The 72,089-nt window shown below is 45.4% G+C and overlaps 1 protein-coding gene and 1 long non-coding RNA gene across 2 annotated transcripts; one reads left to right on the plus strand and one right to left on the minus strand.

Moving 5' to 3' along the window:
- Window positions 1-22,702: 22,702 nt before the first annotated feature.
- On the minus strand, window positions 22,703-23,267 carry LOC125553752 (uncharacterized). Its single transcript, XM_048717473.2, has one exon. The coding sequence runs from the start codon at window positions 23,229-23,231 to the stop codon at window positions 22,962-22,964; it is 270 nt and encodes an 89-aa protein (XP_048573430.1). The 5' UTR covers window positions 23,232-23,267; the 3' UTR covers window positions 22,703-22,961.
- A 26,355-nt stretch (window positions 23,268-49,622) lies between these two features.
- LOC147975212 (uncharacterized) lies at window positions 49,623-53,206 on the plus strand. Its single transcript, XR_015602018.1, has 3 exons — window positions 49,623-49,975; window positions 51,554-51,628; window positions 52,931-53,206. It is a non-coding gene; the product is annotated as an uncharacterized LOC147975212 (long non-coding RNA).
- The last annotated feature ends 18,883 nt before the right edge of the window (window positions 53,207-72,089 follow it).

Consider the following 72,089-nt stretch of genomic DNA (forward strand, 5'->3'; position numbering starts at 1 on the left):
TTGCTTCAGTTCTAGAAGAATAATCTTTTACCTTCTGTTACAATTTTTAAGTGAGGAATTGTTCTCCCAAAGTTAAGTGATATACGTAAATATAGGATGTGGAATTACCTCACATGCACACGCACACGCGTGCGCGCACACACAGATCAAGTAGCATATTGGTTTAGATAAATGATAGGTTTCCAACGTGTCGGAAACGAGTATGGAGTTGAGTTCTAACTTTTATTACCACTGATCGCAATGGCGCAAGATGTTCCTTTGCTAATTTTATGTGGGTACGAGTTTCTTTTGAAAGTGCATCTGGCTAAATGTTGATCTTCAATGTTATTTCATGGTAACCTTTGTTCTAAGGAAAATATGCTTATTAGTACTCTTGATTATTTATGTAATTTTTGCAGGCTTTCTCTCAGCTTTGTTCTCAACAGTGGGCTTTGCTGATGGTTTTGTCCAAAATAAGGTATTTCAACGGAAATCATATGGCATGCATGGATTAAATCTTGAACTTTGCTACTAAATATTTGTACTAAACATGGTGTAAGTTGCTTGTCATAATCCTAGCTCTCATTGGTTGATTTTCATGATGGTGCGTACATTTTACTGAGGTTATCCTCTAAAAACGATTTTTATATCTGTGGTCTTTTTAGTAATGGGCACTGTAACTTAAAAATGGTGTGTATTTCTAGACTCGCATGTATAGTATTTTGATGTAAACATGCATGCTTCTGTGGTATACTATGGTGGACTATCATGCTTGATGACAAGAGATATGCTGTTTTTTTAAAAAAAAAAGGGACATCCCCGGCATCTGCATTAGAATGATGCATACGGCCACCTTTATTAGTAAGCAAAAAGGCTCAACAATAGTCTTAAAGTCTCAAACAAAAAGCTGCTCACAAAGAGCTAAGGAACAAAAATAAAAGCCACAGCCGGCTGGCAAAAGAGAGATAGGAGAACTAATTGCCTATCATATTACATGACCGCCATCCAAACCGCACTACTAGGAAAAGGGCTATAGATAGGATTGATACTAATGGCGCACCATGGAAGCAGTGCGTCACTACTATATACTAATGGCGCACCGGTTGGTGATGCGCCATTAGTATGGAAGACGCTAATGGCGCACCAGAAACAGGGTGCGCCACTAGTATTAATTTTTTTCCATTTTTTCATACAAACTAATGGCGCATCGGGTCGAAGTGCGCCATTACTAGTTCTAACTAGTAATGGCGCACCAGGCAGACAGTGCGCCATTACTGTAAAAAAAATTATTCTTTTTTTTGCAAAACTACTAATGACGCACCGTTTCACAGTGCGCCATTACTAGTTTAAACTAGTAATGGCGCACTATTACCCGGTGCGCCATTAGTATATATTTTTTTTACTTTTTTGCAAAACTACTAATGGCGCACCACCTGCAGGTGCGCCATTAGTAACCAGGGTTACTAATGGCACATTTGCTGGTGGTGCGCCATTAGTAACCTGGGACCCAACAAGATATTTTGGACAGCCCCACACCTACCCACTCACTTTCCCCACTTCATTCCCTCCACCTCTTTCTCCAAGCTTTCGGCTGCCTCCTCCTCCTCACCTCATTTCCACCATAGATTCATCAAAATTAAGTGGTGAAATTACCTTTTTTTGATAGGTAAGTAAGGGAAAAGCTATCTTCATGATGTAGATCTACTTTTTTTCTCTCTAGCTCGCTCCAACAACGTGCACATGCACTTTTTGTGGCCTAGCTAGATCTATGTATGTTTGTGGTGTTGAATATGTTTGTGGTGTTGCATATATGTTTGTATTTGAAGGTACCGGTATTTGAAATGCGATAGTTGCCAATATTTTGCCGGAATGTTTTGATTCATTTCCGTTTCGGCGAGAATTTTGGCACTATGCATTCTTTTTGGTCCTATTTTTAGGGAAGGTCATGCCAAATTTTTTCTTGGTTCTAAAATATCGTTTTGCTCTACCCCGCAGGCGACCATGGTCTGCACGATGACTGAAGGCATCGTGAATAGGTTTTTGAGCTCCGCGAAGGCCGAGATGGTTCAAAAGAATGAGACGGAGATAAGATGTCCGTGTCGAAGATGCAAGCTGAAGAGCCTTATTGCGGACCCGGATTCCGGGCAGGTGCGGGACCACCTGCTCTTGCGTGGTTTCATGGATGGCTATCGGTGGCAAGGTGATGAAGATGACTATGAAGTCGTCCATGGGGGCCGGGAAATAAATGAGGAAGGGAAACAAGACAAGTACCACCGCGGCGAGGGCGGGCGAGAAGACGAAGAATCTCCAGGACATGATCACGACGGTGATGTTGTACACAGTCATCATGTAGAAGATGTCGTACATGATGATGAGGAAGATCAAGACGAAGGGAATGATCATGAAGATGAAGATGCCGGAGCAGACGACGATGGAGGCTAGGTGCAGGACCCTCATATTCAAGAGCTACTTCTCAAGCAGACGGATAACGCAAGAGCTGCCGCCCGAGAGAAAGCCAAGCTGGATCAACTGGAGATAGACGCGGTTACTCCATTGTATGAAGGATGCAGGCCCGAGGATACCCGCCTGAAAGTAACGCTCATGGCTTTGGAGATGAAGGTAAAACACAAAATGACCGACGCATGCTTCGACGAGAACATGTCATTCTGGCACGAACGTCTTCCCAAGGGGAACAAGTGCCCGACCAGTTTCGAGGAGGCGAAGAAAATCGTGTGTCCTCTGGATTTACCACATGTGAAATACCATGTGTGCATGAACAATTGTATCATTTATCGGGACGAGCACGCGGAGTCTACCATATGTCCGGTGTGCGGCGTCAATCGATACAAGAAGAGGAAGAAAGCTCCTCGAAAATCGGTGTGGTACTTTCCGATCACTCCTCGTCTGCAGCGGTATTTCGCGGACCCTAAGGTAGCAAAGCTCCTGCGTTGGCACGCGGATAGGGAGGAGAAGAAGCGGGAAGATGACGGAAATGATCCGGAGATAAATAAAAAAGACAAGATGCTGAGTCACCCTAAGGATGCGAGCCAGTGGCAAGCGTTGAACTTCAAATACCCAGAATTTGGGAAGGATCCAAGGAACATCGTGCTGGGCGCGAGCACCGATGGAGTCAATCCGTTTGGCAGCCAGAGAAGCACACATAGCACCTGGCCTGTGTTTGTGTGGATGTACAACCTTCCCCCCTGGTTGTGCATGAAGAGGAAGTACATTCACATGAGTATGCTAATTGAAGGGCCGAAACAACCAGGGAACGACATCAATCTGTATCTGGGGCTGCTGAAGGAGGAGCTAGACACGCTGTGGAAAACGCCAGCCAATACGTGGGACGCCGCAGAGAAAGAATATTTCCCTATGAGAGCCGCACTGCTCACGACGGTGCACGACTATCTCGGTTACGGATATCTCGCGGGGCAGGTAGTCCACAGATTTTCTGAATGCGTAAGGTGCATGGATGACACAACGTATCGCCAGCTAGATAGAGATCCCGGGTCTTCAAAAACCGTGTTCATGGGACATCGAAGGTGGCTTCGCGACGATGACCCGTGGAGGAAACGCAAGGATCTGTTCGATGGTGAAACCAAACCCCGAAAACGCCCGTGTACGAGGAGCGGCGAGGAAATAGACGAGTTGTTGAAAAATTGGAAAGACTGCCCACTGCCGGGAAAGAAGCAAAAGGCGCCAGAGCCGGGAAAGAAGCGAAAGGCGCCAGAGCCGCTGCTGAAGGTATGGAAAACGAGGTTTGTTTTCTGGGACTTGCCGTACTGGAAGATCCACCGTGTGCCTCACAACCTTGATGTCATGCATATCACGAAGAACGTGTGCGAGAGTCTGCTTGGTACCCTGCTCAACATGCTAGAGAGGACCAAAGATGGGCCGAAAGCAAGGGCAGACTTGAAATCAATGGGCATCAGGCAGGAGCTTCACGCTAATGATGATGATGATGATGATGATGATGATGAGGCGAAGCAGGACACAGAAAGTCGTCGCAAAGGCAAAAAGGCCAAGAAGACCAGAAATGACTACCCTCCCGCGTGCTTCACTCTAAGTTAGGAGGAGATCGAGCAGTTTTTCACCTGCCTCCTAGGAGTAAAACTTCCTTACGGTTACGCGGAGAAGATAAGCAGATACCTAGACCCAGCGAAGCAGAAGTTCAGCGGGATGAAGTCTCACGACTGTCACATGCTGATGACGCAGATACTTCCAGTTGCAATCCGTGGGATCATGGACGCGCACGTCCGTGAAACGCTATTTGGCCTATGCAACTTTTTCGACGTCATCTCTCGGAAGTCGATTGGCGTGAGGCAACTCAGAAGGCTACAGAAAGAGATCGTGGTGATACTATGCGAGCTTGAGATGTACTTCCCGCCCGCATTCTTCGACGTTATGGTGCATCTGCTGGTCCATATCGTGGAGGATATCATCCAACTCGGGCCGACGTTCCTGCACAGCATGATGCCGTTCGAAAGGATGAATGGTGTCATCAAAGGATACGTTCGCAACATGTCACGTCCAGAGGGAAGTATAGCCAGGGGCTTTCTGACCGAAGAGTGTATCTCCTACTGCACGAATTATCTAGGCATCGAGAACCCCGTTGGTCTGCCCGTCAACAGGCACCTCGGCAGGCTCGCTGGATGGGGTCACCGTGAGGGTCGCCGCGAAATGCATGTCGACTTCGAGGGTCGACTCGCCGACTTTGAAAGAGCAAACCTAGTCGCGCCACAACACATAGACGTGGTCGATCCTTGGGTGGTAGAGCACAAAACCTTTATTGAGAAGACGTACAATGACCGAGGCCAACAGAGGACGGACGGAGATATACTCAAAGAGCACAACTCATGTTTCACGCGTTGGTTCAAGCAGAAGCTTCTGTCGTACCCTTTGCATGAGGATTCTTCCGCGGAAGAACAACTCATATTCGCCTTGTCACAGGGCGCCGAGCACAACCTGATGACCTATGAGGCGTACGATATCAACGGCTACACATTCTACACCGAGGACAAGGACATGAAGAGCGATGGTTATCAGAACTCCGGGGTAACGATGGAATCCTACACTGGTAACGACAAGGACAGATACTACGGAAGGATCGAGGAGATCTGGGAGCTGAGCTACGCTGGAGAGAAGGTCCTGATGTTCCGTGTCGATGGGCCAAGAGCGTCCTAAAAGAAGACTGGTATTTCACCACCATGGTTATACCCGAAGCCAAATCCAAGACCGCGGGCGCAAATGTCACCGCGAAAAATGAGCCATGGGTACTGGCTTCCCAAGTGGACCAATGCTTCTTCATTACCGACCCGTCAAAGCCCAGTCGTGTTGTCGTGAGGAGAGGCAAAAGGAAGATCATCGGATTGGATGGAGTAGCCAATGAGCAAGATTTCGACAAGTACGGCGACCCGAAGATCGAACATGACGACGACGATGAAGTAGCAGCACACACCACAAGAAGAAGCAGGACCACCCTACCTAAAGGACGTCCGTTCCACAGAAGAACTCCATTTGCGAAAAAGAAGGGCAAGAAGATTGTGAACAGATAGCTAGCTAAGATCGATTGTATTTAAATCGTAGTCTTCATTTCTCGATTGTATTTCATGGGCACTTTTTGATATCATGAATATTTTTAAATTTCATGGGCACTTTTTGAATTCATGAGGACACTTGATCTCGATCCCCCTCCATCTCGATCCCACCCGCACCCTCCCCCGCTAGCTCCACCGCTGCCGACGACCCACCACAACCCTCCCTTGCTCCACCGCCGCCGACGAGCACCCGGCCCCCCGCACCCTCCCCCGCTCCACCGCCGCCAACGGGCACCCCCCGCACCCTCCCCCGCTCCACTGTTCATTTTCCACCGCAACAAATTTGAACATATTTTTTAAAAAATTATTACTGTTTTTATAAAAAATATTACTGTTATGATTTAAACAAGTTTGAACGTATTTAAACACAAATAAATATAAAAAACAGCATTTAAAATGCATAAAAATATATTGGGGAGCCTAGGAATCAAACCCAAGACCTCCTGGTGTGTGTGCTGTGTGTTGACCAGTCAGGCTAGTGGGTGGGTTCTGTTGTAGATAGGGTTAGGTTGTAGATATGGCTAGTGGGCTAGATTAAAACAAAATTCTAATGGCGCACCGAGGGGTGGTGCGTCATTAGAATAGTCGTACTTATGGCGCACGAGGGGGTGGTGCGCCATTAGAATAGTCGTACTTATGGCGCACGAGGGGGTGGTGCGCCATTAGAAAGCTTTCCCCCACACTAAATCCCCAATCTCTCCCCTGCCTCATCGATCTCACCCGCTGCCCCCCGTGTTCACCGTCCCCCTCGCCGCCCCCCTCGCCTCCTTCGCCGTCCCCGAGCAGCGTGGCCAGTCCAAACCAGGGAGGAGTGCCCTGACGGGCTGGGAAGCTGCTGCTGCCAAGTGACTCTCGAGGAGGACCGCCGCCGCAGATCGAGGAGGACCGCCACCGTAGATTGAGGACCGCCGCACCGACCAACCTCCTTGCTCACGCCACCAGAACCCGCCCGCCTCTCCCCGACGCTGGCGCGCTAGCCAGCAGGTGAGTGAGGCGACCCTACCCCAATCCCATCTCCTAGTTGCCGCGGCCTTGCCTGGCACTCCGAGCAATCCGTAAGCGCCGCCCGCCCCAACACTCCCCCCTTCCTCCTTCTTCCCCAGTCCGCCCTACTGCGTATTCGTGCCGAATCCGTCCCCTGCTCCTCCGGGCCTGCGGAATCAGAGCAGATTTATACTGGTCGTGTGTTGATTGAATGCCATGGCTGCGCTCTGACGCGATGCGTAGGTGGGTGGGCTGGCGCGTGAGAGGGCGGATGCGGCCGTGTGATTAGTTGTCGTGTTGATGCGTAGGTGCCAGGGCATGATCGGTACAACGCGTAGCTGGGGGCAGGGTGCGATCCATGGATCTCTATGTGTGTTCTTCCATGTTTATAGTGGGGAAAACCTGAGACCTAGCCATGTCATTTTGGACTAAGTTAGGGCTCCCTATGGTTGTTGGTGTTACCTGCAGTGGTGGAGGATCTTGTATTCACAATGTTGGTTCAGTACTCTGTATTATGCTGTCGAAGCCAGAGTTTGTGTTTTTCTAGAACAAAAACATGTGAGGCATGCCTGCTATTTACTTGAGCAACAAATGGGAACTGAGTTTGCTTTTGGACAGCCCTTTGATGTCTAGTGCAGTGAGTATCCTTGTTATAGTTAGAATTTAGTATAGCATGGCTACAGATTGCCTTGGTTTTTGGGTAAACTGAGAATTTGATGCATTTTTGTTGAGCCGCTAGTCAGTTCTTGGGGATTACATGCCTGCATTTATGTGGGGCATATGGCCATAAAGTAACTATTCCATCAAATTGTGAGCTTAATATATTTTAATTGAGCTGGTCAGTATTATCACACTATTCGTAACCGTCAATGCGACTCAATGATCAGGTGTGCAATAAACGTATATTTTGTCTTTTAGGTGAGGTATAGAATGAAGGATGAGTAGGAAACCTGTTGGCTCTTCTTGATGTATCTGGCCGCAAAGAAAAATGGAAACCTATACTTGTGACACTATGTGGTTGTACATAAATCTGGTTTGCTTCATTAAATAAAACATTATTGGCAAGTGCAGTCTTGTTACTCCTAGGTATCTACAAATGAGTAGATGAATATTTGTTACTCCAAGAATGTGAACACTTGGTCCATATTCATTTGCAGTGAACATACATTTTCATTGTTCTTATATTATTTGCTTGATGTCAGATTATGCTATGAGGATATTAGTCTAAGCCCAGTCTTGGATGCATTGTTTTATCCTGCGGTGGTTAAACCGGTTCTGAAAATTATCTAGTTTGACCTGTACTTGTCCAGCTATCATAATCTATTCTTTGACCATGGCAGTAGCTGGCATTTTGTTATGATAATTTCAGTATATATCTTACTGTCCTTTGTTGATCTCGTTGTATTTTCAATTCACAGGCAACTCTCCGACGAAGTCTCCTCCAGGTAATATATGTCTCATGCTTTCTAAAGAGTACTAGTATACTGACTAAACTATCCACTTTCTATGCTTAGCTCCTCTGTTGTCTGAATCGTGACACTTTGCCAGCTGAAACTTGCCTATCACACTGTCGCTGCATTGCTCAACTAAAAACACAAATATTTGTAGTTTTTGCTTGTCATAATGCAACTAAGCATACTAGTCTCAACTAAGCATACTAGTTTTTTGTAGTGAGACAGTAAGATAGTGAGACAGTAAGAAGGAAACTTCCCAGATTATGTAGAAAGAAAATACTTGGTTTGACAGCAAGTACCATGACATGAATCAAAAAACATATACGGTGGGAAAAATAAAATGGCAGAAACCTGGGAGGTTCTGGTTTGCTGTATCTCCACCAGTTTGGGTTGGTGAATGTGGATGATTTTTTTATCCTGTGAACTCATTGTACTGCTACAAGAATTTGGTATCATCATGGTGTAATTTTGTTAACATTCTGGTTTTGTTAGATAGTGGCTACACTAATCTAGAGTGATACAATTTTCCTTCCCATTTGGTATCATCATGTTCAGTGTATACAGTTATAACATCATGTGGGTTTTTTAAGTCTGTTTACAGCTCATGTGGGTTTTAACATCATGTGGGTTGGTGAATGTGGATGATTTTTTTATCCTGTGAACTTGAATGTTGCAATGCTGTTTTCTTCAGAGGCTACTGTCAAAAACTTGAGCTACTGTCTTGCAAAGATGATGATCATCTTGCTAGTTTGCTGGGTTTTGTCTCCGACCATTGTGTCGTGATGAATTTGCAGGTACCCCGAGTTGCCCTTGAGTTTGCCGGAATGTCGATTAACTTCCGTTCCAGCAAATTCGGGTACTCCATATGTCCTATTTTCAGCAAAGGTCATGCTAAAATTTTCCGTGAATTTTAGCATGACTTTGCTAAAAATAGGACATATGGGGTACTTGCGACTAATGCATGGGTCGGGGTATCTTAGTACTTAGTTAAGTAGGATCAACTGCCCTGCCATTCTTGCTGCATTAAACCATAGGTGGCAATAGAGCCAAGTTATTAGGCCCAACTTAGAATTCTCCTTAGCATCGATAAACCCTAGATGATAAACCCAACATAGGTGGCAATAGAGCCAAGTGATTAGTGCCAAGTGATTAGGCCCAACCTAGGGTGCCTCGGCATCGATAAACCCTAAATGATGAAAACTTAACTTGGCTGCCCCAGATGCCTCGGTGTCGATGAGAACCTAAATGATGTACGCTTAGGCTTTTAGGGTGCCTCGGCGTCGACAAACCCTAAATGATGAAAGCTTAGGCTTTTAGGGTGCCTCGGTGTCGACAAACCCTAAATGATGAGACCATGATCTTGTTCCTTGACAATAACCAACTTTTTGACCAAACTTTTTTCCTATTTAGAGCGAAACATGGCCCACAACGATGAGGCCGGTGGTTCCGGCAGCAAGCAATTCTGGGAGCTGTCCCAGGAGATGGAGGAACAACCTCACCGCTATGAGGACGCCGCGGAAGACACCGATCCTGATTACACAACCCCTAGTGGCGTCGGGGATGACACCACTGATGGTGCCGCCGAGGATGCCACCACTGATGATGGCGGCGCACACACAGATGGCAGCCAACCGAAGAAGCAAAGGAAGGACCGGCGCCCGAATGCGCTCCGCACCCTCAAGGAGGAATTCACTCAAGTGGACTCCGACGGGAATCCAACAGAGCCCAAACATATAGTCAAGGGGTACTCGGTTCAGCTCGGGTGCATTCTCCGGAGCACCGTCTCGATCAACACCGAGAACCTTAGGCATAAGGACCGAGGGAATTTGCGCAACCTCCTCTTCACGAAGCTGCACGAACGATATAAGTTCCCCGCCGAATTTGAAAACACATGCCTCTCAGGGAATAAAGTGAACAGTGCCGCCCTCACGAAGATGAGCACGGCCCTGTCTACTTGGAAAAGCGCGGTGAAGAGAATGATTGATAAAGGTGATAGTTATGAGAAGATCAAGGCGAAATATCCTTTGATGAGCGAAGATGAGTACAAGGAGTTCAAGATCAAGTGCGAGAGCAGTGCAACCTCCGAATCAAGTCAGTGGGGGAAAGAAATGCGGGAGTTGAACTTAGGGGAACACAAACTCGGTCCCGGCGGTTACAGAGTGGCGGAGCCTATATGGGACAAGGAGGACGCGGAGCGTGCCGAGCAAGGCCTACCGGCCCGCTTCGAGAAATACAGCGGTGACAAACAGACTAGGAACTATGTCAGGGCCCGGTACAAGGAGGACCCGATAACAAAGGAGCTTACCACGGATCCGAAGACCAGGGCGCTTGAGCTTCTTCTGGTAAGGAATACACCCCCGCGTAATTAGCTCCATATGGTTGGACTCTAATTAATCCCCAATATTTCTAAATGGTTCACGTTCCTTTCGCAGGACACTGAAAGCAGTAGCGCGGGGTCGTCTAAGAGCTCCCCTTTCGACACCCCTTTAAATAGGGCGTTGAACATAATGAAAAACAAGGATAAGCTCACTAAGCTGACGTCAGTTGGTCGTGTGGCCGGCAAAGGCTTGTCCACAAAATGGGGGTCATACTATACCGCTGGTGTGCGGAAGGAGAAAAAGACCAGCTCGGAAAGCCAGACGCGCGAGGTTGAAGAACTCAAGGCACAAGTGGCGCGGATTCCGGAGCTTGTCCAAGAGCAAGTGCAACAACAACTTGGAACGACGCTCAACGCCATGGTGCCTACGTTGATTCATGGGTTGACGACGTGGATTGCGGGCGGCCAACAGGGGCCTCCCCCGGTTCCCAGCTTCACGGCCAGCAACTCGCACAACGCGCAGGCGGCACCATTGGTGTCTCCGGCGGAGGCGGTATTCGTGTCTCCGGCGCCGGCACGGGCATTGGAGCTTAATGCACCCGGGTGTATGCCGGCCGGCACCTCACCAACAAGCGCCCCCTCCGTCAGTTGCACGCCCGCCGTTGGCGGTGCCTCGACATTAGCCGAGCTCGACGGCATCACGGTAACTAAGCCTCTCGGCCGATGACTTCATCTCCTTGCCTTTGACTGGGCATCCCTGACGCCCTGTACATGTTTTCGCAGGGCATCGCCGACGTTCCTTGCACTCTTCTGCACTTCGTGGGCGCCGAGTTGGTCGATGTCGCCAAGGGCAGAATCGTTCAACCGGGCAACCCCATGTTCCATGGTAATCCGATGCCACCCACAATGTATAGGGTTGAAGTGGTTCGGGTGCTGCCAGGCTGCGACGAGCTGTTACCTCCGATTCGACCCGCTGGGGCCGACGAAGAAGATGAGATGACCCTCAGCGCATGCGTAAACTGGCCCCTGCTTTGGCCGAAGAGCCAGATTCTTTTGGGGGCGGGGGACACCACCCCACAGACAAGACCGCCAGTCGTGCCGGCGCCAAGCCATGGCAAGAACGCCACAACGCTACCGGACCTGCCGGACATCCCTATGGCACAGGATCCGGACAGCCCTATGGCACAGGATCCGGACGGCGACGACAACGACGACGGTACATTTACCAACGTTGATAAGTACTTTGCCGAACATGGTTACGCTGACGATTTCTGCGGGCCTCTTTCTCAAGAACCCAACCAAGACCACCGCGATCTAGCTGGTACGGCGGAGAATTCCAATTGCAACAGGCGTCGTCTGGCGTTCAGTTCTCAGGACACGCCTCCAGCTCCTGCCTTCACCGAGCCTCAGATAGTTGAGGTGCGAAATATTATCAGCCCCAACACGCTCAAGAAGGCGGTCTGTGAGCAGAACTCGGTCCCATTACAGGAGATCAAGAAGAAGGGACGGAAACGAAAGACTAACAAGGGCGCCGGTGCGAGCCAGCAGGCACCGAGTTCGATCCGTACTCAGGACGGGCCACCTTCACCTAAGGATATCTCGAGGAGGGTGCATGTGGCGGGTAGGGCGATGCTACCGCCAAATATGCTGAATGCTGCAACCGGTGCTATGCGGAGTCTGCACGACAGTGTTCTTTATTTGGAGAAGCGGCGTCTCAGAGAGAAGGATGTGGCATACCCGGTTTTCATGGCCAAGGTGCCAGAGGGCAAGGGCTTTGTGGATGGCGACATCGGGGGTACGATCGTCCTGCGGTTTGATGACATCTTTGCTATGTTTAACCTTCATCCGCTGCACTACACCTTCGTTCGGCTGTTTTCGCTGAGTATGGAGATGCGGATCATTAGAGATAAGACCCCGGACATCGTGATAGTCGACCCCTTCTACATGCGTGCCAAGCACTTGAGCAGCGCTGGGGACCGCCAAGTTGCGAGTTCACACCTCGAAGGCATCATTCTGGCAAACCCAGATAAGGATAACTTCCTTGTGGCTTACTTTCCCGAGTAAGTCATCCCTTAACCGCCCCGTAACATATGATTTATTAGATTTCGATCGTTCTTTTTTTTCTAACATTCTGTGTTCTGTGCAGTGACACACATTACACACTCATCCTCTTAAGCCCGAAATATTCCATGGCCACGTATTTCGACCCGAACCGTAACTCCAACATAGACTACACAAATGTCAAGAAAGTTCTTGATGATGTTCTCCCCGGCTACACCAAATCTGGAGGCACCTTCACCAGGGCAGTTCGTAAGTACGGCAAGCACATGTTCTCACACAATACGAAGTTCTGCTGCGTCAAGCAGCCGCCTGGCGGTCAAAAGGATGCCTACTACGCCCTCCATCACATGCGGGCGATCGTAAGGGACCATCATCAACTTCTGCTACCAGATAATCTCAAAGATTGGGCCGCGAGCTTGTCGGCAGTCCAGGACGCGGACCTCAGACAAGAATTCTTTTGCATCCAGTCGGAGTTTGCGGACATCATCCATCAAGATGTCCTTCATACCTCGGGGCAGTTCTTCCTCAGATATCAACCGTCCAACAGTGAGATAGATGAAACGCTACAAATGCAGGGTGACAACGACCGTGATTTCATGACCATCACGACAGACGGCGGCTTCATCCACGTTCCTGTCGGATGAGTCGAGTCGAAAGTAGTGATGTGTAGTTCTGAAATATTGATTGGCTCATGTTGTAATTATACTTTAATGAATTCGTATGTCTCTTTGGTTTGAACAGTCGTTCAACTTAGATGTAATCGATGCTATTTATTAGTAGGACCATGAATCGTGCTATTAATGTCTTGCTTTTCTCTTCCGATCCTTTTGTTGCATACTTACATATTGCTTATGTATTGCCTGTTGTTTGGCTTGTGCATAGAGATGCCGTCGTATGTCGTGTACAAGGGTAAGGTTTCCGGAGTCTACGACGACTGGGAGGAGTGTCGGAGACAGGTTCACGGTTTCAGCGGTAACAGTTACAAAGGGTACACCACTAGGGCGGAGGCCGAATGTAGATACGCCCGCTATCTAGCGGGAGAGAGGAGGGAGCGTTGGAGGAACCGGATGAAGACCAGTTTGATCGCGATGATGCTCATCGTGATGACCACAGCTCTCTTCTATGTGATGGTAGTTTAGATGATCGATATCAACTTTTAGTGTGAAGGCAAACTCGATACTCGCGGTCTTGAGACTTGTAATGTTTTATCTTTGTTCGGTCTTTTGAATTCGGAGACTAATATGATGAATTGTATTCGGAGACTAATCTTCTATTGTATTTGATGAATCTGATGCTGCTGTGTGCTGCTGTCTATATTCTGTCCAATAATATATTTTGTAACCTGTGCAAAAGTCAGAAAAGCAAAAAAAATAAAACCTAATATTCATACTAATGGCGCACCACACAAGACACTAATGGTGCACTGTGATCATCACACTAATGGCGCATTAACTGCTGGTGCGCCATTAGAATGCCAAAGCACATGGGTACATATGGCCCCCTGGGAGGCATTCTAATGACGAACTGCAGGCTATACTAATGGCGCACTACGTGGTGCGCCATTAGAATACCAGATACTAATGGCGCACCAGTGGTGCGCCATTAGAATTTAATTCTAATGGCGTGATGCCGATGGCGCACCGGTAGTGCGCCATTAGAAGGCAAATTCGGTGCGCCACTAGCATGCCTTTTCCTAGTAGTGCCGGCTGAAAATATCTCGTACGTACTACCATCTCCCAGCGGATAGATCTAGTAACTAAACGCTCCCTGGTCTCCATCGGAGTGAGTAACGACTACATACGGATCAACGCAATGGCTCGAAAGATAACCTGCAAAAAATGAGTATGTGTTGTTCTATTAAAGACCAAATCATTTTTGCAATTCTAGATAGCCCATAATAAAGCACATACTCCTACACGAATGTGTCTTTCTATTTGGGACTCAATCCCATCCAGCCACGTCCCAAATAACGTGTTAATATTATTTGGAGGAGTAATATTGAAGGCTGTGTTAACCGATTGCCAAAGAATCTTTGCCAAAGGACAATCGAGAAAGAGGTGTCTGATTGTTTCATCCGTGTCACAAAAGCTACATCGAGAGGATCTAATTCAGTTGTGCTTAATCAAGTTATCCTTAGTTAAAATGACTCGTTTGTGTACAAACCACATAAACACTTTAACTCTCAAGGGAACTTTGACATACCAAACATGTTTCGAGGTAGGAATAGAACTAGAATTAATGACATCCAAATACATGGATTTAACCGTGAATTCTCCATTCCTAGTAGGCTTCCAACACAACTGATTCGGACATTGAGAGAGTTGAACATCCATCAATCTTCTCACAAGATGGAGCCAAGCTTCCCAACGGTTACCGGCTAACGCTCTCCTGAAGCTGATATTTAGAGGCGTGGACTGACATACTGATTCAACGGTTGCATCTCTCCGTTGAACAATACTATAGAGAGAAGGATACTGAAGCGCGAGAGGCCTGTCCCCTAGCCAAGTATCCTCCCAGAATCTCGTAGAAGTACCGTTACCGATGACAAACTTGGACCGATTAAGAAAAACCGATTAAACTCTCATCAGTCCTTTCCAGAAAGCCGAATCAATCGGCCTCACTGTCACCTGGGATAAAGTTTTGGATTGGAGGTACTTATTACGCAGAATCTGTGTCCATGTGGCCTCGGTCTCTCGAGAAAGCTTATACAACCATTTGCTAAGAAGACATTTGTTCTTCACCTCTAGATTTTCGATACCTAGGCCCCCTTGGTTCTTCGGTCAACAAATAATGTCCCACTTAGCTATTCTATACTTCCTCTTTGGGTCATCACTTTGCCAGAAAAAACGGGATCGATAGAAATCAAGTCTTTTCTGAACTATGACTGGTACCTCGAAAAAAGACAATAGAAACATGGGCATACTTGTGAGCATCGAATTAATGAGAATTAAACGGCCTCCATACGACATCAATTTGCCCTTACAGTAGCCCAATTTCTTCTCAAATCGATCCTCAATGCACTTTCATTCTCTATTTGTTAGCTTATGATGATGAATGGGTATACCTAAATACGTAAAAGGTAAAGCCCCCAGTTTACAACCGAACAATTGCTTATATGCCTCTTGTTCCTCATTGGCTCTTCCAAAACAGAACAATTTGCTCTTGTGGAAATTGATTTTTCGTCCGGTCAATTTTTCAAATAAGCATAACAGCAGCTTCATGTTTCTTTCTTTTACCAAGTCATGCTCCATAAAGATGATTGTATCATCTGCGTACTATAGGACATATACACCTCCATCAACTAGATGAGGTACCAAACTACCTACTTGGCCAGCATCCTTAGCCCTCCCTATTAGAATCGTCAACATGTCGACTACAATGTTGAACAGAATAGGTGACATTGGATCTCCTTGTCTCAAGCCCTTATGTGTTTGGAAATAGCGACCTATATCATCATTCACTCTAATTCCAACACTTCCTTTTTGCATGAAAGATTCCACCTGTTTTCTCCAGGCTGGATCAAAACCTTTCATCCTCAACGCTTGTTGGAGGAATGGCTATTGGACTGTGTCGTATGCTTTCTCGAAATCCACTTTGAACAATCCCATCTAGTTTTTTCATATGGATTTCATGGAGCGTTTCATGCAGGACCACCACCCCTTCAAGGATGTTCCAGTCTGGCATGAAAGCAGTTTGTGACGGCTGCTATTTCCTAACAGTGTGTTTCAAAATAGATTGACATAGTAGCACATTATCTCGCCCTTCTCACTAATTCTATGGGCATAGGTTATATCTATTTTAATGGGCAGTGTAATTTACAGGTTGCATTCACGGCATGGTGTTCTATCCTTCACTTATTTTTCAGGTTTAGCAACCTTTTTGTGCTGGTTGGTGTCAACATGGCTGAATAGGTTCTTGAGTTGCTGTACTAGCGTTTTATTTCAACTGAGATCTATAATTTTCTGATTGCTAGCTAACAAAAGTAACTTGTAAAGTATGGTACCATGTCGTATTATATATGAATGTAATTTGCCTTTTTTGTTATAATTAACTTACATTGTCAGTAAGTACTTAAAGTATATGGCAAATATGAGACATGCTTGCGAATCATCTTCTATTTTACTGATTTACTATGAAAGTATTGGTCTCCAATGTTGCGTGCGGACCAATGAGTAGCTCAATACCTTTTCAGTAGTGAATAAGGATAAATAGGATGAAGGCAATAAAATACATTTCAACGGAGATACGATAGTGTTGTACAAGTGAATTTATTGCTTGGTTTTTATAACCCCTTTCCATTTTATTATTATGCATTAGCGCCTTGTAATAGAAGATATCTCACAATCAGATTTGAAGTGAGTCTACATAAGTCAAAAGATGGTTGGACATTGTTGTCCAAAACGTTATGTTCAATATACTCCACCAGAATTCGTCGTTTATTTGTAGTCATATGCTCTTTTACCAATTGTTTATTCATTTTATATTATATTTATTTCCTGCTCATAGTCCGTTTCATGAGCAATATATTGTCCCTTTGCCCACCGTTGATCTAATCTTGGGTACTTTAAATGCATGTTCGTCATGGTTTACTTAGGCATGTGCAAATTGAGACGTGTGTTGCATATGCAAGCTTACTAGTGGATATTAACGTGCGTGAAACGTGGGCCTGGGTGGTTAGATGTTGGATCTCCGCTAATTGTTGCTTCCCTTCTGTCAAGCAAATGTGATCTGCCATACTCTTCGTACTCCATCCGCCTACATGCTTTCCGCTTCGTATTTTTCTTTGCAACAAGGATAACTGGGTAGGAGAATTTGAAATGTAATTATTTGCTTCCACCACAACGAACAATGCTTCCATGGATAGAATAATTTGCTTCCATTGTGATAGGCACTTGATTCAATCTATTTTTTTTAAAATAATTGTTTTGTTTTCAATGCAGCAAGAATAGTTTATAGACATAATTCTTTTGTTTTATTATAAATTTAGTTGCTTCATAGGTAATTTGATAATGCTTGGTACGCATGCTAATTTTGGGAAACTTGGCTCAACTTTTTTTTTCTAGTTGCTGCTAGTGCACAACATTTTTTCTTGCTTCCTACATAATTTTGTGATGCTTCATAAGTTTACGTTCCGTTCTTTTTCAATAAATAATGGAGTTACTAGAATGTGCTTATTTCCCATTTCTGCTTCGTCGGTAAACCAACATTTATGCAGGGGTAGGTGAGAGGATACATGGCCGTCTACCGACCAAAGAAACACAGAATGAACAAAGCTTCATACGGACATCGACCAGATATGATAAGCTGGACGGAACAGAAATAACTTCATGCAGGCAACAGCCAGATAAAACCATTCAAAAGGAATGAACACAGATCCATCCGGACACTGGTCAGATAGGACCAGATGGGCGGATAGGCAGGAACCAAATCGAAACAACCGGGCACGGACCAAAGGAACGAACCCAGCTTATCCAACCAGCAAGATGTCGGCTCCACGACGTTTCCAGACACACCGGCCCGAAGAACCAATTGGGTGTTGGGCAGGATAGCTGGGTGGGGTCCAAGAAAGACGTACAAGCCGCCCAACACACACACACACAGTTGGGCAGGCTCCATGCACAATGGTCACCTCTACCCGATCGCCCAAACATCATATGCCCCACACAAGTGAACGAAACGGCAGACTCAGGTCGAGGGCAACAAGCGGTAGACAGGGCGGCCTCGCACACGCCATGGGGCCATGCGTCGTGGACCCTAGAGGCCCCGGGCTCGGTGAGGAGCGCATTCGCCCTATTGGATGGCGGGGAGGGCACCAGGTAGGCATCGACGCGAGGCGTGTGCAGATCGGACGATGCAGAGGGCACTCGCTAGCGAGAATGCCCCCAGGACATGGGTATTCCAACATCCTTTGTATGAGTAATTTTCGCATTTTAGATATGCTACCGTTTTCACGATACGACTTTGGTTGCTATCTTTCTATTTGCATGTCATTGGAAACTAAGAACTATTTTTTTCGACATAAAAATATTTCCTTCACAAAATTAAATATGTTTTCACTAATTACCTACCAAATACATGAATTTTTTTAAGGACCGCAATATCTTAGGGAAGTACTTTTGGGAGTGTTTTTCGCAGCGAATGTTGAACTTCCATGCCAAACCAACTAAAGTTGTCATGGCAACTTCGTAGGATCTGCCATGATCGAAGGCGAAAATTGCGAGGTAGCACAAAAAAAGCAGAAAAATTACCACACTCCGCAAAAAGATTGTTGTTCGTTCAATCATGATCAAACGGCTTTGAGGGCATTCGCTGCGAGGCCCAAGAAACTGATATTGCCAGTTATAATTTCCCATTTTTAATGGTATATTCTCTTAGACGTCATGTATGTTCTCTTTGCAGCTGAAAAGTTCCAAATTGTTAATTTCAGTAAATAATCTGGTTAAACATGTGTATTGCCAATCATCATTTTTAGCTCCTTGGGCTTAGCATGTTGGGAATTCAATTTGTTTTCATATCTGCGGTAAAACAGTATGAAATAACTCAACATCATTTAATCAGAACATAACTACAATAAAAAGTTTTATAGACTTTTCACCAGGCAGATCGGATAATAAGCTCATACTATCTATACCAATATAAAAAGGCCCAAAGGGGCAGATCCAACTGATCTCAACCATCAAACTAAGTTAATCCAACGACCTAGACTGCTTCAATGGCGAGCGTTAAACGTGTTTAACATGCAATTAATAGCATCCCAAATATTACACTAATCACGGGTTTAACACACAAATAATAGCATACCTAAAATCCGCATGTAATTTACATATTGCCTAAATATTTAACGTGCGTTGCACTAGTAGAAGCCAAAAAAGCCGATGCTTTGTTGAGAGTTTGCTTTTTGCCACAACTTGTGTGAGAAAACTCCGAATCTTTTTAAGCAAAAGTTCTAGAGAATTCGTTTCTACAAAGGCCGGAGTCCAAGTGAATGGGGAAATAAATTTATAGCCACTAATAAAGCAAGAAGTGTTTCTGCCTGTCAGTTGCGATGTTTGTAGAAAACCGCTTGTTGTTTTTAGAAATCGTCCCGGGGTCCTATTTTAAATGAGACTAAAAAGCGGTTCACCTTTTTGAAGAAAACTCACTGACCTTTCGTTTAATTAATCCGTGGTCCTGTTTTATGTGAGTCCGGAAAATATTTTACTTATGCAAAAAAAAACCCTGATATGTTAGTAATCAACCCATAGTTCATCTCAAAAATAATATTTTTTGACAGATTCAAATGCTTTTAAAAAATATTCATATTTCTTAAACCCTAACTTCAATTTTCACATGTTATATATAAAAAATTGATTAGAAAAATATGTAGAATCTAAATATGATGTTGTTTTACATGTTAAACATTTTTTTAAATGCTAGTTACGGTGCAAGTTTAATCAATAGCGCACGATCCATCTTAGTTTCGTACTGTAAATCTGTATTTGAAATCAACATCTCAACATAATCAGTTTGGAGACGAAAGAAACCATCTACAACCACAGATGCATGCCTCGGCAAAATCTCCAATGAGAAAAAGAAAGCAGATGTCTCATCTTATGTGGAGATAGACACCTTAGAATTGATCACATTCAAATGTGTTATAATTGTGTGAGCGTTGATGCCACCGTCGACTAGAGTGGGAAGGAGGATAAGCGGCAACATGAATGGAATGTATGTCAATCTATTGGGGATTCTAGTCATAATTATTGTGTTAGAGACGTGTGATTGTTTCACCCGTTGCAACGCACGAGCTCGCTAGTCTTTACCTAATAATAAAATGGCTAATGCTTCTTTCCCATACGTCATAATAAATAATCCCGAAGTTGCCATAAATTACCCACTATGTCACCCATAAGTGAAGAAAATGATTCTGTTTTTTTCGAAGTCGCCGTCGCACTGTGTTGTTTTTTTTTCAAAGTGGCTAACGCCTAGTTGTTTCACCCAGGAGACCAGGGTTCGATCTCTCATCCCTTTTCTAACGCAAGTCCTCCCCACTTATGTGTTCATGGGCCGGCCCATCTGCGCGTCTGACTCTCCTAACTTTTTTTCATTTTGTTTTTGTTTCTTACTTTGGTTTCTTCCTTCTTTAAACAAATTCAGGATTTCCAAATTTTTAAAAGTTGAGATTTTCAAAAACATGCTTGAGAAATCATAAAATGTATGTGAATTCAAAAAAGGTTTGGGAAATCACAATATTTTCGCGATTGAAAAAATGTTGGTGGTTTTAGAAAACTATTCGCAAATTATAAAATATATTTCTGATTAGGAAACAATGCTCGGGAAATAAAATCAAATGATCGTATATTCAAAACATATTCAACAATCTGAAAAAATGTCCATAAAATTTTAGAAAATTTTCACAGAAATTTTAAAATTGAAAACGTGTTCCCTTATTTTAAACAACCCTCATAGGTTCAAAACAACTTTGTTGAGTAAAAAGATAGTCATGATTTCAAAATCTGTTCATGCATCTAATAAAATGTTCGTAAAAAATATTGTTCATGATTTTTTTTGAGAAAATGCAAAATTTTAAAAAAAGTGTCGATTCAAAAGACTGTCCACCGATTCAAAAGAATTTTATGTCTAGGATTTGGTTAGTTTTTCATCCCTTTTCTAAAGCAAGTCCTCCCCACTTATGTGTTCATGGGCCGGCCCATGTGCGGGGTTGACTCCCTAACTTTTTTTCATTTGTTTTTTTTTCTTTTCTTATTCTGTTTTCTTCCTTCTTTAAACAAATTCGGGATTTCCGTATTTTTAAAAGTTGCGAGTTTTCAAAAACATGATTGAGAAATCATAAAATGTATGTGAATTCAAAAAAAGATTGGGAAATCATAATATTTTCGTGATTCGAAAATGTTGGTGGTTTTGGAAAACTATTTGCAAATTATAATATCTTTGATTTGGAAACAATGGTCGGGAAATAAAATCAAATGATCGTATATTCAAAACATATTCGGGAATCTGAAAAAATGTCCATAAAATTTTAGAAAATGTTGAAGAAATTTTAAGATTTGAAAATTTGTTCCCTAATTTTTAAAAAACCTCATAGATTCAAAACAACTTTGTCGAGTAAAAAAGGTTCATGATTTCAAAAACTGTTTGTACAATTAATAAAATGTTCGTAAACAAAAATAATGTTCATGATATTTTTTTGAGAAAATCGAAAATCTCAATAAAAATAGTTTGTCGATTCAAAAAACAGTTCACTGATTGAAAAGTCTTTTATGTCTAGGATTTGATTAGTTTTTCATCCCTTTTCTAACGCAAGTCCTCCCCACTTATGTGTTCATGGGCCGGCCCAGGTGCGGGGTAGACTCCATAACTTTTTTTCGTTTTGTTTTTACTTTACTTTTCTTATTCTGTTTTCTTTCTTTAAATAGATTCTGGATTTCCAAAATTTAAAAGTTGCAAGTTTTCAAAAACATGCTCAAGGAATCATAAAATGTATGTGAACTAAAAAAATGTTTAAGAAATCATAATTTTTTTGCGGATTCGAAAAATGTTAGTGGTTTTGCAAAACCGTTCACAAATTATAAAAAATATTCATGAGTTGGAAAAAAGTCGGGAAATAAAATCAAATGACCGTGTATCCAAAACATATTCTGAAATCTAAAAAATGTCCATAAAACATTAGAAAATATTCACAGAAATTTTATAATTTTATAATTTGTTCGCTAATTTTTAAAAAACCTCATAGATTCAAAACAATTTTTTTGAGTAAATATTTTTTCATGATTTCATAAGTTGTTCATGCATTTCAAAAAAAATCATAAATAAAAATAATGTTCGTGATTTTTTTTGAGATAATCTAAAAATAAAAAAATGTTTGTCGATTCAAAAAATTGTTCACCAATTCAAAAGTCATTTATATCTGGGATTTGATTAGTTTTTCAAAAGTCTTTATATGTCTAGGCGTTGGGAGTAGTTCGTGCCCGATGAGATTTTTTTAAAGTTTTAAACAATCCCTTGCGAAACATAATGACATGTGTGGCGTGTAGTGGCAAGCTCATAGCCTTGGAATTTATCACATCGAATGCATTTTAATCATGTGGACATCGCGACCATCATCAACGAGGGTGGAAAGAAATATAAGTGGCAACATGGTGAGCCGCAATGTTAAAATTGAGGACGCTCCTATGTAAGGTTACTGAGTCATACTTATTTGGCTTACACATAATCTTTTTTGTCTTCCGTTGCAACACACAGGCATATTTGATATTTGCTAGTAACAACAATGGAGCGAGGCCAGCGGTCGTTTTGCAGGGGATTTCCTCTTTGCGCTTCTATACACTCTTATTTATTTTCCAGTAAATAAAAAGAAAGGAACGAGGCGGCCCAAGAGGATAGAAAGGGCTGACTTTCTGGATGGCCGAATTACAAGTGGTAAGATCTAGGCCCATCTCTTTGAAGTCACCAGGGCCATCTGTGTAGTGGCAAAGGAAAGTCCAGAAAAAATCTAAAAAAAGGAAAGTCCAGAAAAAAGAGACAGAAGTACTACAGATTACGCGGCCAGGCCCAGAAACAGAAGAGAATTTATGGGTAGTTCTTCCAGCATGAGGAGACGAGCATGGAGACGCAGCGACGCATGATGTAGAGCCTCGCCCGCTGGTCCCTCGCCGCGCTCGCCACCCGCACGGGCAAAGATGCCGACCGCCTCAGTTCTCTCCTCCGCCCCTGGCTTCCTCTTTTCTCCGGCGTCTCCTTGCCCGGCAGCCGGCCGTCCTTGTACTGCTTTGCAGTTGACATCTTCTTCCAGATGTGCTGCTTGTTCTCCTCCATGTCGCTGCTGCAGTGCACCTCCATTGATCTCCTCCGCCTTCTTGGTTATGGCTGATCAACTCGTGCGACTACTGGACTAGTACCGATGCTATTTATAGTCCCCAACTAATGACCAAGTACTCGGTACCACTAATTAGTTTGTGTAAATTTTACTAGGAGTACTAGCATGCATGTATAGAGTAGGGAGAGCATCTCTTCTCATGGCCGTGCCCTGTCTCCAGAATAAGGATCACCAGGGACCCATCCCTTCTTGGCCTGCTAAAACTATACTCAAGAGTACTGTATTACTGATGCAGCATCTCAAGTGTACTATAAGTATATATTAGGACACAGTTAATTTAATGTCGACTGGTCTGCATGGAACGATGGGTGCATGCATATGCTTTGCTCGGTCGATTTTACTACAGTACTGCAGAAGGACGGCTGATAAGATTCGCAAGTACTACTAGAAACTAACGCCTTGCAACCGCAACCCAATCATCATATGCATATGCTCCTAAAAGGCACTTTTCGCCGGAATCTCTTCTGGCGGTACGTGTCCAACAATATAATCTGTCAAGTATATGAATATTAAGAAGTACTACCTTCGTCTCGGTGAATAAGTTATTCACATTGTTTTAGATCAACGATTTAACTATCTAAATATGTATTATATGTGACAAAAAATATATATTTAGAAACTACGTCTGTATAGAAATCTAGTAATATATTTTTCATAACATATAAAATATATTTAATTCATCAAATCGATGACTTAGAACTACGCGAATGACTTATTCACCGACTAGGCGATCTTACGCGACAGACGGCCTCTAACGGTCGTCGTCTACGCATCTGCCCGCCCGTCGCCCTGACCCGGCAGCCTTCCATCCGCCGTCTGCGCGCCGGCTCGCCCGTCGATCTACGCCAACTGTCGCCGCCCTGCATCGCCCCCACCTGGCGGCCTCGCGCCAAGCGGCAGCCCATCATAGCCACCGTGCGCGCGTAGGCCTGCCCGACGATCTCGGACTCTGCCGCCACCCCGCCTCCACCTAGCGGTGTCCCCGACCTCGCGCATGATCGGATTGATCACCTGCCCACCGCCACAATCCGCCTCAGCTACGCCATGCGACCGGCCTGGCCCGCCGGTTGCGCACGCCCCCGCAGGCCTCGTGAAGACCGTCCCGAGTTCAGCGCGCCCCTCCACCGATCGAGCATCAGGCTGCCGATATGTCGCCCCATCGGGCCACAACGCCGTCGCCCCGTGGTTCTCCTTGCGGCTGCATTTGACTCGCGTGTCGCTGCTGCGTTGCCCCTTCGGGCAGTAATGGCGGTCCCCGCCGCTGTCCCGAGGTCGTCCCCGCAGTTGCACCGACCCGCACTCAGAGGCTGCACTGCCCCTTTGGGCTGTAGCGCCGCGGCCCATGGTCCCCGCCGCCGCCCTGAGGTCTTTCCGCCGTCGTCCTGACCTGCCCGCTGCCGCTGCGTCGCCCCTTCGGGCCGTAGCGCCGCGGCCCGTGGTCCACCGCCGTCCCCGCACGTCGACTTCTCGTCGTATGCGCCGCGCCGCCTCCCTTGACGCGGGAACGCCATCGTCCACGCCGGTCTTCGTCCCGCTGTCGGGTTCCTCACCTACTTCGAGCACCGCCATCGCACTACTAACTTAGCCGCCGCCGCCGCAGCTCCGCCGCCGCTACCTCCGTAGCCACCGCTGCCGCCCGTCCATCCCTTCGTCTTTGTCCAATCACCAGTCCGTCGCCAGCGTCGCCGCCATCTACCCCTACCACCGTTGGTGACATCGGCCCCGCGCCGATGGACGGCGCAATCATCATCGAGTTCTTCTCTGCTGGCCCTCCGACTTCTCCGACATGGCGTACAGCTCGTGCAGGTCCCTCGTCTACGCATGCCCGGTGCTGGCAACACCGATGCCATCCACGACTTGTCCCTGGGCCTGGCAAGCCTGGTGCGACGCTTCGTCAACTTCGTCTTCGTCCGTCTACGCATGCCCAGTGCTGGCAACACCGATGCATGCCTTTGTCCATGATGTGCCCCCGGGCTTGGCAAACCCGGCACGACGCCTCGTCAACACCGTCCTTTACCCTGTGCACCACTACTTCGACACCACTACGCCCATAACTAACTCGGTGCCTCCTTGCACCCGCGGCTCCATGGCGACTCCCTCGACACCGGCTACCCCGACTCGACATCGACCACGACATTCTTCGCACGGCTACCTCGATCACGGCTACACCATCCTACGCTCTCGGCTACCTCGACATCGGCACAAAGGGCTACCGCCTTGCTTGAGTAACGTTGTCGGTTTTCACTCCAGCCACGCCTTCCGCGACGCGTCGACCATTACGACTGTGTGTGTGTGGGGGGGGGTGTCCGTCGGCTTGCCTTCGGATTCTTCTCCAGTCTCACCATATGTGTCGCTACCGTTGTGACTGCGGGGGGATGTTGAGTATATGATTATTAGGAAGTATAGGATAGACTAGGATTTGTCCTGCCTTGTCTTGTACTCCAAGTTGGTCATTTTACTCCTATATATATGCACACGAAGCTCAAGCAATAAATATCCATCATATTCCGCAACAATTGATTCCGCCAATCCTCTCCCTTCTAACATAATCGATGTTTACATTATTTTAAATTTCAAGACAATAAGATTAGAACCAAGTATTGTGTTCTAGCTACTTTTTTCTTTTTGAGCCAAAGTGTTCTAGCTTTTTAGGATCTCCAAAGTGTTCTAGCTACCTAGGGATACAATGATACACGGAGAAAATGTAGCTACACCGAGGCCTCATTTGGATGCAAGGGATCCCCTATTTTCTCGGGTCGGAGAACCACAGGCCGAGTTGGCCCTAGGAGATCGACCACGTCATTTGGACCGCGTCATTCGAGGAGTAACCCTGCCCGACCCACATCCTTTCCACAGGGAGGAAAACCACGACCTCAGAGGTCAGGGAGGAAAACAATGGCTCGAGCGAACGACATCGTCGTCGGCTAAGATCCAGTGCCTCGCGTCCTCCGCCAACAACAAAAGCGACGCCCTTGACCCCCTCCATCCTGTGCTCAAGATCCAAGCTCCGCCCCTCTAGTGAAAACAACCTCTATATATCTCTCCAATTATGCCTTTACCACCCCAATGAGGTTGAATGTCAGCACCGCCTCCTTTTGTCAGATCATTATGTTTTTCGTATCCTGGACCAGCCAATCTGTCCAGAAGGAGGTAGGATTGATGCATCAGTTGTTGGGGAACGCAGTATTTCCAAAATTTTCCTACGATCACGCAAGATCTATCTAGGAGATGCATAGCAACGAGACGGGAGAGTGTGTCCACGTACCCTCGTAGACCAAAAGCGGAAGCATTTAGTAACTCGGTTGATGTAGTCGAACGTCTTCGCGATCCAACCGATCTTAGTACCGAACGTACGGCACCTCCGTGTTCAGCACACGTTCAGCACGATGATGTCCCTCGATCTCTTGATCCAGTTGAGGATGAGGGAGAGTTCCGTCAGCACGACGGTGGTAAACTGTGGAGGGGGCACCACACACGGCTAAGAGAAGACTTGTTGTGCCTTTGGGGTGCCCCCCCTTCGTATATAAAGGGGGAGGAGGAGGCCACCCCCCTAGGGGCGCGCCAAGTGTGGGGAGTCCTACTAGGACTCCCTAGTCCTAGTAGGATTCCCCTCTCATTTTTTCCTTTTTCCAGAGTAGCAAAGGGGGAAAGAGAGGAGGAGCAGGAGAGGGAAAGGGGGGGGGCGCCGCCCCCACCCCTTGTCCAATTCAGATTGGCAAGGGGGGCGCGCGCCACCTCCTGGCTGGCCCTCTATCTTCTCCACTAAGGCCCATGATGTCCCATTAACTTCCCGGGGGAGGGGGGTTCCGATAACCCTCGGCCCGGTACTCCGAAACTTCCCGAAACCATTCCGGTGTCTGAATGCAACCTTCCAATATATGAATCTTTACCTCTTGACCATTTCGAGACTCCTCGTCATGTCCGTGATCTCATCTGGGACTCCGAACAAAGTTCGGTCATCAAATCACATAACTCATAGTACAAATCGTCATCGAACGTTAAGCGTGCGGACCCTACGGGTTCGAGAACTATGAAGACATGACCGAGACACATCTCCGGTCAATAACCAATAGCGGAACCTGGATGCTCATATTGGTTCCTACATATTCTACGGAGATCTTTATCGGTCAAACCACATAATAACATACGTTATTCCCTTTGTCATCGGTATGTTACTTGCCTGAGATTCGATTATCGGTATCATCATACCTAGTTCAATCTCGTTACCGACAAGTCTCTTTACTCGTTCCGTAATGCATCATCCTGTAACTAACTCATTAGTCACATTGCTTGCAAGGCTTAGAGTGATGTGCATTACCGAGAGGGCCCAGAGATACCTCTCCTATACATGGAGTGACAAATCCTAATCTCGATCTATGCCAACTCAACAAACACCATCATAGACGAGCATCTTTATAATCACCCAGTTACGTTGTGGCATTTGATAGCACACAAGGTGTTCCTACGGTATTCGGGAGTTGCATAATCTCATAGTTAGAGGAACATGTTGATGTCTACTACACAACCTTCTTCTTGTAGACGTTGTTGGGCCTCCAAGTGCAGAGGTTTGTAGGACAGTAGCAAATTTCCCTCAAGTGGATGACCTAAGGTTTATCAATCTGTGGGAGGCGTAGGATGAAGATGGTCTCTCTCAAACAACCCTGCAACCAAATAACATAGTCTCTTGTGTCCCCAACACACCCAATACAATGGTAAATTGTATAGGTGCACTAGTTCGGCGAAGAGATGGTGATACAAGTGCAATATGGATGATAGATATAGGTTTTTGTAATCTGAAAATATAAAAACAGCAAGGTAACTAATGATAAAAGTGAGCGAAAACGGTATTGCAATGCGTTGAAACAAGGCCTAAGGTTCATACTTTCACTAGTGCAAGTTCTCTCAACAATAATAACATAATTGGATCATATAATTATCCCTCAACATGCAACAAAGAGTCACTCCAAATTCACTAATAGCGGAGAACAAACAAAGAGATTATTGTAGGGTACAAAACCACCTCAAAGTTATTCTTTCTGATCGATCTATTCAAGAGTCCATAGTAAAATAACACGAAGCTATTCTTTCTGTTCAATCTATCCTAGAGTTCGTACTAGAATAACACCTTAAGACACAAATCAACCAAAACCCTAATGTCACCTAGATACTCCAATGTCACCTAAAGTATACGTGGGTATGATTATAAGATATGCATCACACAATCTCAGATTCATCTATTCAACCAACACAAAGAACTTCAAAGAGTGCCCCAAAGTGTCTACCAGAGAGTCAAGACGAAAACGTGTGCCAACCCCTATGCATAAGTTCACGAGGTCACGGAACTCGCAAGTTGATCACCAAAACATACATCAAGTGGATCACGTGATATCCCATTGTCACCACAGATAAGCACATGAAATACATACATCAAGTGTTCTCAAATCCTTAGAAACTCAATCTGATAAGATAACTTCAAAGGGAAAACTCAATCCATTACAAGAGGGTAGAGGGGGAGAAGCATCATAAGATCCAAATATAATAGCAAAGCTCGCAATACATCAAGATCGTGCCGAATCAAGAACATGAGAGAGAGAGAGATCAAACACATAGCTCCTGGTACATACCCTCAGCCTCGAGGGTGAACTACTCCCTCCTCGTCATGGAGAGCGTCGGGATGATGAAGATGGCCACCGGAGAGGGATTCCCCCTCCAGCAGGGTGCCGGAATGGGTCTAGATTGGTTTTCGGTGGCTACGGAGGCTTGCGGCGGCGGAACTCCCGATCTAGGTTATGTTCTGAAAGTTTGGGTACATATAAGAGGTGTTGGCGTCGGGAACAAGTCAGGGGGGTCCCCGAAGCGTCCATGAGGTAGGGGGCGCGCCCAGGGGGTAGGGCGCGCCCCCACCCTCATGGGTGCCTCGGGACTCTTCTAGCCCATCTCTGGTACTCCGTGGGCTTCTTCTGGTCCAAAAATTATCTCCATGAATTTTCAGGTCAATTGGACTCCGTTTGGTTTTCCTTTTCTGCAAAACTCAAAAACAAGGAAAAAACAGAAACTGGCACTGGGCTCTAGGTTAATAGGTTAGTCCCAAAAATCATATAAAATAGCATATAAATGCATATAAAACATCCTAGATGGATAATATAATAGCATGGAACAATCAAAAATTATAGATACGTTGGAGACCTATCACATGTATAAGTCATGAAGAAAGCAATAACAATAAAACTTAACGAGCATTATGCTAAGCTAATGGATGGGTCTTGTCCATCACATCATTATCTAATGATGTGATCCCGTTCATAAAATGACAACACATGTCTATCGTCAGGAAACTTAACCATCTTTGATTAACGAGCTATTCTAGTAGAGGCATACTAGGGACACTCTGTTTGTCTATATATTCACACATGTACTAAGTTTCTGGTTAATAAAATTCTAGCATGAATAATAAACATTTATCATGACATAAGGAAATATAAATAACAACTTTATTATTGCCTCTAGGGCATATTTCCTTCAGTCTCCCACTTGCACTAGAGTCAATAATCTAGATTACAAAGTAATGATTCTAACACCCATGGAGTCTTGGTGCTAATCATGTTTTGCTCGTGAGAGAGGCTTAGTCAACGGGTCTGCAACATTCTCATCAGTATGTATTTTGCAAATCTCTATGTCTCCCTCCTTGACTTGACCGCGGACAGAATTTAAGCGTCTCTTGATGTGTTTGGTTCTCTTGTGAAATCTGGCTCCTTCGCCAAGGCAATTGCTCCAGTATTGTTACAAAAGATTTTCATTGGACCCTATGCACTAGGTATTACACCTAGATCAGATATGAACTCATTCATCCAGACTCCTTCATTTGCTGCTTCCGAAGCAGCTATGTACTCCACTTCACACGTAGATCCCGCCATGATGCTCTGCTTGGAACTGCACCAACTGACAGCTCCTCCATTCAATAAAAATACGTATCCGGTTTGTGACTTAGAGTCATCCAGATCAGTGTCAAAGCTTGCATCGACGTAACCATTTACGACGAGCTCTTTGTCACCTCCATAAACGAGAAACATATCCTTAGTCCTTTTCAGGTATTTCAGGATGTTCTTGACTGCTGTCTAGTGATCCACTCCTAGATTACTTTGGTACATCCCTGCTAAACTTATAGCAAGGCACACATCAGGTCTGGTACACAACATTGCATACATGATAGAACCTATGGCCGAGGCATAGGGAATGGCTTTCATTTTCTCTCTATCTTCTGCAGTGGTCGAGCATTGAGTCTGACTCAACTTCACACCTTGTAACACAGGCAAGAACCCTTTCTTTGACTGATCCATTTTGAAATTCTTCAAAACTTTATCAAGGTATGTGCTTTGTGAAAGTCCAATCAAGCGTTTTGATCTATCTTTGTAGATCTTGATGCCCAATATATAAGCAGCTTCAATGAGGTCTTTCATTGAAAAATTCTTATTCAAGTATCCTTTTATGCTATCCGGAAATTATGTATTATTTCCAATCAATAATATGTCATCCACATATAATATTAGAAATGCTACAGAGCTCCCACTCACTTTCTTGTAAATACAGGCTTCTCCAAAATTCTGTATAAAACCACATGCTTTGATCACACTATCAAAGCGTATATTCCAACTATGAGAGGCTTGCACCAGTCCATAAATGGATCGCTGGAGCTTGCACACTTTGTTAGCACCTTTAGGATCGATAAAACCTTCTAGTTGCATCATACAACTCTTCTTTAAGATATCCATTAAGGAATGCAGTTTTGACATCCATTTGCCAAATTTCATAATCATAAAATGCGGCAATTGCTAACTTGATTCGGACAGACTTAAGCATCGCTACGGGTGAGAAGGTCTCATCGTATTCAACTCCTTGAACATGTCGAAAACCTTTCACAACAAGTCGAGCTTTGTAGACAGTAACATTATCGTCAGCGTCAGTCTTCTTCTTGAAGATCCATTTATTCTCTATGGCTTGCTGATCATCGGGAAAGTCAACAAAGTCCACACTTTGTTCTCATACATGGATCCCATCTCAGATTTCATGGCCTCAAGCCATTTCACGGAATCTGGGCTCATCATCGCTTCCTCATAGTTCGTAGGTTCGTCATGGTCAAGTAACATGACCTCCATAACAGGATTACCGTACCACTCTGGTGTGGATCGTACTCTGGTTGACCTACGAGGTTCAGTAGTAACTTGATCTGAAGTTTCATGATCATCATCATTAGCTTCCTCACTGATTGGTGTAGGAATCACTGGAACTGATTTTTGTGATAAACTACTTTACAATTCGGGAGAAGGTACAATTACCTCATCAAGTTATACTTTCCTCCCACTCACTTCTTTGGAGAGAAACTCCTTCTCTAGAAAGGATCCATTTTTAGAAACGAATATCTTGCCTTCGGATCTGTGATAGAAGGTGTACCCAACAGTCTCCTTTGGGTATCCTATGAAGACACATTTCTCCGATTTGGGTTCGAGCTTATCAGGTTGAATCTTTTTCACATAAGCATCGCAGCTCCAAACTTTAAGGAACAACAGCTTAGGTTTCTTGCTAAACCACAGTTCATATGGTGTCGTCTCAACGGATTTAGATGGTGCCCTATTTAACGTGAATGTAGCCGTCTCTAAAGCATAACCCCAACATGATAGCGGTAAATCAGTAAGAGACATCATAGATCACACCATATCTAATAATGTACTGTTATGATGTTCGGACACACCATTACGCTGTGGTGTTCCAGGTGGCGTGAGTTGGGAAACTATTCCACATTGTTTCAAATGAAGACCAAACTCATAACTCAAATATTCTCCTCCGCGATCAAATCGTAGAAACTTTATTTTCTTGTTACGATGATTTTCTACTTCACTCTGAAATTCTTTGAACTTTTCAAATGTTTCAGACTTAGGTTTCATCAAGTAGATATACCCATATCTGCTCAAATCATATGTGAAGGTCAGAAAATAACGATACCCGCCGCGAACCTCAATACTCATCGGACCGCATACATCAGTATGTATTATTTCCAATAAGTCAGTTGCTCGCTCCATTGTTCCGTAGAACGGAGTCTTAGTCATCTTGCCCATGAGGCATTGTTCGCAAGCATCAAGTGATTCATAATCAAGTGATTCCAAAAGCCCATCAGCATGGAGTTTCTTCATGCGCTTTACACCAATATGACCTAAACGGCAATGCGACAAATAAGTTGCACTATCATTATTAACCTTGCATCTTTTTGGCTTCAATATTATGAATATGTGTATCACTACAATCGAGATTCAACAAAAATAGACCACTCATCAAGTGTGCATGACCATAAAAGATATTACTCATATAAATAGAACAACCATTATTCTCTGATTTAAATGAATAACCGTCTTGCATTAAACAAGATCCATATATAATGTTCATGCACAACGCTGGCAGCAAAGAACAATCATTTAGGTCTAAAACTAATCCCAGCGGTAGATGTAGAGGTAGCGTGCCGACGACGATCACATCGACTTTGGAACCATTTCCCACGCGCATTGTCACCTCGTCCTTAGCCAATCTTCATTTAATCTGTTGCCCTTGTTTCGAGTTGCAAATATTAGCAACAGAACCAGTATCAAATACCCAGGCGCTACTACGAGCATTAGTAAGGTACACATCAATAACATGTATATCAAATATAACTTTCACTTGGCCATCCTTCTTACCCGCCAAATACTTGGGCGGTTCCGCTTCTAGTGACCAGTCCCTTTGTAGTAGAAGAACTCAGTCTCAGGCTTAGGTCCAGACTTGGGCTTCTTCACTTGAGCAGCAACTTGTTTGCCGTTCTTCTTGAATTTCCCCTTCTTCCCTTTGCCCTTTTTCTTGAAATTAGTGGTCTTGTTAACCATCAACACTTGATGCTCCTTCTTGATCTCTACCTCTGAAGCCTTTAGCATCGCGAAGAGCTCGGGAATTGTCTTATCCATCCCTTGCATATTATAGTTCATCACGAAGCTTTTGTAGCTTGGTGGCAGTGATTGAAGAACTCTGTCAATGACACTATCCTCAGGAAGATTAACTCCTAGTTGAGTCAAGTGGTTGTGGTACCCAGACATTCTGAGTATATGTTCACTGACAGAACTATTCTCCTCCATCTTGCAGCTATAGAACTTATTGGAGACTTCATATCTCTCAATTCGGGCATTTGCTTGAAATATTAACTTCAACTCCTGGAACATCTCATATGCTCCATGATGTTCAAAACATCTTTGAAGTCCCGACTCTAAGCCATAAAGCATGACACACTGAACTATCGACTAGTCATCAGCTTTGCTCCGCCAGACATTCATAACATCCGAAGTTGCTCCTGCAGCGGGTCTTGCACCTAGTGGTGCTTCCAAGACGTTATTCTTCTATGCAGCAATAAGGATAATCCTCAAGTTACGGACCCAGTCTGTGTAGTTGCTACCATCATCTTTCAACTTAGCTTTCTCTAGGAACGCATTAAAATTCAAAGGAACGGTAGCACGGGCCATTGATCTACACCAACAAAGACATGCAAAAAACTATCAGGTACTAAGTTCATGACAAATTAAAGTTCAATTAATCATATTACTTAAGAACTCCCACTTAGATAGACATCCCTCTAGTCATCTAAATAATCGTGTGATCCAAATCAACTAAACCATGTTCAATCATCACGTGAGATGGAGTAGTTTTCAATGGTGAGCATCACTATGTTGATCATATCTACTATATGATTCACGTTTGACCTTTTGGTCTTAGTGTTCCGTGGCCATATCTGCATATGCTAGGCTCGTCAAGTTTAACCCGAGTATTCTGCGTTTGCAAAAATGGCTTGCACTCGTTGTATGTGAACGTAGAGCTTATCACACCTAGTCATCACGTGGTATCTCGGCACGACAAACTGTAGCAACGGTGCATACTTAGGGAGAACACTTATACCTTGAAATTTAGTGAGGGGTCATCTTATAATGCTACCGCCGTACTAAGAAAAATAAGATGCATAAAGGATAAACATCATATGCAATCAAAATATGTGACATGATTGGCCATCATCATCTTGTGCCTTTGATCTTCATCTCCAAAGCACCGTTGTGATCTCCATCGTCACCGGCTTCAACAAGGACCGACTGTAGTCAAACTCAATTCAACTAAAGTTGGAGAAACAGACACCCGCCAGCCACCTGTGTGCGAAGCACGTCGGTAGAACCAATCTCATGAATGCGGTCATGTAATGTTGGTCCGGGTCGCTTCATCCAACAATACCGCCGAATTGAAGTAAGACGTTGGTGGTAAGCAGTATGACTATTATCGCCCACAACTCATTGTGTTCTACTTGTGCATATAACATCTACGCATAGACCTGGCTCGGATGCCACTATTAGGGAACGCAGTATTTCAAAAAAATTCCTACGATCACGCAAGATCTATCTAGGAGATGCATAGCAACCATATGGGAGAGTGTGTCCACATACCCTCGTAGAACGAAAGCGGAAGCATTTAGTAACGCGGTTGATGTAGTCGAACGTCTTCGCGATCCAACCGATCGTAGTACCGGACGTACGGCACCTCCGTGTTCAACACACGTTCAGCATGATGACGTCCCTCGATCTCTTGATCCAGTTGAGGACGAGGGAGAGTTCCGTCAGCACGACGGTGTGGCGATGGTGATGATGAAGTTACTGGCGCATGGCTTCACCTAAGCACTACAACGATATGACCGAGGTGGTAAACTGCGGAGGGGGCACTGCACACGGCTAAGAGAAGACTTGTTGTGCTTTTGGGGTGGCCCCCGCCTCCGTATATAAAGGGGGCAGGAGGAGGAGGCCGCCCCCCTAGGGGAGCGCCAAGTGTGGGGAGTCGTACTAGGACTCCCTAGTCCTAGTAGGATTCCCCTCTCCTTTTTCCTTTTCCGGGGTAGCAAAGGGGGAAAGAGAGGAGGAGTAGGAGAGGGAAAGGGGGGCGCCACCTCCTGTCCGGCCCTCTCTCTTCTCCACTAAGGCCCATGATGGCCCATTAACTTCCCAGGGGGGGTCCGATAACCCCTGGTACTCCGAAACTTATATGAAACTTCCTGAAACCATTCTGGTGTCTGAATGCAACCTTCCAATATATGAATCTTTACATCTAGACCATTTCGAGACTCCTTGTCATGTATGTGATCTCATCCGGGATTCCGAACAAACTTCGGTCATCAAATCACATAACTCATAATACAAATCATCATCGAATGTTAAGCGTGCGGACCCTACTGCTTCGAGAACTATGTAGACATGACCGAGACACATCTCCGGTCAATAACCAATAGCGGAACGTGGATGCTCATATTGGTTCCTACATATTCTACGAAGATCTTTATCGGTCAAACCACATAGCAACATACGTTATTCCCTTTGTCATCGGTATGTTACTTGCTCGAGATTCGATCGTCGGTATCATCATACCTAGTTCAATATCGTTACCGGCAAGTCTCTTTACTCGTTCCATAATGCATCATCCCGTAACTAACTCATTAGTCACATTTCTTACAAGGCTTAAAGTGATGTACATTACCGAGAGGGCCCAGAGATACCTCTCTGATACCCGTAGTGACAAATCCTAATCTCGATCTATGCCAACTCAACAAACACCATCAGAGACACCTGCGGAGCATCTTTATAATCACCTAGTTATGTTGTGATGTTTGATAGCACACAAGGTGTTCCTCCGGTATTCGGGAGTTACATAATCTCATAGTCAGAGGAACATGTATAAGTCATGAAGAAAGCAATAGCAATAAAACTTAACGATCATTATGCTAAGCTAACGGATGGGTCTTGTCCATCACATCATTCTCTAATGATGTGATCCTGTTCATCAAATGACAACACATGTCAATGGTCAGGAAACTTAACCATGTTTGATTAACGACCTAGTCTAGTAGAGGCATACTAGGGACACTCTGATTGTCTATGTATTCACACATTTACTAAGTTTCCGGTTAATACAATTCTAGCATGAATAATAAAAATTTATCATGATATAAGGAAATATAAATAAAAACTTTATTATTGCCTCTAGGGCATATTTCCTTCATCGGTGTTGGATATTAAAAAATAAAAGAAATTTAAGAAATGATTAGTGGTTTAGAATCTCTATCTATAAAGGGAGGAATGCTTTCGGCCGTCCGTTGCTCCATTTACAAAAAAAACCCATGTGTTTTCTCGAAATCAACTTGCAGTCTGGCCTTAAGTGACAAAAACAAATCGCTTTTTGTATCTTTTTCATAAACCCCCTCATGTTTTCATGAAATAAACTCGCAGACCAGACTAAAGTAAAAAAGAATCATTTTCTGTATTTTTCAATAAACCCCCTACCGTTTCTATAATTAACTTGTAGTTTAACTATAAGTTACAAATGCTTTAAAAACTATCTTGTAAACCATAACTCCAATTTAAAATCGGTATACACGAAATTCGATTAGGAAAATGTGTAGAATCTGAATATGATGTAATTTTGACCTATTTAACATTTAAAAAATCATGTTTATGGTGTAATTCTAATCAATAGCGATGTGTACAATCTGGATATGATGTTATTTTTACCTATTTAACATTTTAAAAAATCTATCTATGGTGTAATTTTAATCAATAACCACATATGCATGCCGCGGCAAAACATCACAAGGAAAAAAGAAAGTTAATTTTCATCTTATGAAGAGAGAGAGAGAGAGAGACAACATAGATGGGACATTGGTTCAAATAAAAGGACATGGATCTATTGTGGTCTTTAGTCATGATTACTGGGTTAGGGGCATGTCATATTGTTTCCTCCCATTGCAACGCCGGGGCTCTTTTGCTAGTAAATATTAAAGGATCACTATATTTTTTCTATTGGTGTTGCTTTACATAAGTTTCATATGCATTAGTCAATAGTAGTTATTCCTTGGTGCTCAGATAATTGAAATATATATAGTGGCGGTGTTTCATAGATCAGAGAACCAATGTTTCATATGCATTGATGTTGTTTCTCTTTTTATTTCTCCCAGGTTTGCTGATGTTGTTTCATTCATTGATGACTACTACCTCTTCAGCTTGCGTTGGTTTTTCCCTTGAAGAGGAAAGGGTGATGCAGCAAAGTAGCGTAAGTATTTCCCTCAGTTTTGAGAGCCAAGGTATCAATCCAGTAGGAGACTACGCAACAAGCCACCAAATACCTGCACAAACAAACACCAACTTGCAACCAATGCAACAAAGGGGTTGTCAATCCCTTCATGGTTATTCGCAAAGTGAGATCTGATAGAGATGGATAAATGGTAAAGTAATATTTTTGGTATTTTTGGTTTATGAAACGAAAAGTAAAAGATTGCAAAGTAAGGGAACGGCGACAGAAATTGGCAAGTTGACGGAAACCTAATATGATGTAAAATAGACCCGGGGGCCATAGGTTTCACTAGAGGCTTCTCTCAAGATAGAAGTTATTACGGTGGGTGAACAAATTACTGCTGAGCAATTGATAGAAAAGCGCAAAGTTATGATGATATCTAAGGCAATGATCATGAATATAGGCATCACGTCCGTGTCAAGTAGACCAAAACGATTCTGCATCTACTACTATTACTCCACACATCGACTGACTCCTGCCTATATCTAGAGTATTAAGTTCATTAGAACAGATTAATGCATTAAGTAAGATGACATGATGTAGCGGGATTAACTCAAGCAATATGATGAAAACCCCATCTTGTTATCCTCAATGGCAACAATACCATACGTGTCGGTTCCCCTTCTGTCACTAGGATCAAGCACCACAAGATTGAACCCAAAGCTAAGCACTTCTCCCATTGCAAGAAAAACAATCTAGTCGGCCAAACCAAATCGATAGTTCAAAGAGACTTGCAAAGATATCAAATCATGCATAAAAGAATTCAAAGGAGATTCAAATAATATTCATAGATAAGCTGATCATAAATCCACAATTCATCGGATCTCAGCAAACACACTGCAATAGAGTATTACATAGAATAGATCTCCAAGGACATCAAGGAGAACTTTGTATTGAGAAACAAAGAGAGAGAAGGAGCCATCTAGCTACTAGCTATGGACCCGTAGGTCTGAAGTAAACTACTCACGCTTCATCGGAGATGCAATGGTGTTGATGTAGAAGCCCTCCGTGGTCGATTCCCCCTCCGGTAGGATGCCGAAAAAGGCCCAATATGGGATCTCACATGTACAGAAGGTTGCGGCGGTGGAAAAGTGGTTTCGTGGCTCCCCTGGATGTTTTGGGGGTATAAGAGTATATATAGGAGGAAGAATTAGGTCATGAGAGCTACGAGGGGCCCACAAGGTCGGGGGAGGGGGCGCCCTCCACCCTTGTAGCCGCCTCGAGGCTCCTCTGACTTGCACTCCAAGTCTCCTGGGTGTCTTCTGGTCCAAGAAAAATCATCGCGAAAGTTTTATTCCATTTGGTATTCCTTTTCTGCAAAACTCTAAAACAAGGAAAAAATAGAAACTGGCACTGGGCTCTAGGTTAATAGGTTAGTCCCAAAAATCATATAAAACATCCAAAATAGATAATATAATAGCATGGATCAATAAAAAATAATAGATACGTTGGAGATGTATCGAGCATCCCCAAGCTTAATTCCTTCTCGTCCTCGAGTAGGTAAATGATAAAAATAGACTTTTTGATGTGGAATGCTACCTAACATATTTATCCATGTAATTCTCTTTATTGTGACATGAATGTTCAGATCCGTATGATTCAAAAAAAAGTTTAATATTGACATAAAAACAATAATACTTCAAGCATACTAACAAAAAAATTATGTCTTCTCAAAATAACATGGCCAAAGAAAGCTTATCCCTTCAAAATCATATAGTCTGGCTATGCTCCATCTTCATCACACAAAATATTTAAATCATGCACAACCCCGATGACAAGCCAAGCAATTGTTTCATACTTTTGATGTTCTCAAACTTTTTCAACTTCCAAGCAATACATGAGCGTGAGCCATGGACATAGCACTATAGGTGGAATAGACGTTGGTTGTGGACAAGACAAAAAGAAGGAGATAGTCTAACATCAACTAGGCATATCAACGGGCTATGGAGATGCCCATTAATAGATATCAATGTGAGTGAGTAGGGATTGCCATGCAACGGATGCACTAGAGCTATAAGTTTATGAAAGCTCAAAAAGAAAACTAAGTGGGTGTGCATCCAGCTCGCTTGCTCACTGTGACGCCCGGATAATTAAGCTACAGTAATCCCCTGCTAATGATGCCAGGTCACCATCATTACTATCGCTAATCTCACTTAAGTCAAAGCTAGTTCATATTCAAATTTAAATCAAAGTCAAATTTAAAGTTTTTAAAAGTTACAACTAAAAAGTACAAACTATGACAAATAATTCATAAGTAATATTGGGGGAGAAATCATCTTTTTCTAAAGTATTTAAATACACTGGAGCATTTAAATCAGAGGCCTAAACTATTATTTAAATACCTTTTTAATAGTAAAATATTCTAACTAATTTAATTAAAGTTGCCAAACTTTTGTGACAGTGACATATTTTACAACACTAGTTATAGTGCAATATTTATAATTTATAAGACAAAAATAAATAGAAAAAAAGAGAACATAAAATAAAAAAGGAAAAGGAACAGAGTGCACTGTTGGACTGGGCTCTAGGCGCACACAGTGCAGCCCAGCCCAACAACCACAGCCTTTCTTCCCCCTCCGGCTACAGGAGAAGGCCACCACGCCATGGCCGTGCACGCTCAACCCTGCGCACCACTACACCACCGGGGGGATAAGGGCGAGCCCCCTCGACCTCGTCATCCCCCCAAGAGATATTTTCCTCCTCACCCACTACCTCTCCTCTCACCTTATCCGCCCCTCCACCGAGTGTTGTCGCCGTCGTGGCACCTCCGTTGGCGTGGCCACCGGCCACCGTTCGTCGTCCTCTAGAGCCCAGGAGGACCAACGTCCTCGTCTATGTCTTCTACATCGACAGATCGAGGCCGGGAAGCAACACCACCGCCGCCCGTGTCATCTTCATCTCTGGCGGCCACCACTGCCACTCCGTCGTCCTGCTGCTCCGGCCATCCCTGACCCCCATTGCGCACGCCAACGTACTCCTTGGTGAGCCCTCCGGCGATTCTCCTCTCGTTCCTTTCGAATCCAGTGCCGTAGGCCGCCGACCGTGCCCCGCATCCATGCACCGCCCGGCCGTTCCCCTACGACGCCCGCGTGTGCCCCGCAAATCGCCCGCCCGCGCGTGGCCACCCATCCTGCGTCGCTCGCTGAACCGGTTGCTCTGTCCGGCCGCGCGAGCCACCCTGTGGCTCGCACCGCTGCTCGCTGTTAACCTCAGCACCGCGTTCCCCCTGCACCTGCCCCGCTCGCCTGCGCCTCCCCTCCGGTACTGCGTTCGCTCGCGCACGCACCGCACGTAAACGTGCTACTCGCTGCAGCTTCGCCTGTTACCTCTCGGAAGCACTCGCGTCGCTGCCTACCTGCTGCTGCTACCGTAGCCTAGCGTCGCCGTTCCTCGCGCCACGCTCGCGCCGCTGCCTACCTGCTGCTGCTGCCGTAGCCTAGCGCCGCCGTTCCTCGCGCCGCTGCTCGCGCCTGCTGCCGCCCAGCCGCGTCGCCCCTCCCTCTCCTAGCTGCTTGTCGCCGCGGCTCTCGGCGCCCGCTGCGGTCTTCCCCTGCTGCTCCACTGCGTGCTTGTTGCTGTCTCTCACGCTCGCCACGCAGCGCGACCGCACTTGGACACCATGGTCGCCGGCGCCGCGAGCCACCGTACGTGCTCATGCACGGACCCCCTCCCTTTCCTATCCTCGGGTCGACCCGGCCGCCCCCACTCCGCCTTGGTGCCGCCTCGCTTCCGCGTCGTGGCCGGCCCTCTGCTACTGGCCGGCTCTGGCCGCCCTCTGCCCTTCTACGCCTACCCCGCTGCCGGCCTCGACCATGGCCTCGCCGGAGCCAGGTCCGGCCGCCGCTGCCCTGCTTTGTGCGCGTTCGTGCATAGGAGGGAGGTGGCCTGAGCCACTTACAGGTGGGGCCCTCCCCCTGTAAATCAGATAAAAAGAAAAGAGTAGAGAAAAACAAAAATGGAAAATAAAAGGAAATAGTAAAGTGAATTAATTAATTAATTTGTAATATAATTAGTTTAATTAATTAACCTTGCTTAATTTGACCTAATTAACTAGGTTAAGTGTTTAATCCTATTTTAATTAAACTGTGACAATGACAGTGGGTCCTGCATGTCAGTTTGACCAGTCAAACACCATGTTGACTGCTGACATCTTGCTGATGTCATGCTGATGCAGTAAACCTATTTTTGAAATAAACTAAATCTGTAAATTACAAAAATGTAATAAAACTTTGAAAATAAATATAAAATAAATGGGCGATGCTACAAATCAGCCAGATGATTTCTTAGAGAAATCATCCGCCTGTTCAGCCGTCGGATCAGCATGAAGGGAGGCGTTGGATTACAAACAGGCAGCAGCGAGAGCGACAACTTCAATGCAGTGCCATTGCAGCCCCGCGGGAAGCTCAAACTCAGCACCAACAGCCTCCGGTGAGCTCCATTGCAACCTGACGAAGCTCCAGCGCAGCAACGACGCTCCGGCGAACTCTATTGCAACTCCGGCCGAGCTCCATTGCACCCCCAATAAAGCTCCAGGCTCCGGCGAAGCTTTGTTGCAACTCCGACCGAGCTCCAACGCAGCACCGACGCTTCGTCGAAGCTCGATTGTAACTCCGGCCGAGCACCATGGATGCTGCATTGAAGCTTCATCGCCGGCGAGCAGCGCCATGGCTGCTGCGTTGAAGCACCATCGCTGCTGCATTGCAGCTCTGCCGCCGGCAAGTAGCGCCATGGATGATGCGATGAAGCACCATCGCTGCTGCGTTGCAGCTCTACCACCGGCGAGCAGCGCCATGGATGCTGCGTTGCAGCTCTGTCGCCGGCGAGCAGCGCCATGGATGCTGCGTCGAAGCTTCGTCACCAGCGGGCAGCACCACAGATGCTGCGTTGAAGCACTATGGCTTCAACAGCCGTCGCCAGCGCAGCCGCCGGTGAGAGCTCCCTTGCAGCCAAGCAGTACCGCCGCCAGCGAGCTCCACGGGGTCGGGGCACTGCTTGTGCTGCATTGTAGCTCCGCCGCCGTGGCGAGATCCACGAAGACGCGACTTCCTTCGACGATGGGCGGCATCCGCCTCCGGCGAGCGGCGCCAGGTTCTGGCCTCCTCCTTCATGCTACAGCGCCATGCCTCCTCTCCCGCGTTTGACATCAAGGGGGGTGGAAAGGAGTGGGAACGAAAATGTGGACGCGAAGAAGTTAAGGCTGGGGCGGTTGCAAGCGACGCGTGAGGCTGGACATGTGTCGTGCGTTCCAGGCGGTTTACACGGCGTGGAAAATCAGCCGGCTTAATTTAAATGTTTTCCAAAATAAATCGTACCTTGGATGGAAAAAATTTGTACATGAAAGTTGCTCAGAACGACGAGACGAATCCGGATACACAGCCCGTTCGTCCGCCATGCATCCCTAGCATAGCGAACACGCAACTTTCCCCCTCCGGTTCATCTGTCCGAAAACGCAAAACACCGAGGATATTTTCCCGGATGTTTCCCCCCTTCACCGGTACCACCTCATACCATGTCAGGGCACCCCTAGCACCGCTATTTGTCATGTCATGCTTCTCTATGCATCTTTTTGCTTAATATTTATTGTTTCTTCCCCCCTCTTCTCTCGCTACACACCGAGACCGACGCCGCTGCTACCCAGTACGACTACGGTGTTGACGACCCCTCTCTCTTGCCAGAGCAACCAGGCAAGCCCCCCTCCCCTTGATCACCAGATATCGCCTACTCTTCTCTCTACTGCTTGCATTAGAGTAGTGTAGCATGTTATTGCTTTCCGTTAATCCTATTCTGATGCATAGCCTATCATTGTTGCTACAACTGTTGATACCTTACCTGCAATCCTAAATGCTTAGTATAGGATGCTAGATTATCATCAGTGGCCCTACATTCTTGTCAGTCTGCCATGCAATACTATCGGGCTGTGATCATGTCGGGTGTTGATCACGGGTATATACTATACATACATACTATACATGTTGTGACTAAAGTCGGATCGGCTCATTGAGTACCCGCAAGTGATTCCGATGTTGGGGGCTGAAGGGGCAGGTGGTTCCACCCAGGTAGTGGTGGGACTAGGTTCCCGACGGCCCCCAACTGTTACTTTGTGGCAGAGCGACAGGGCAGGTTGAGACCACCTAAGAGAGAGGTGGGCCTGGCCCTGGTCGCTGTTCGCGGTTACTTCAAAATAACACACTTAACGAGATCTGGGTATTTGATCTGAGTCTGCCTACTGGCCTATACGCATTAACCAACTACGCAGGAACAATTATGGGCACTCGACGTCGTGGTATCAGCCGAAGCCTTCGTGACATCAGCGATTGAGCGGCGCGCGCCGGGTTGGACTGGAACGCCTGCTCTTGTATAAGGGAGGCTAGGTCTGCTCACCGGCCGCATACGCAACGTGCAGGTGTGCAATGAGCGATGGGCCCAGACCCCTGCGCCATAGGATTTAGACCGGTGTGCTGACCTCTCTGTTGTGCCTAGGTAGGGCTGCGATGTGTTGATCTTCCGAGGCCGGGCATGACCCACACAAGTGTGTCCGGATAAAGGGGATCGAGCGTGTTGGGAAATGTGGTGCACCCCTGCAGGGAAGTTACTCTGTTCGAATAGCCATGATCTTCGGTAACAGGACGACTTGGAGTTGTACCTTGACCTTATGACAACTAGAACCGGATACTTAATAAAACACACCCTTTCAAGTGCCAGATACAACTCGGTGATCGCTCTCTAACAGGGCGACGAGGAGAGGATCGCCGGGTAGGATTATGCTACACGATGCTACTTGGTGTACTTACCATCTACTCTCTTCTTCTGCTGCAATATGGAGGTTACCAGAAGCGTAGTCTTCGATAGGACTAGCTATCCCCCTCTTATCCCGGCATTCTGCAGTTCAGTCCACATATGTTACCCCTTTTCCATTTGATACCAATGCATACATACGTAGTGTAGCTCCTTGCTTGCGAGTACTTTGGATGAGTACTCACGGTTGCTTTGCTCCCCATTTTCCCCTTTCCTATACCCGATTGCTGCGACCAGACGTTGGAGTCCAGGAGCCAGACGCCACTGTCGATGACGACTACTACTACTTGGGAGGTGCCTACTACTACGTGCAGGCCGCTGACAATGACCAGGAGTAGTTTAGGAGGATCCCAGGCAGGAGGCATGCGTCTCTTTCGATCTGTATCCTAGTTTGTGCTAGCCTTCTTAAGGCAAACTTGTTTAACTTATGTCTATACTCAGATATTGTTGCTTCCGTTGACTCGTCTATGATCGAGCTCTTGCATTCGAGCCCTCGAGACCCCTGGCTTGTAATATGATGCTTGTATGACTTATTTTTTTTGTAGAGTTGTGTTGTGATATCTTCATGTGAGTCCCTGATCTTGATCATACACGTTTCCGTGTATGATTAGTGTACGATCAAATCAGGGGCGTCACAAGTTGGTATCAGAGCCGACTACCTGTAGGAATCCCCCTTCCATACTCCTTGGCTGAAGTTGAGTCTAGTCAATGAAAATTGTTTTACTAACTTGGCTGTGCGGCCCATGGGCCCATGTCGCCATTGGGTGGTATTAGGATCTTTTACTCCTCGATCCTTACTCTGGGATTCTGATCTCTCTTCTATTCGGGTTAAAAGATTTCTAAAATCTAACTTTAGGTTCTCGAAAACACTTTCTCCCGGAGAGCCCCTTCAGTTCAGACGATCGCCGGCTGTACCAAAAGATTTCGAAGTTACTCTCTGATACTCTTTCAAGACTTTGTGCCCGTTGTTTTTGCAATTCCCTGCCACCGAAATATCCCTATGGATAAATACATACACTTGTCGTTCTTACTTTTAATCCCACTGATCTTGTCATAACAAGATGCCCCGAACTGCTCTCCGTTGTTTTGAGAATCCTTTTGAGCTTACTGCCTTGCAGTTCTTGCCACATGAATACCCTCTACGGATAATTCCTCGCACTTACTGAGTATCCGCTCATCCCCAGTTGATTCTAGTAATTCACAAAAGTCTTTGAAATACTATTTGCATATCCAAAATCCTGAGCAGCCTATTGCTCTTGAAATTCTTGCTTACTTGCATCATGGTTAATCCCATAAGACTCGTAATCATTATTGGCATCCCTTGTCATTATCATTTTGAGTCTTTGATCCATTATGGTTGTGAATGCTTGCAATCCTCAATCAGATCCTAGAATTCATCCTTTTGACTCAGGAGTCATTTTAAACGTAAGCTAAATCTCGAACAACCAAATTGTTGTCGATTTTACCCCTAAGCCTACTCAACTTATCCATCCTTAATAAGAGCATTTTCTTTTCATCCTTTGATTTGGAAATCATAATTCCTTCACATGAGAGCTTTGAATTAGCCAGTTGCTTCTATAATCCAATGCCTTCGCATTGTTTCTTCCTCTGGTTGCATGCCGATACTCACACCAGCTTCTCGATGGACCGTCGGCTCCTTTGTTGAAATATCATCCGAAAGTGTCCTTCATATACAAAACCTCGAGAAGTTCTTTCCCTGATATATAATGCCTTTGGCAATTTGTATCCTCTGCTTTGATAACCATACTCTACTTTTGAGCTTGTAATATTTACTCCGAAGTTTGTAGTATATGTTCCTAAGATGCCCTGATGGGTTGAACCTACGCCTTCCCTAATCCGTGTGAACCCGAAAGATTTCACGGGTCATACTTATCTAGTATTGCACCAGGTAAAAACTTTCAACAACTAATGTCATTTTCGAAAAATGAGAGGTGAACGAAAGGTTATGCGTTGAACAAGTGGGAGTCAACCTTGAACCCTGTGTTCATGCCCATGGACACGATGTATACCTTATCATGGAAGCTTCTCTTAAAATAATTATCCCCTTGCTATAAGTTCATCTTGTATCTGTGTACGTGGTTCCGACCATGTTTCTCCTTGATTCCATTTCTCGTGCAAGTTTGAGCACTTGTCTTCTGCAGAGCAATACCCTAGTCCAACCTCTACTTTGATCTGTCGTCGAGTATTACCCTGTGGTATCTCGAGATTATCATGGAACTGCATAACTTCTTATGAGTTCTTCATCAAGTACTACATTCTCACCGATTCCAATTTTTCACAGGCTCTGAGTTATTAAACACTCAAAGACACTGATAACCGAACCAAGCCCGCACTACAGTTCAACAACTCTTAGTAATCTTCTTTACGTATGAGTTTGTACCCGATCACGTCATTCCTAGCCTGTTTGGTTATATCATTGCCGTGATGATTTTAACTGTGCTACCTGGTCCTTATTCCTGGAGCACCATTTTCAACGAGGAGCTAAGCTTACGTCAATCTTCCTCGTCATATCATCTCGCCTTGAACAATAAGCTTGATTTCGTGTTTGTGTCGTACCCGTGGTTCCAATAACCTTGCGCTTCATCATTCCGCTGACTTGATGTCATCGCCGATCTGTTACATCTTCTTGAAACCTCTCGACAACTGTGTTGTGATCATCATCAACATTCTGAGGTCTTTGAAGATATCTACCGAAATTCTTGATGAGAAAAACCATCCCTCCCCTTGATGATTTGTGTTATCATCGACCACCGTATTGCCTTCCCTCCAACACAAACATGTTCGTGTTTGGTGTTATTCCTTGAGTTCCTTGCTACCCATCATTTGTTCTTCTTTACCTTGGAGTATTACCATCTTTTATGTCAAGAATGTCCTGAGGATTTCAACACCTCTGGAGAATTCTTGATACAAGTGATACTTATCACCATCACCATTCCTTTCCTGGTCACCATGTTGTTTCTTACCGGAATACCGGCAAATGGACTGTGATGTGTAATTCCAAAACTTCTAGCAACCTATTGCTTGAAGTAAATGGTTGATAGTTTGATTCTTAGTCTATTAATTATTGGATCACCATTCTAACATTGATCGTGCTACTTAATCCCTACTTCCCGGTGCACTTTCAATCAATGTTTAATTGTGTATGTTTCCTCGAGCATACATCATTATATCATTTGATCTAACAAATGTTACCTCCTTGTTCACATAATTGTGGGAATCCATCTTTTGGAAATCTCAATGAATCGTCATTGAGTTCATCAACCACCTCCTCATCCTCTCCTTGGTTTAATGATGAACTCGTGATTCGGAAGTTGTTTCCATATATAGTTCATTTCCTGAGAATATTGCAACTCCATCTCGTCTAATTGTGTCGCACCCCTTCCCTCTCAGGCATCCCGAGTCTGAGGTATCTTGACACCAATCAGATCTGAATCTCGGTCAGATATGATGGTTGGAACATATTTCCAAGAGTTATAACCTTGGTCTTTATATGACCCGGTAAGGTGATGTCATGCCTAGCACACCTGGCCGGAGGCCCTATTGTTATAGATTTCTTTTTAGCAAGGTTATCCATTCTTCCATGAGGAAATTGTAAGACTTATTCTATAAGTTGTTTCCGATGGATCCTTTGTATCCAAAGTCTGACCTTTGCTTGAAGACCATGCCAATGCTACCTCGAAGCATGTCTATGGTACTCCAATTTTCAATAAGAGCATTTGAAGAACAATGCTAAAAATTCTTTATTAATCATCCAAACACCGTTGTATGGGTAATGTCATCAAATTTCTCTCCCTTTTCCTAAAGGGTTTTCTACGAGATATCATGTCATGGATATCATACTCTGCTTGTCCTTGGGAAGGATATACCCTTGAAATATGTGTTTAAACACATTTTCCTTTCCATTGTTCTGTTTAATCTGATAACCATGTTTTCCTTTCCATTGGTTGGATTAACATTTCTTGTGATCTATATGATCTAAGCAGTAATATTCTCCTGCTTATGTAAACACCTCGGTGTACAATTCTGTCAGCAAGGCCCTGTTACTATTGTTGATGACATTCCGGTAACCACCGATGGACGAGATCCTTGCCTATTGGTCCGCCTCGTTTCAACGAGCAGGGAAATGGTTCTCCTCGTCCCTCTCCCTTGGTACCGACGTTGTTGCTGACATAACCGATAGGCTATTTGTTGACATGTCTTGCCTACATGGTCATACAAGATGTCACCGCCCTTCCTATCGTTAACCCACATGGTGGGCCCATGACCCACAGTTCCACAGGATCGAAACCTGACTCTCTTGTACACCCCCTGTTCTCAATGTTTTCCTCGCACGTGGCCTCGTATGAAATTCACGAGGCACTTTCCGAGAGATCATCAATTCTGTTATCAGACACAATACTGATTCCCGTTACTTTGAACTCCTTTCACACCCTGTATCAGTCATCGACCGATTGCCTCCCCGCTTGATGCTTCCCATGATACCTCCTTACTTTGCTATCGATATTTTCTTAAGTTTCAATTTGAGAGTTACTTTCCGCCACCTTCCCCGTTGTTTTTGACCAGATAGTCAACCTTGCAGAGGCCCGTTCTCCCGGAATACCCACCATTTATTCTTTCGTAAGTACAATGGAGTTCCCGAACAAAGGATGCCGACTTCATCATGATGACCTAAAGCAGAGTAATGAAGACAGCCACATGATGGATTGACCTCTTCGAGAAGAGCAACCAAGTCCGAGAAGTTTCGTTAGAATTGTGTAACAAGATCTTCCCCCCTTACACAACCCTTAAATCTCAGGACAAGATTTCTTGTAGTACAGGAGAATTGTGACGCCCGGATAATTAAGCTACAGTAATCCCCTGCTAATGATGCCAGGTCACCATCATTACTGTTGCTAATCTCGTCAAAGCCAATTCATATTCAAATTTAAATCAAAGTCAAAATTTGAAGTTTTTAAAAGTTAGAACTTAAAAGTACAAACTATGACAAATAATTCATAAGTAATATTGGCGGAGAAATCATCTTTTTATAAAGTATTTAAATACACTGAAGCATTTAAATCAGAGGCCTAAACTATTATTTAAATATCTTTTTAATAGTAAAATATTCCAACTAATTTAATTAAAGTTGCCAAACTTTTGTGACAGTGACATATTTTACAACACTAGTTATAGTGCAATATTTATAATTTATAAGACAAAAATAAATAGAAACAAAAAAAGAGAACATAAAATAAAAAAGGAAAAGGAATAGAGCGCGCTGTTGGACTGGGCTCTAGGCGCACATAGTGCAGCACAGCCCAACAACCGCAGCCTTTCTTCCCCCTCCGGCTATAGGAGAAGGCCACCACACCATGGCCGTGCGCGCTCAACCCCGCGCACCACTACACCACCGGGGGGATAAGGGCGAGCCCCCTCGACCTCGTCATCCCCCAAGAGATCTTTTCCTCCTCACCCACTACCTCTCCTCTCACCTTATCCGCCCCTCCACCGAGTGTTGTCGCCGCCGTGGGACCTCCGTTGGCGTGGCCACCGGCCACCATTCGTCATCCTCTAGAGCCCAGGAGGACCAACGTCCTCGTCTACGTCTTCTACATCGACAGATCGAGGCCGGGAAGCAACACCACCGCCGCCCGTGTCATCTTCATCTCTGGCAGCCGCCACTGCCACTCCGTCGTCCGGCTGCTCCGGCCATCCCCGACCCCCATCGCGCTCGCCAACGTACTCCCCGGTGAGCCCTCTGGTGATTCTCCTCTCATTCCTTTCGAATCAAGTGTCGTAGGCCGCCGACCGTGCCCTGCATCCATGCACCGCCCGGCTGTTCCCCTGCGACGCCCGCGCGTGCCCCGCTAACCGCCCGCCCGCACGTGGCCACCCCTCCTGCGTCGCTCGCTGAATATGTCGCTCTTTCCGGCCGCGCGAGCCGCCCTGTTGCTCGCGCCGCTGCTCGCTCTTGACCTCTGCACCACGTTCCCCTTGCGCCTGCCCCGCTCGCCTGTGCCTCCCCTCCGTTGCTGCGGTCGCTCGTGCATGCACTGCGCGTAAACGCACTACTCGCTGCAGCCTTGCCTGTTACCTCTCGGAAGCGCTTGCGCCGCTGCCTACCTACTGCTGCTGCCGTAGCCTAGCGCCGCCGTTCCTCGTGCCGCGCTCGCGCCGCTGCCTACCTGCTGCTGCTACCGTAGCCTAGCGCCGCCGTTCTTCGCGCCACTGCTCGCGCCTGCTGCCGCCCAGCCGTGTCGCCCCTCCCGCTCCTAGCTGCTTGCCGCCGCGGCTCCCGGCGCCCGCCGCGGTCTTCCCCTGCTGCTCCACTGCGTGCTTGCTGTTGTCTCTCGCGCTTGCCGCGCAGCGCGCCCGCGCTTGGCTACCATGGTCGCCGGCGCCGCGAGCCGCCGTACGTGCTCCCGCACGGACCCCCTCCCTTTCCTCTCCTCGGGTCGACCCGGCCGCCCCCACACCGCCTTGGTGTCGCCTCGCTTCCGCGCCATGGCCGGCCCTCTTCTACTGGCCGGCTCCGGCCGCCCTCAGCCCTGCTCCGCCTACCCCGCTGCCGGGCTCGGCCATGGCCTCGCCGGGGCCAGGTCCGGCCGCCGCTGTCCCTCCTTTGTGCGCGTTCGTGCATAGGAGGGAGGTGGCCTGAGCCACTTACAGGTGGGGTCCTCCCCCTGTAAAGCAGATAAAAAGAAAAGAGTAGAGAAAAACAAAAATGGAAAATAAAAGGAAATAGTAAAGTGAATTAGTTAATTAATTAATTTGTAATATAATTAGTTTAATTAATTAACCTTGCTTAATTTGACCTAATTAACTAGGTTAAGTGTTTAATCCTATTTTAATTAAACTGTGACAATGACAGTGGGTCCTGCATGTCAGTTTGACCAGTCAAACACCATGTTGACTGCTGACATCTTGTTGATGTCATGCTAATGCAGTAAACCTGTTTTTGAAACAAACTAAATCTGTAAATTACAAAAATGTAATAAAACTTTGAAAATTAATATAAAATAAACCGTACCTCGGATGGAAAAACTTTGTACATGAAAGTTGCTCAGAACGACGAGACGAATCCGGATACACAGCCCGTTCGTCTGCCACGCATCCCTAGCATAGCGAACATGCAACTTTCCCCCTCCGGTTCATCTGTCCGAAAACGTGAAACACCGGGGATATTTTCCCGGATGTTTCCCCCCATCACCGGTACCACCTCATACCGTGTCCGGGCACCCCTAGCACCGCTACTTGTCATGTCATGCATCGCTATGCATCTGTTTGCTTACTATTTATTGTTTCTTCCCCCCTCTTCTCACGCTAGACACCGAGACCGACGCCGCTGCTACCCAGTATGACTACGGTGTTGACGACCCCTCTCTCTTGCCAGAGCAACCAGGCAAGCCCCCCTCCCCTTGATCACCAGATATCGCCTACTCTTCTCTCTACTGCTTGCATTAGAGTAGTGTAGCATGTTATTGCTTTCCGTTAATCCTATTCTGATGCATAGCCTATCATTGTTGCTACAACTGTTGATACCTTACCTGCAATCCTAAATGCTTAGTATAGGATGCTTGATTATCATCAGTGGCCCTACATTCTTGTCAGTCTGCCATGCAATATACATACATACTATACATGTTGTGACTAAAGTCGGATCGGCTCATTGAGTACCCGCAAGTGATTCCGATGTTGGGGGCTGAAGGGACAGGTGGTTCCACCCAGGTAGTGGTGGGACTAGGTTCCCGACGGCCCCCAACTGTTACTTTGTGGCAGAGCGACAGGGCAGGTTGAGACCACCTAGGAGAGAGGTGGGCCTGGCCCTTGTCGGCGTTCGCGGTTACTTCAAAATAACATGCTTAACGAGATCTAGGTATTTGATCTGAGTCTGGCTACTGGCCTATATGCACTAACCAACTACGTGAGAACAGCTATGGGCACTTGACGTCGTGGTATCAGCCGAACCCTTCGTGACGTCAACGACTGAGCGGCGCACATCGGGTTGGACTGGAATGCCTGCTCTTGTATAAGGGAGGCTAGGTCTGCTCACCGGCCACGTACGCAACGTGCAGGTGTGCAATGGGCGATGGGCCCAGACCCCTGCGCCATAGGATTTAGACCGGCGTGCTGACCTCTCTGTTGTGCCTAGGTAGGGCTACGACGTGTTGATCTTCCGAGGCTGGGCATGACCCAGACAAGTGTGTCCGGACAAAGGGGATCGAGCGTGTTGGGAAATGTGGTGCACCCCTGCAGGGAAGTTAATCTATTCAAATAGCCATGATCTTCGGTAACAGGACGACTTGGAGTTGTACCCTGACCTTATGACAACTAGAACCGGATACTTAATAAAACACACCCTTTCAAGTGCCAGATACAACTCGGTGATCGCTCTCTAACAGGGCGACGAAGAGAGGATCGCCGGGTAGGATTATGCTACACGATGCTACTTGGTGTACTTACCATCTACTCTCTTCTTCTGCTGCAAGATGGAGGTTACCAGAAGCGTAGTCTTTGATAGGACTAGCTATCCTGCTCTTATCCCGGCACTCTGCAGTTCAGTCCACATATGTTACCCCTTTTCCATTTGATACCAATGCATACATATGTAGTGTAGCTCCTTGCTTGTGAGTACTTTGGATGAGTACTCATGGTTGCTTTGCTCCCCCTTTTCCCCTTTCCTATACCCGATTGCTGCGACCAGACGTTGGAGTCCAGGAGCCAGACGCCACTGTCGATGACGACTACTACTACTCGGGAGGTGCCTACTACTACGTGTAGGCCGCTGACAACGACCAGGAGTAGTTTAGGAGGATCCCAAGCAGGAGGCCTGCGCCTCTTTGGATCTGTATCCCAGTTTGTGCTAGCCTTCTTAAGGCAAACTTGTTTAACTTATGTTTGTACTCAGATATTGTTGCTTCCGCTGACTCGTCTATGATCGAGCTCTTGTATTCGAGCCCTCAAGGCCCTTGGCTTGTAATACGATTCTTGTATGACTTTTTTTAGAGTTGTGTTGTGATATCTTCCCGTGAGTCCCTGATCTTGATCGTACACGTTTGCGTGTATGATTATTGTACGATCAAATCGGGGGCGTCACACTCACGAAGACCTAGGGCAATTTGAGGAAGCCCGTCATTGGAATATACAAGCGAAGTTCTATAATGAAAAAATTCCCACTAGTATACGAAAGTGATATCATAGGATACTCTCTATCATGAAGATCATGGTGCTACTTTGAACCACAAGTGTGGCAAAAAGGATAGTAACATTGTCCCTTCTCTCTTTCTCTCATTTATTTATTTATTTATTTGGGCCTTCTCTCATTTTTTGGCCTCTTTTATTTATTTATTTTTCGTCCGGAGTCTCATCTCGACTTGTGGGGGAATCATAGTCTCCATCATACTTTCCTCACATGGGACAATGCTCTAATAATGAAGATCATCACACTTTTATTTACTTACAACTAAAGAATTACAACTCGATACTTAGAACAAAATATGAATCTATATGCATGCCTCCGGTGGTGTACCGGGATGTGCAATGAATCAAGAGTGACATGTATAAAAAATGATGAACGGTGGCTTTGCCACAAATACAATGTCAACTACATGATCATGCAAAGCAATATGACAATGATGGAGCGTGTCATAATAAACGGAACTTTGGAAAGTTGCATGGCAATATATCTCGGAATGGCTATGGAAATGCCATAATAGGTAGGTATGGTGTCTGTTTTGAGGAAGGATATGTGGTGGGTTTATTGTACCGGTGAAACTCGCGTGGTACTAGAGAGGCTAGCAATGGCGAAAAGGTGAGAGTGCGTATAATCCATGGACTCAACATTAGTCATAGAGAACTCATATACTTATTGCAAAAATCTATTAGTCATCGAAACAAAGTACTGCGTGCATGCTCCTGGGGGGATAGATTGGTAGGAAAATACCATGCTCGTTCCCGATCACCACTCATAAGGAAACAATCAAAAAATAAATCATGCTCCGACTTCATCACATAACGTTTCTCCATACATGCATGCTACGGGACTCACAAACTTTAACACAAGTATTTCTCAAATTCACAACTACTTACTAGCATGACTCTAATATCACCATCTTCATATATCAAAACAATCATAAGGAATCAAACTTCTCATAGTATTCAATGCACTTATATGAAAGTTTTTATTATATCCCTCTTGGATGCCTATCATATTAGGACTAATTTTATAACCAAAGCAAATTACCATGCTGTTTAGAGACTCTCAAAATAATATAAGTGAAATATGATAGTTCATCAATTTCTATAAAATAAAACCACCGTCGTGCTCTAAAAAGATATAAGTGAAGCACTAGAGCAAATTTTGCCTAGCTCAAAAGATACAAGTGAAGCACATAGAGCATTCTAATAAATCACGATTCATGCGTGTCTCTCTCAAAAGGTGTGTACAGCAAGGATGGTTGTGGCAAACTAAAAAGCAAAGACTCAAATCATACAAGACACTCCAAGCAAAACACATATCATGTGGTGAATAAAAATATAGCCTCAAGTAAAGTTACCGATGGACGAAGACGAAAGAGGGGATGCCATCCCGAAGCATCCCCAAGCTTAGGCTTTTTTACATCCTTGAATATTACCTTGGGGTGCCTTGGGCATCCCCAAGCTTACGCTCTTGCCACTCCTTATTCCATAGTCCATCAAATCCTTACCCAAAACTTGAAACTCCAACAGAAAATCTCGTAAGCTCCGTTAGTATAAGAAAATAAATCACCACTTTTGGTACTGTTGTGAATTCATTCTTTATTTATGTTGGTGTAATATCTACTATATTCCATATTTTCCATGGTTCATACCCCCCGATACTAGCCATAGATGCATCAAAATAAGCAAACAACACGTGAAAAACACAATCTGTCAAAAACAAAATAGTCTGTAGCAATCTGGGTATTCCGAATACTCCTATAACTCCAAAAATCCTGAGAAATTAGGAAGTCCTAGACAATTTTTTATTAATTCTCTAAAAAAATAATCAGTATTTTATCACGCTTTTGTTAAAAATTAAAACTAATCTCCTGGGTGCAAAAGTTTCTGTTTTTCAGCAGGATCAAATCAACTATTACCATAAGCCATCCCAAATGTCTTACTTGGCACAAACACTAATTAAAACACAAAAAACACATCTAACCAGAGGCTAGATGATTTATTTATTTCTAAACAGGACCTAAAAAGCAAGAACAAAAATAAAATTGGCCTGCCTCCCAACAAGCGCTATTGTTTAACGCCCCTAGCTAGGCATAAAAAACACGAATAGATCTAAGTATTATCATCTTTGGCATGCAATCCATAAGTGGCTCTCATAATATATTCATAAGGCAATTTAATTTTCTTTCTTGGAAAGTGTTCCATGCCTTTCCTTAACGGGAATTGAAATCTAATGTTTCCTTCTTTCATATCAATAATTGCACCAATCATTCTAAGGAAAGGCCTACCAAGAATAATAGGACATGTAGGATTGCAATCTATATCAAGAAGAATGAAATCTACGGGCACATAATTCCTATTTGAAACAATAATAACATCATTAATTCTTCCCATAGGTTTCTTAAAAGTGGAATCCTCAAGATGCAAATTTAAGGAACAATCATCAAATTCACAGAAACCTAACACATCACATAAAGTTTTCGGAATCGTGGAAACACTAGCAGCCAAATCACACAAAGCAAATCATTCATAATCTTTAATATTAATATTAATAGTAGGTTCCCACTCATCATAATTTTTTCTAGGAATAGAAACTTCCAAATTAATCCTTTCTTCATAAGATTGCATCATAGCATCAACGATGTGTTTAGTAAAAGCTTTGTTTTGATTATAAGCATGAGGAGAATTCAACATGGATTGCAAAAAGGAAATACAATCTATCAAATAGCAATTATCATAAATAAAGTCCTTGAAATCCAAAATAGTGGGTTCATTGCTATCTAAAGTTTTGACCTCTTCAATCCCACTTTTATCAATTTTTGCATCAAGATCTAAAAACTCCGAATCATTGGGATGCCTTCTAAGTAAAGTTGACTCATCTCCAATCCCATCTTTATCAAGATTTACATTGGAAAATAAAGATTCAATAGGAGTCACATCAATCCCTTTTATATCGTCATCATTATTTTCATGAAAACTGGAAGAACACGCTTTTATAAACCAAACTTTCTTAGCACGCATCTTAGCAGTTCTTTCTTTGCACTCATCAATGGAAATTCTCATGGCTTTGAGAGACTCATTGGTATCATGCTTAGGTGGAATAGATCTAAGTTTCAAAGAATTAACATCAAGAGAAATTCTATCCAAGTTCCTAGCCAAATCATCAATCTTAAGCAAATTTTCTTCAATCGAAGCATTGAAATTCTTTTGCGAACTAATAAATTCTTTAAAAGTATTCTCAAATTAAGAGGGCATCTTATTATAATTTACATAAGAATTGTTTTCAATCAAAGTAGACAAATGCATATCATTAGGATCAAAAGGAGCACCCTTACTAGCAAACAATTTCATAAGCTCATCCATGTTTCCACTCAAAACATTTATTTCTTCAATTGCATGCACTTTTTACTAGTGCAAGATCTTTCGGTATGCCATTGAGAATAGTTAACCATAATATTATCTAGGAGTTTAGTGGCTTCTCCTAAAGTAATTTCCATAAAAGTGCCTCCCACGGACGAATCTAAAAAATTTCTAGAAGCAAAATTCAATCCGGCATAAAATTTTTGTATAATCATCCATAAATTCAAACCATGAGTAGGGCAATTTATAATCATCAATTTCATCCTATCCCAAGGTTGTGCAACATGTTCATGATCAAGTTGCTTAAAATTCATAATATCGTTCCTAAGGGAGGTGATCTTAGCGGGAGTAAAATACTTGGAAATAAACGCATATTTACACTTATTCCATGAATCAATACTATTTTTAGGCAAAGATGAAAACCAAAGATGAAAACCAAGTTTTAGCGCGGTCCCTATGCGAGAACGGAAATAACTTCAACTTAACAATATCATTATCCACATCTTTTTTCTTTTGCATATCGCACAAATCAATGAAATTATTAAGATCGGATGCGGCATCTTCATTGGGAAGGCCGGAAAATTGATCTTTCATAACAAGATTCAACAAAGCAGTATTAATCTCGCAAGATTCTGTCTTAGCATTGGGAGCAATCGGAGTACTAATAAAATCATTGTTGTTCATATTGGAAAAGTCACACAATTTGGTATTATCTTGACACTACAAAAAAAATACACTTCCGTGATGATACGTGTTTGTCACAGTAGGTCGCGTTTTCTGTCATGCATGTACATCCATGACAAATTTATGACAGAATCAAGATAGTCATACCTGTGCGGTCGTAGAAGTGTTCCATGACATTGCCAAAATTATCATCACGGAAGTGTCCACTTCCATGACGATAAATCGCGTGTCACGGAAGTGCTTTCGTCAAGGGTGACCGACACGTGGCATCCACCGTAACAGAACGCCGTTAAGCTATCGGGTCGGATTTGGATCCGATAACCCGTTAACAGCCACGACCAATGCCGATTTTCCACGTGTAAAATTCTCATTGGCTGACGGATCCACGCGTCAGCTCCGCGTTGGCACAGGTGTCACTCCTCCAACGGTCGAGATGGGCCTATGATATGTTGACACGTGGACCAGCCCAAAAGTGGCCCACAAAGAGTAAATGGGCCGGCCCAACCGAAGGCCCATAAGATTTAGCGGACCATAATGGGCCGACCCAGCTAAAGGCCCACAAAATTTAGCGAACCATAATGGGCCGGCCAGCTAAAGGCCCACACGATTTTGCAGACCATAATGGGTCGGCCCAGCTAAAGGCCCACAAGATTTTGCGGACCACAATGGGCCAGCCCAGCTAAAGGCCCACTAGATTCTGCCGAACATAATGGGCCGGCCCAGCTAAAGGCCCAACATTCTCTATCAAACCGGCCCGTCAACGGCCTGTCCTAAACTTGTCATCAACGCGGCCCATGGTCACTTCTGGCCCGTTAACAGTCCGCTAAGTAATTAGGCAGAATTACAGCCCGGTGTATTTCCGGCCTGTTAAAGGTCCGACTTCATTTGGGCCCATTTACAGGCCATCAAAACTTTCGACCCATAAACGACCGTGAAGGATTTGGGTCATATTCGGCCATGTCTGACATTCGGCCTGTTAGAGGCCCACTATAGCTTTGGGCCACTTTCGGCCTGTTAACGCCGGACGTAAACCATGGGCCATATGTGGCCCAACGTCATATCGGCCCCATTAACGGCCCATATAAAAATGACGATAATCTAGCCTGACCGAAGTTCCGGCCTGTTAAAGGCCCGTGTATTAGGTCGGCGCATTTACGTCCCGTCTGAATTTCGGCCTGTTAAAGTCCATTGGGTTATTTGGCACAATCAGGGCCCAATCTCACTTTCGGTCTATTAAAGGCCCATGTATTTTATGGGCTCGAGATATTTACACCTGTAAACGGCCTATTTTTACTGAGGGCCCAAATTATGTTTAGGCCTGTTAAAGGCCCACTATGGGCACAGGCCTACCAGAAAAATATGAAAGCTTATGCTGATTTAGGCCCAGATATTTTTAGTGGGCTACATGCCAATTTCGGCCCATAATCGTTTTTAGCCCAATTGGAATGGGCCCGATGAATGTTGGCATGTTGGGCTCCTACGAAGCTTTAGGCCGAATACATTACTAAGATAAACCTACACTATACACAAATAGCGTCGTAATTACTGCAGCCTGAGGCAGCATCATAAATGTTGTATCACAACAAAATAAATCCCAACCATACAAAAAAAGGCCTGTTGGCATAAAGTTTACAGTCCTTCCAGATAAAAGCACCATCAGATGTATAGAAGCACAGATCATTTGACCTGAGTGCTAATGTTTCAGGCTATAGAATCTGATGGAGCAGCACGATCTCCACCTTTTTCCGCCATTGCTCTTGAAAAACAAAGCGAATGTCTGATAGTCTGGTTTCAAAACCATTCATATCTTGACGACATTTCTCAACCACTATTCTTGTTTCCGAAACAACGTCCACTAGGGATTGGACTTGTGTTTGGAGCACAGATATATCACTCTGTCTAGCAGGAAGATTTTGTTCAGTAGGCGATTTGGACGAGGTTACCTTAACAACCAACCCAGAATTACGCAGGAAGGTGCTTTTTGCACTGTTAGTGGAGAGATACTGACGCACTGCAGCAAGAGGTGATATTGTGCCTGTAGTAGCCTCGTCACCTTCAGGTGGTTGTGGCTGTTCAATCATTTGTTCCATAGCTTCCTGAAAGTTTGAACTTGTAGATTAGTGTACCAGATAAGTTACTAATGAGACAAAAACAAACAAAGTAGGTTAAACGTTTATACATAACTTATTTTGGTGAACTACTGTAATACATTAGCATGTATTGTAGTGCCAACTACATAATAAAATCACTTTTGGAACATATGTCCATGTAGCATGCCTACTGTATTGTCTATTTCCTCACATTCGTTGACATCTAAGGATAAATAGACATGGTTTAAAGTAGGATGAACATAGTATGACATCATTCATATCATGGGCAAACAGATATAAAACAAACAGGCTATTTTATCATTGTGTGCGCACGTGAACATAACAACTAGATTATAGATCAAGACCAAAATAATATCCTTCATATCTTTTAAACCATGTAAGGTTAAATGATACGTTAAGACAACTGTGAATAAAAGTGAACAGAGTAACTGACATTGGCTGCAAACCAAGTAGTTAAATGAACACATCACAGTACCAATCAGTTCAAGGCAGGAGGAGTAAGGACTTACAACAGCGGCTTGAACTGGTGTGCTCATGTCCTTCATCTTGCTGGTGTGGCAATCCTTGAAGATTTGCACTGCACTCGGTTCAGGTTCTTTTTGGTCCGCACGGCAGCGGCTTGAACTGGTGTGCTCATGTCCTTCATCTTGCTGGTGTGGCAATCCTTGAAGATTTGCACTGCATTCGGTTCAGGTTCTTTTTGGTCCGCACCGGATTTCCTCTGTATTTGGAACAAGTCAATATAGATACGATAATATGACACAAAAAAGAAGGAAGTAGCAGCTATTTACAAGAGCCTCGCAGTGTGCAATATAGCTGCGAGATCCTGTGGTCTGTTGGAATTTCACTTTAGAACGGTTGGTTTTGTTCTTCAAATAGTTAGCCTAGAAGAAGATACACTTGTAAGGCACATACATAAATACAAGTTCAATATGTGGTCTGATCAAATACATATAGCCTACCTGATACTTTGGATCAGACCAGTGTTTAACGAGGGCTGTCCAGTCTTCATCTGTAATATATTCCACTGGAGATGTTTGGGCGATTTCATTGTTAGCCTTGCCTTAAAAGTGAGATTTTCTAAGGTGGTACCGATACTGTCGCAGAGCAGACTGAAAAACATGAGTGCATGCTTGTCTAGTTGCATCATCTTTCGGATCCAACTTGAACCTCATCTGTTGAAAAAAGAATGTAAGTCTTATTAAGAGGAAGCTAGAAAGTATGGGACAGAGCAAGACAATATTACTAATTGCGATGAATAACATTACTTACGGATAAATGGTCAAGGAAGGTGTTAAACTGGGTATTGTCTTTCTCATTCCTGTACTGGATCCACGTTGGGAGGATACATGCATGACACCTAACGGCAACGACTGCCTCTGATACTAACTTGGCTGACTCTGTAGCATCACGTGGCCTTTTTAAACCTGCCTCAAAATGGATCTCCATTCTTCCTCCTTTAGATTTTGTTAATCTGTCAAGCATTATCCCTGATGTCTGTGTTTCCACTTGCGTCGTGGTGCTAGTTCAACAACGAATATGGAAAGTGTTAGTGTACATAAAACTGTGAGAGTACATATAAAGGAGCATGCAACTGCAACTTGACTCGGTCAGGTACCGTCTTGGTGTGGATGCTCATGAGGTTCATCTGATCTTGCCAAGTCCTATTGTGTCAGCAGTGCTTCGGAAGTAGTGTTAGGTGTGAAGGCAGCTTGGGAACTGGCTAGTTCCGGAGCAAACGAACGAGTAACTGGTTGAGATGCTGGTACCGTTGAAGCGGATGCTGCAGCTAGTGGAGCAGGTGATACTGTGTTTGTAGATTTAGCCGGTGGACTTGGACCTTCTACTGCACTATAAGTACCAGCAGAATCTCGATGACAGAACCTTTTCCGTTTCACCCGACGAGTAACAGCACTCCCTACTATATTATTTTCCTTGCTCTTTTTTGACTTTGCCATGTCAAGCTGTACCCACAACACAAAAGAATAAAATCACTCTTCAGAACTCATTGATGCATGATACAGACAAGCAATACTTTGATGTAAGACAACCGTATGAGGATGGAATATGTAAGAAAAACAGGAAGGCATGACATATTCATAGCTACGATGTGCAAACTAAGCAGAAGGATTTTCAAGAAAATAGAAGTAATGCAAGCTAGACACCATATGAAAGATGCAACCAATATTACTCTGCCAAGTTAAAAGTGTCTTGTCATAAGTGGCAATTCGAAAAATTAGAAGCAGTACAACGTAGAAATCAATGCAAGATGCAACCACTATCAAACTACCATGTTAAAAGCGTCCAATCATGAGTGACTGATGCGGGATACACAGCAGCAGTACTTTGATGTAAGAACATGGTATGATAGATAGATGCAGTGTATTCTAGACACAGAAAGCCATGTCATATGCTCATGTATAACGTATAAGCTCAACAGGTGCAATTTAATCAAAATAGAAGAAATACAGGCTAGACAACATATGCAACATGAAACCAATTATCACACTGTCAACTTAGAGCAAGCACCTGCGATGGTGGAGTACGGGAGATGAACTCATCATCTAGACTTGGGACTTCAACTTCATTAGCAGTAGCAGTGGCAAATCTAGAGAGTCTCTGTTTGCGTCGATGCGGAGGACCACCAACATCCCCTAACTTACTCTTTTCCTTCCTATTTTCTGATATTGCCTTATGAAGTCAAAACTACAAGAAGATGAATAAAATTAGCTCTGCATAACTGGTTGATGCATGATACAGACGAACACTACTTTGATGTAAGGCAAGCGCAGGATAGGAGGATGGAATATATGCAAAAAAAGACAGCGTTTCATATTCACACGTATGGTAGGAGGATGGAATATGTATGAAAAAACAGTAAGCGGAAGGCATTTCAACAAAATTAGAAGAAATGAAAGCTAGGCACCATATGAACATGCAACCAGTATCACTCTATCAGGTAAAAAGTGTCTCGTCGTAAGTGCCATTTCAAGAAATTAGAAGCAGCACAAGCTAGAAGGCAATGCAAGATGCAACCTACATCACAGTCCCAAGTTAAATGTGTCTTATGGGTAAGTGATAGTTGCAGGTATAAGTTGTAAGCTACGCAGATGCAATTCAACATAATCAGAAGCAATACAAACTAGACATCATACGGAAAACGCAACCACGTATAATAGTTCCAAGTAAGAGCAAGCACCTGTGATGGTGGAGTAGGGGAGATGTGCTCATCATGTACACGTATGTTCTAGAAACAGGAACACGTGTCATATTCATAAGCATTATGTGTAAAGTAAGCAGATGCAATTCAAGTTAGAAGCAATACAAGCTAGACATCATACGCAACATGCAACCACATATAATAGTGTCAAGTTAGAGCAAGCACCTGTGATGGTGGAGTAGGGGAGATGTGCTCATCATCTACACAGCTACGTTGACTGTCCAGCCTTGTGTTGTCTTGCGAATCTTGTTGGGAGGATGGCGGAGTAGAATCTGTAGAGACCCCCTGTTTGACTTGCTCCGAAGGACCACCATCATCCACTGCCGGACTAATTTCCTTCAGCTGTAATGATTTTGCATTGTGAAGTCAAACCGATAAGAAAAAGGAATAAAATTCGCTCTTCAGAACTCATTCATGCATGATACTGACGAACACTACTCGGATGAAAGGCAATCACATGATGCGAGGATGGAATATGTATGAAAAACAGGATGGTGTGACATATTCACACCTATGATGTGGTAACTAAGCAGAAGGCATTTCAACAAATTAGAAGCACTGCAAGCTAGACACCATATGAAAGATGCAACCAATATGACTCTGCCAAGTTCAAACTGTATCACGTTTCAACAAATTAGAAGCAGTACATGCTAGAAATCATATGCAAGACACAACCAATATCACAGTGGCGACTTAAAGGTGCCTTATCATAAGATATAGTATGTACCAAAAACAGGAAAGCGTGTCATATTCACATGTATCATGTGTAAGCTAAGCAGATGCAGTTTACACTAATTAGGAGCAATACGAGCTATACACCATATGCAACATGCAACCAGATATCACACTGCCAAGTTAGAGCAAGCACCTTGGATGGTGGAGTAGGGGAGCGGAGACTTGGACCTTGTAATGCACTATCAGTACAAGGAGAATCGGTACAGATGCTCCGTTTACGTTGCTGTAGAGGACCACCATCATCGCCTTCCTTACCCTTTTCCTTCCTCTTTCTTGATTTTTCCTTGTCAAGTCAAACCCTCAAGAAAAAGGAATAAAATTTGCTCTTCAGAACTCATTGATGCATGATACTGATGAACACTACTTTCATGTAAGACGAACACTACATATCACACTGCCAAGTAAGAGCAAGCACCTGCGATGGTGGTGTGGGGGAATTGCGGTGACCAACTAGAGAGCTACGTTGACTATCTTCATTTAGCCTTGCTGTTTCTTGAGAATCATGTGGGGAGGATGACACTACACTCTTTATACGAGTATGGCGTCTCACAGAAACCCACCCGGGTGACTGTCTCATCATAAGTGATCGATGAGGGATACAAAAGAGCATTAGTTTGATGCACGAACATGGTTAATAGACATATGTAGTATGTATCAAAAACAGGAAGGCATGTCATTATCAAAGGTATAATGTGTAAAGTAAGCAGATGCAATTTAACCAAATTGGAAGCAATACAAGCTAGACACCATATGCAACATGCAACCACATTTGACAGCGCGAAGTTAAAGCAAGCACCTGGGATGGTTGTGTGTGGCAATTGAGATCATCAACTGCAGAGCTAAGTTTACTGTCTCCAACTGCTGACACTGCACTCGTTAGAGCGCTGGAACGCTTAGTGCTTATCTTTGAATTACACTGGAGCAACTTCTGTCTTTTCTTTTCTGCATTCATCAACACTGCGTCAGAGTCTGAAATACCCATGCATAAAAAAACAATAGTGTGAGTATGGGTGAAGTGTGTGCACAATTAGTACAGTGTAAAGGTAGCAGATATCAGGTCGGTGAGAAATAAATGACGGGAGACATATGATAGCTCTACAACATGCATGGCACACTAAATTACTACAGGATTCTATGAAAATAACAGTTGACTGAAAGCAAATAGGTCAGTCCATTTTTTTTGCACCGTCCGATGTACAAAGAACGGGCAGATCGCCTTCATCTACCTCCAGCGAGTCAGTGTTGACGATCTTCCTCGAAACGCCAGCGACCACCGGCCCAGTATTCCTCCCCTTCCTGCGCCCTCCCCTCGACCTCACCGCACTGCCGTGCTTGGCACCACCCCCCGGCCATCCATTCAAGCCCTGCCGACCTCCAGATCAGGCGCAAGCAGCTCCTGCGCCCCACACCCCTATGATAGACACCGATGCGCCGCTTCCCCAGGGAACAGGCAGACTAGGTGCTCGGCGCGCCTAAGCGGGTGCTGCTTCTTTTAGTTGCGGTTCGACTGACCCTGAATTGAAATCCAGGCGAGCTACTGACCTCTAGCTAAGGTGAAATAGTAAAAGGGAGGAGACCTTGTGCATTTAGTATCACGAAGAAGATGCAGTAAGAAGCGCTCAACTAGTTTCTTTCATGGGATGAATACGGTGTGAGCGGAGACGTAAGATTTGCACGAATAAGGGAAGAGGAGTACCTCTTTCTGCTGGCAGTGCTGTGTCCTCCTTCTATTTTTCCAAAGATCTTCTTGTTGTTCGCCAGAAACCAGAAGTTGTGGAGGACGGTGCAGCCTTGGACGAACCCATGGCCAAGTTGTTGTGTGTGGTGCGGTGGCCGTCTGTCGGCGGTGATGAAGACATGTACCTAGGGTAGGGGCACGGACCTGTCCAAGGAGCCCTACCCTAGGACATCCCTAGGAGAAGTCACCTTTCAATCGACTTAAAGGTATCCCACTCGACGGGTTCAAGACACTCGACCAAGAAGCTATCACTCGACCATGAAGCCAACCACTCGATCGCCAGGAGACCTAAAGTCACTCCGCAGGCAAACGGTCGGCTATCAAGTAGTCTTTATGGTCATTATAGCACTTTATTAGGGGCGTTACCAGTAACGCCCAACCTTAAATGTACCTTAAACCCTGCATTACTGAGGGCAGGAGGGGGCCGGCGAACTCTATATAAGCCACCCCCCTCCTCAGTATGAAGGGTTCGCACCCCTGCTATTCACATGCCAGTAATCCAGTCGACCGCCTCCGGGCACCGAGACATAGGGCTGTTACTTCCTCCGCGAAGGGCCTGAACTCGTACATCTTGGTGTGTTTACAACTTCCCAATAGCTGAGATCTAGCCTCTCCATACATACCCCCCTACATCACTGTCAGAGTTAGAACCACGACAGTTGGCGCCCACCGTGGGGCCGGAATCTTAGCGCCTGATTGGAGAAGTTGCGATTTTTCCGATCCCTTTGATCATGGTTTCGTGCGGAGTTTTGGTGGAGGGCCGCGAGATCCACCTTGGCGCGCTCACGTTCATCGCCGATGACTCTGCCTGGCTTCAGGAGGCGCCACTCGACATCGATGCGCTCCCCGTCCGTGGTGCGACGCATTTCCGCGCATGCGTTCATGGCGTCCTCCTGCGGCAGCCGTCGACCCAGTATCGGTCGGCCCCCGTATCGTCTCCCCACTCTGTCTCCCACCGGCGCAAGCACTCCGGTCGGTCGAGACTTCAAAGGTGGGTGAGGCATGCCGTGGCTCGCCAGTCGGCCGCCCCGCAAGTCGCGGCAATCGAGCCCGACGAATCCCTCTACGGCCTGTTCGACTGGCTCCGCGGAGACCGCATCTGAGTGCGATAGCAGCGACCCAGCGGCTGAGATCCTGGTGGTCGATGGAACGCACAGTCCTCCCGGTTTCCCTCGCGCTGATGGAGGCGCGGGTGGGGGCGACCCGTCCCATCCCCACGATGAGTATCTGCCCGAACCTCTCACGTCATTACAGCGAGAGGAGCTTCGCCGCCGGAACACGGACGCACTCCGCACTCCTATCGTCGGAGAGTCCCCCAAGGCCCGGGCCTTGGAGGACGCACGCTTGGCTAATTTGGCCGAGTGCACTCGACTGGAGAATCTCCAGCGAGCACTCGACGAGCAAGCGCGTCAGCGGGCTCCCGAGTCTAGTCGACGCCAGCTCTTCTCGCCGACGCAGGTATACCGAACCCCAGTTCAGAATTTGGCCGCCGCGGCCCGTATAGCAGAATCGATTCAGCCCTCCCAGTCGGAGGCTGGCAGGGGCTTGTTACAGATCAGAGCATTGCTTCGGGCGGCGGGAAACCAGAATTCCGCTGTTTCTCAGTCGCGGAATAGGATCCACAGTCGATCCGTTGCAACAGATACAGTCCAGTCGGCTCACAGCCCGCGGTCGCCCCGAGGCGTGAGGGATGTGGCGACCGGCATGATTAGTACAGAAGGAATGAGCAGTATGATCACCGATCCGATCGTGATGATCGACGTCGAGTGCCAACCCCTCCCCCGAGGAGTGGGTCATATGCGCCTCGACATCGAGATGACAGGCGCCCTCATAGCGTTGGGCAGAGGATTCCCGTCGACCCCAGGGACCCAGGCTTTGACGCGAGATCTGTCCTCGTTCAAGGCTTGGTTGACAGGAACAGGGCTCATCGGGAAGGCCAGAACAGAGATGCGCCCGCCAGCAGCAGAATACGTGTTTCAGGGCCAGAGTGTTTCAGTCGAGCCATCAGGGCCGCGGTGATTCCTCCCAACTTTCGGTTGGCGACTGGAGTCAGCAAGTTCACCGGTGAGTCTAAGCCTGACACTTGGCTCGAAGATTACCGAGTGGCTGTACAGATTGGCGGTGGCAATGATGAGGTGGCTATGAAGCATCTGCCTCTCCTGTTAGAGGGCTCGGCCAGAGCGTGGCTGAATCAGTTAGCATCCAGCAGCATCTACACTTGGGAGGATCTCTCTCGAGTGTTTGTCACAACCTTTGAGGGAACATGCAAGCGACCCGCAGGCCTTACAGAATTGCGGTCTTGCGTGCGAAAGCCGAGTGAAACTCTGAGGGATTACATCCAGAGGTGGATCACTTTGCATCACACAGTTGAGAACGTACCGGATCACCAAGCAGTTTGTGCCTTTAAAGAAGGCGTCAAGAACAGAGAGTTGAACCTGAAGTTCGGTCGGACCGGAGAAATGTCCCTGAATCGGATGATGGAAATTGCCACCAAATACGCTAACGGAGAAGATGAAGATCAACTCCGGAGTGGCAAGCAGAAAGCAGTCGCCCAGGAAACCGGAGGCAATTCCAGTCGGAAGCAGAAGCGGAAGGCCGAGGCGGCCGCCCCTGGGGAGGCCCTGGCCGCAACCCAGGGAAATTTCAAGGGAAAACCGAAAGGCCCCTGGAAGCCCAAGAAAGTCAAGGATCAAGATGGAAATGATGTTTTGGATCTGCCATGTCACATCCACACCAAGAAAGATGAGGAGGGTTATTTTATTTACCCAAAGCATACCACTTGACAGTGTCGGTTCCTGATCCAGCAGTTTCAGGGCAAACAGTCCAAAGATAAGGAAAAAGAGTCGGACAGAGTTGAGGACAAGGAAGACAGTGACGATGGATACCCCCAAATCAATTCCACCCTGATGATTTTTGCTGATGTCGAAAGCAAAAGTCGACTGAAAGTCATTAACCGTGAGGTGAATATGGTTGCTCCGGCGACACCCAGTTATCTGAAGTGGTCTCAGACTGTCATCACATTCGACCAGTCCGATCACCCTATGCACATTGCCACCCCTGGGAGGCAAGCTTTGGTGGTCGACCCAGTTGTCGAAGGCACTCGACTGACCAAAGTCCTGATGGATGGTGGCAGTGGCCTGAACATATTGTATGCTGAAACATTGAAAGGGATGGGCATTCCGATGTCCAGGCTCAGTGCCAGCAACATGAGCTTCCATGGAGTCATTCCTGGAAAGAAAGCCGAGTCACTCGGCCAGATTGCTCTCGACGTGGTTTTCGGTGATTCAAAGAATTACCGCAGGGAAAAGTTGACATTTGAGGTTGTGGACTTCCAAAGTGCTTATCATGCTATTCTGGGCCGGCCAGCTTATGCACGCTTCATGGCTCGACCATGCTACGTGTATCTCAAGTTGAAGATGCCCGGCCCCAGAGGTGTGATCACCGTTACCGGCAATCGGAGGAAAGCAGAAGAGTGTTTTCAGAAAGGATCGAAGATTGCTGACGCTCAGATGGCAGTTGTTGAGCTACAAGAGTACCAGAAGACTGCTGATCTGAGTGAATTGCTACGAGCCAAGAAGCCTGCTTCAGAATCTACTTTTCAGTCGTCCGGTGAAACTAAGCTAGTGCACGTTCACCCGACCGACCCCGACGCTGCTCCGACTCACATCTCGACGACGCTCGACTCCAAATAGGAAGAAGCGCTCATCCAATTCCTCCGTGAGAACTGGGACGTCTTCGCATGGAAGCCTTCTGACATGCCTAGAGTTCCCAGGGGGCTGGCTGAGCACCGTCTATGAGTCGACCCGAAGTTCAAGCCTGTGAAAGAACATCTTCGACGGTCCGCCGTCCAAAAGAGGAAAGCTATTGGCGAGGAGGTGGCTCGGCTCTTAGCAGCGGAGTTCATCCGAGAGATTTATCACTCCGAGTGGCTCGCCAATGTTGTCATGGTCCCCAAAAAGGACAAGTCACTTAGCATGTGCATTAACTTTAAACACATCAATCGGGCCTGCCCGAAAGATCATTTCCCTCTCCCCCGCATCGACCAGGTAGTGGACTCGACCGCGGGGTGTGAGCGTTTGTCTTTTCTAGATGCTTATTCAGGGTACCATCAGATCCGTCTGTATGGACCCGACGAGATCAAAACGGCTTTCATCACCCCATTTGGGTGCTTCTGTTATGTCACCATGCCCTTCGGCCTCAAGAATGCTGGAGCCACGTTCATGAGGATGATTCAGAAGTGTTTACTCACTCAGATCAGTCGGAACGTAGAAGCATACATGGATGATATTGTGGTTAAGTCACAGAAAGGTTCCGACCTACTGACTGACCTTGCCGAAACCTTTGCTAACCTCAGGGGATACGATATCAAGCTCAATCCATCAAAGTGCACATTCGGAGTTCCAGGTGGAAAGCTACTCGGTTTTCTCGTTTCCGAACGAGGAATCGATGCCAATCCCGAGAAAGTTGGCACCATACTCCGGATGAAGCGCCCTGTGCGTGTACACGATGTCCAGAAACTTACAGGTTGCTTGGCCGCTCTAAGTCGATTCATTTCTCGTCTCGGTGAAAAGGCGTTGCCTCTTTACCGACTGATGAAGAAGTCTGACAAGTTCGTGTGGACTCCAGAAGCTGACGCAGCGTTTGCAGAGCTCAAAGCTCTGCTCTCCACCCAGCCGGTGCTTGCTGCCCCAATCAGTAAAGAGCCTCTGCTGCTGTACATTGCGGCCACGGGACAAGTTGTCAGTACAGTACTCACGGTCGAGCGGGAAGAAGAAGGAAAGGCCTTCAGAGTTCAACGCCCAGTATATTATGTGTCTGAAGTTTTGACCCCTTCAAAGCAAAGACATCCCCATTACCAGAAGCTTGTATATGGGATCTACATGACCACGAAGAAGGTTGCACACTACTTCTCTGACCATTCCATTACAGTCGTCAGCGACGCTCCACTGTCAGAGATCTTGCACAACAGAGATGCAACTGGTCGAGTGGCTAAGTGGGCGATTGAACTCCTCCCCCTAGATATCAAGTTTGAAGCAAAGAAGGCTATCAAGTCCCAAGCAATTGCAGATTTCGTCGCCGAGTGGATTGAACAGCAACTCCCGACTCAAGTTCACTCGGAGCACTGGCCCATGTTCTTCGATGGATCTAAGATGCTGAACGGTTCTGGTGCTGGGGTAGTATTGGTCTCCCCCTGAGGAGATAAGCTCAGATACATTCTCCAGATTCACTTCGATTCCTCCAACAATGAAGCAGAATATAAAGCACTCTTATACGGGTTACGCATGGCCATTTCACTCGGCGTCCGGCGCCTCATGGTCTACGGTGACTCAGATTTGGTGGTTAATCAGGTGATGAAGGAGTGGGACATCAGAAGCCCAGCTATGACTGGCTATTGCAACGCAGCAAGAAAGCTAGAAAAGAAATTCGAGGGGTTAGAGCTTCATCACATCCCCCGACTGAAAAATCAAGTAGCAGATGATCTGGCAAAGATAGGCTCCAAGAGAGAAGCCATTCCCAGCAATGTGTTTTTGGAGCACATCCGCTCGCCGTCAGTCCAGGAGGATCCCTTCGCAGAAGAAGCCCTGCAACCGAAAAGTGCCATAGATCCGACTGAAGTCGAAATTCCTGCTGTGGTCGACCTAGTCATGGAGGTCTTGGCTATCACTCCTGACTGGACGGTACCATACATCGCGTATATCTTGAGGAAAGAACTCCCGGAGGACGAGGAAGAGGCTCGACAGATCGTCCGCCGATCCAAGGCCTTCACAGTCATAAAGGGACAGTTGTATAGGGAAAGCGTGACTGGAATCGGTAAGAAATGCATAACACCAGAAGAGGGTCAGATGATCCTTAATGATATCCACTCGGGGACCTGTGGTCACCATGCGTCCTCTCGGACCATTGTGGCTAAAGAATACCGAGCAGGATTTTACTGGCCAAGAGCAAATGAGATGGCAAAAGAGATAGTCGACAAGTGTGGAGGTTGCCAGTTCTACTCCAACATGTCACACAAGCCTGCATCAGCCCTGAAGACCATTCCACTCGTCTGGCCCTTTGCTGTCTGGGGACTGGACATGGTCAGTCCACTGAGAACAGGCAGGAGCGGATTCACGCACGTGCTTGTGGCAGTCGACAAGTTCACCAAATGGATTGAAGCCGAGCCTATCAAGAATCTCGATGCTTGCACTGCTATCAGTTTCGTCAGAGGGCCGACGTTCAAATATGGGGTCCCGCATAGCATCATCACCGACAATGGGTCAAACTTCGATTCAGACAAGTTCAGAGCTTTTTGCGCCTCTCAAGGCACGCGAGTCGACTACGCGTCGGTCGCGCATCCTTAGTCGAATGGAGAAGCTGAAAGGGCAAATGGTCTGATTCTCAAAGGATTGAAGCCTCGATTGATGCGTGATCTCAAGCACGCAGCAGGCGCTTGGGTCGACGAACTTCCGTCGGTTTTGTGGGGGCTGAGGACCACCCTGAACCGATCGACCGGAAGAACGCCATTTTTTCTGGTCTACGGAGCCGAAGCCGTCCTGCCGAGTGATCTACTTCACAACGCCCCCAGAGTCGAGCTTTATAACGAAGATGAAGCAGAGCAAGCCCGGCAAGACGCAGTCGACCTCCTAGAGGAGGAGAGGGAAATGGCTATGGTCAGATTGACCATCTATCAGCAAGACTTGCGTCAATTCCATGCCAGAAATGTGAAGAGCCGAGCCTTCCAGGAAGGAGATTTGGTCCTCCGAGTGGGTCAACAGAAACCACACAAACTTGCTCCTACTTGGGAAGGCCCCTTCATCGTCACCAGAGTCCTCCACAA

This window comes from Triticum urartu, chromosome 4A, assembly GCF_056163025.1.
Source record: "Triticum urartu cultivar PI428250 chromosome 4A, HENAU_Tu73, whole genome shotgun sequence".
Lineage (NCBI taxonomy): Eukaryota > Viridiplantae > Streptophyta > Magnoliopsida > Poales > Poaceae > Triticum > Triticum urartu.

Bases quoted from the DNA above. Each gene is read 5' to 3' on its own strand.
- LOC125553752 (XM_048717473.2), bottom strand. From the start codon at position 23,231: ATGGAGGTGCACTGCAGCAGCGACATGGAGGAGAACAAGCAGCACATC.